This window comes from Rhodamnia argentea, chromosome 5 (assembly GCF_020921035.1).
Source record: "Rhodamnia argentea isolate NSW1041297 chromosome 5, ASM2092103v1, whole genome shotgun sequence".
NCBI classification, from domain to species: domain Eukaryota; kingdom Viridiplantae; phylum Streptophyta; class Magnoliopsida; order Myrtales; family Myrtaceae; genus Rhodamnia; species Rhodamnia argentea.
The window spans coordinates 18125634-18197722 of record NC_063154.1 but is presented as its reverse complement, the minus strand read 5'-3'; the positions used below and the strand labels follow the sequence as shown (position 1 = coordinate 18197722).

Below are 72089 nucleotides of genomic sequence, written 5' to 3'. Positions count from 1 at the left end.
AACCTAAAGAGGGGTTACCAACAACGAATGAGATATAAAATCTCCGTGAGTCAACGCCTAAGTCCAAGTATGGCGCTGATTCACTCAGGGCGGCCTAAACACACGGGGTAATTGTCGATAACGGATCAATAGTGTGTGACTAGTGTTACGCTCTAACTACAACAAGTTCATGTACAAACTCCACAATCAATTAGCAATCGCATGCAATCTTACCCCTCCTTAGCCCATATATTGAACAGTATAGCATGGCAATCCATTACACACAATTCAAGGTACACAATCAGAACACTCATCACGGTTTGTATGCACAATATACCACACGTGTTCCGATTATTAATAACACGCTCACGGGACACCCTCGAGTGAGGTTTTGCTTACGGGACACCCTCGAGCGACGTTTGCCATTGGGACACCCCCGAGTGATGTTTTATTCCCCCATGTGACCACCCAACCACGCCAAGCGACCAACCCATTTTTATATCATTGTATTAAATTTCAATTCATACACAATCATGCTCGAAACTCAGCTCAAGGCCATTTTTCGTGCTCAAATCACCATGAGACATACACATGTGTTCACATACACCAATCTTACCCACCGGACTTTGCATCATAAACGGGGTGATTATTCATCTCACTTATAAAATTTCCATTGTTCGAGGCACCCAACAATCATCGAACAATCACCTATAAAATTACACAATAATCACCTGACTTTAATTAGCATAATTATAATTAATTAACCTCATCATAATTAATTAAGTCCATCTTAATTAATTAACCCGACTTTAATCAATCCCCATAACTCGGACAATTTACTCAACCATAGTCAATTGGCCCCACAATAATTATCTAATTCAGCTTCAAATAATTAATCGGACTATGGTTAATTAAAATAACTGCGATTATCTACAATTAAATATAGTTAAATTAAAGTAACTATGATTAATTTAATCTAATCATGATTAACCTAAAGTATCCATGCTTAAACTAAAGTAACTACGGTTACTTTAATCTGACTACGGTTAATTTAACATAGCTATATTTACTAATCTAACCCGACTATAGTTAATTTAACTAAACCGTTATTAGTGCTAACTAATCTACTCCTAAACGTAATTAACGTCCTAATTAGAGTTTAGGGGTAAACTCACAACTAAAGGACATTCGGCGACGACTTGGGCGCGTCGGTGATGGCCACGACAACAACGAGTTCTCAAGTACGATATGAGTCGATTCGGGTTATAGCGGCTCGGCAAGGGTTCGGATCGGGTCTCGGGTCATGGCAACTTCGGAGTTCATGGGTTGGGTCGACGACACAGGTCGAGTTTACTGGTCCATGGTCGGTAGTGGCATGGCTCAAAGCGATAGATTGGCTAGAGGATGTGGGGGTGACTTCGGGTCCGCTCGTAGGGCCGGAGGCAATGGGACGGGGGGCTGCTGGGTCGTGATTCGATTCACCAGGGCAGCTGCTTGGGGTGGTTGGGCGTCGAGTCTCCAGGCCACGAAAAGCAAGCCGGCGGTAGCCGATGGATCGGCTGGAGGCGACTAGATGGGCGTCGATCCGAGGGTGGTCTCGGGGTGTAGGGGTTCGACCGAGGTGGGTCATCGGCTCGGGTGTAGGGGCGGTGGGTTAACGGGGTGGCGACGGGACGGTTGTTGTGGGCTAGCGGAGCTGTGGGTTCGGCGGCATTGGTGTAAGATGGTCGGCAGTGGTGGCGTGAGGTGGTGACGACACTAGCCAAGAAGTAAAGGAGGTACCGTGGGTTCTCGGGTCCACGAGGGTGACGATGGACAGTGCGGCATGGAGGCCCTCGGGTTGAGTGACGACGGGCGGCGAGTCTCGGCTACTCGGCTAGGTGGTGGTGAGATTAGCGTTGCGGGTGAGGCGGAATAGAGGCGGTTGAGGCATAGGTCGGGGGTCATGGCTGGCTATGTTACACGGACACGGGACACGATATGCGATACGACATGATACGATACACCGACATGTGAATTCTCAAAAGATAGAGAATTTCGACACGTTAGGATACGTTGTATATTATATGTATGTTTTTATATATACACAATAAATTCTTATTTTTATAACCATCAAATACAAAGTGAGCTCCAGAGATTCAACATACAAACACCTCATAGACAGTCTCAAACCACCTATGTACATCCAAGTTTATATGTCTTATTATCGAGTGATATGTCGAAGCCGATTATCATTGCTGCTAGGCTGCAAAAGAGAGGACAAGAATTGCGGTCTAGAAATTGACATTCAAGAAAACTACTTCCCACTGGCACAAAGAGACTTTCTTCTACGAGTATGAGTGCATGAGCAAATGGAAGAATATAACACATATAAAACGAAACTAAGCTAGTGTCTTGGGAGTGTGGTAAGAGCAGAGGCCGGTGAGAGAAACCCTCATGGTCTTAGTCCGAGTTACCACAAGCAACGCAAAAGAAAGTGGCATATTGTCCCGATCCAACTTGAGCGGACGCTCGAGTAGAGGCACAAGCAGAGGAGTGATACCTTGAGGCGGCGCCGCTAGGACAAAGGTGCTAATAGAGGCCCGTGATCGAGGCGGCGAGCCGAGGCACGAGTAGAAGCTAGTCGACGGTCGCGAGAAGGAGAGGGAGAGGCCAGCGCGAGCAGAAGCCGGCGATGGGAGCCGGAGTCGCGATGGGAGTCGGCGACGGTGACGAGTCGCAAGAAGCAGAGGGAGAGGCCAATCAACACTCAACAGTTGCGAGAGGGAGAGGGAGAGGTGAGTCAAGCGACCGAGAGGGATGTGTTAGAAATTACGTTAAAAATTGGGAATTTTGTCTATTTTAATGTTGGACACGCGAGTCCCTTGCGTATTTGTATAGTTTATTGCTAGTCCGGACTTGGACACACATTGATCGCGTGTTCGAGAAGAGTCTAGCAATGTCCAACCGGGTTCGAGTCCGATACGTGTCCGACACGAAAAAAATTTCAAAACTATGAGTTTGTGTAACATAGATGGCTGGTTCGAGCAGCCAACTAAGTGTGCTACTTTGGCGTTCACAGCTCAATTGAATTTTTTCCTAAACTGGGATATAAACTTTATATTTCACGTTTACCGTACACATGTAATTTTAGACTTGAAGATAGGGACAATTAATCACTAAAATTACATGCTATGCTAAGTCACATTGATCCACTTAACAATTCATGTTAAATAATGTATATGTAGTTGATAAACTATACTCTACACAATCGGTATGCGATCATAAATATGTGAGTTGTACCTGTATTTTGAAAATCATAGAAAAATACAATAATACCTTAAACAATACACATATTTAGGGTTCCGTACGTACTTTCAATCTATAAAAATAACAAACATGTAACATAAATATACCACCTAGTAGAGCACAATCATACGAGCATACCGGTACTTGAAACTTACCAATCGAACCACGGATGCACTCTTACATGCCTCTACAAGCTTCAGCGCATGAGCCCACGAGTGGGGGCACGTGTTCTGTCATCGTTGTTCCAATCAATTTAACCAGTCCAACTGTTACCTCTTGACCGACCAATTGAGCTGGGTCTAGCTGGTCCAAACGAAAGGCCCGAGTCCAATGGTCAATGTGTCAAGTCAATCGAGTTGGATTCGGGTCGGCCCCAAGCTGATATGGTGACAGTGGACGTCAGCCCTACACGTGCTATACACGTGCAAGCTAGGTCTCAGCGTGGTTCGAGTAGCAGGGGCTTGGTGGCGCATCCACGATTCCCGGCGACGATTCACCCATGTTTTTTCTCATCTCGATAAGAAATTCGAATATGTGATCAAAATTAACTTTCCCCAAAAATAAAATTTCAAAAAATAGCTAAAACGTGATTGCATGTCCTAAATCATGGCGGCTTTGATACTAGATGTAAGCTGCGATTATTACCTTAGGCAGCGCCGCAATATCACCACAATTAGCTATACGAATAACCAAAAAAAAAAAAAAAAAAAACAAACAAACAAAGTGAAGGAGTTTACATACCTTATTTGGGATCCATCATTTTTTATGCGAAATATTAATGAATCAACACTCAGGAGCTTCTTCTATATAACCCTCTGAATCATTGGCTTCAATGAAATTGCTCCTCACATATTGCTTCTTGAGACGACTCTTTATGTGAGGTTATTTATTTGTTAGGATTAGAAGAGAAACTTAAGCTATATTTATAGAGTTTGTAACCCGACCCTCTCATTATGGATTGGCCTTAACTCGGCCCACACTAACCAACCTCACATTAGACTATATTTTTACTTTATTAGACCAAATAATTAAGTAATATATCAATTAATTTGGCCTATATCAGAAAAATTCTTACATAAAAAGCCAATTAAGAGGAAGGTAACCTAATCTATGGGCATTCGCAATTCGATCCGCACCGCAATTTGCTTTTCGCAGAGAATGGACAACTTTGAGATTTTTTAGCGGAGCCAAGAGTCCCTTATACTCCCGAGTAAGATTTCGGATGGGCCATGGACAATGGGCTTCCCTTGATAAGAGATGCACAGTTGAAAGGCTATCACAGTATAATACCGTAGACAGATCCCTACTCTTACCCCACCGATTAGTTCGCTTGGCCACTTGACTTTCATTCCTCTACTCAGAATGTCTCATTCTCCAACAGATGATGCAAGCTCTCTCGGACAGCTAGGGTTTCCACCATGGAAGCCGGTTCTGCGCGGACTCGCTTCGTGAAGCCATCATTGAGCACCCCATGGGCGTATTTGCATATGCCGGCGATGAGTCCTCCGACCTACGTCCCACCAACGAGCCCTCGGCATTGATTGTACATGAGTCTCGGTCGACAGCCTTCCACTTCTCAAGTGCAAAAGACCCATTTTTTGCTTCTCATTTCGCCTTTGGAGACCGAGCGAGCTCATCTCTATTAATTGCAAGGGTGTCGGTCACAACGAACCGAGGAATTAGCTTGTGCGCTTGAAAGACGAAGGAATTTCGAGCTTTCCACATCAATCGGAGGATGCTCATGATTAATTCTCTTTCCGATATTTCAAAGACCCATTTTTCCACTCTCATTGTTGTAATATAACGTGCGGAAGCTAACCCAGATCTTGCAAATAAGTCAATGCGAAAAGCCACGAGAAATAACGAGGAACGATAAATGACACCAGGAATTACGTGGTTCGGTCCGAATATCGGTACCTACATCCACGGGAGAGCCAGCAAGAACAATCCACTATAATCGGAGAATCGGAATTACAATCGCTCAATACGCTCGTGTTTCCCGCACCTAGATTATACCCAAACCCAAAGTGTTTACAAATAAACAACTTACTTGGATATAACAAACTCACGCACAAATCTACTACACTCAGAAGCTCCTCGCGCTTGTGCGGCTTCTTCGTCCGCAGAAGAAAAGTAATCCTCTTCTCTTAGTGCCTTCTGTGCAACTTGCTCTTTGTGCGATGAGAAGCCCTTTTGTGCAGCACACCTCTATCTCTTCTTTTGGGTGCTCATTATTATATACAAGAAACCCTTCTTTCCTTCTATACGGCTTCTGTAGGTTCAAGAGAAAAGGGGGAAAGCAATCCCTACCTTTTTCTTCTTTTTGACCGACAACATGAAGAAGGAGAAAATGAAAGGAATAGCATGTGGGTCACTCTCTCTTTTTCAAACTCTTGATCTACCATTACTCTCTTGATCTATCATTACTCAAGAAAGAAGTTGTGCACTTCTTTCTTTCCTATCAAACCAAAATCTTGAGTAATGATCAAACGTGGCCCCCATATTTTATCTTGTGGTGCCAATAACAATTTTAAACTCGAGACATATTTAACAATTCTCCACCTTGGCTCGATGTTTGAAGCCAAGTTAATAATGCTCATCATCCATGCTGCTCTCCCAACGCCTCCACGGGCGCTCACTCTCTACAGACGCCAATAGTGCTCAAGCAAAGCTTGAGCTTCGCCAAAGGAACAGGCTTAGTCATCATGTCCGCGGGGTTCTCTGCTGTAGCAATCTTTTTCACAACAATCTTACCCTTCGCTAAGACATCTCGGATGAAGTGGTACCTGATATTGATATGTTTCGTTCGCTCGTGATAAACCGGATTATATGCCAGATAAATCGCACCTTGGTTATCACAGTGTATATCAACACTTTTCTGTTCTAACCCAAAGTCCATGAGCAAACCTTGCAACCATATCGCCTCTTTCGCTACAAAGGTCGGTGCCATGTACTCTGCCTCGCTTGACGACAAGGCCACGTGATCCCGTAAGGACGCCTTCCAACTAACCGCACCACCTGCAAGCGTAAACACGTACCCGGCTAAAGACCCGCACTCATCCAAGTCACCCGCATGATCGGAATCCACAAAACCAGTGGTCTCACTACCATTACCGTCCCTCCGGTATACTATACCAACGTCCGATGTCCCCTTCAAATATCCGAGGATCCATTTCACAGCTTCCCAATGAGTTTTACCCGGACGCTTCATATAACGACTAACCACACTAACAGCTTGTGAAATATCGGGCCTAGTGCATACCATAGCATACATAATACTACCCACGGCACTAGAATAAGGAACACGAGACATATGTTCCTCTTCCTCCTCGATCTGCGGCGATAACTTAACTGAAAGTTTAAAGTGCTTCGCTAATGGTGTACTCACAGACTTCATTGACTGCATATTAAAATGTGCAACAATTTTCTCAATATATTTCTTTTGAGACAGACGCAATAATCCCTGCGTCCGTCACGCAAAATCTCCATACCCAATATTTTCTTCGCAAAGCACCTAAATCTTTCATCTCAAACTCGTTACTCAACCGCCTCTTCAGCTCATCAATATCGGACATATTTTTCGCTGCTATCAACATATCATCAACATATAATAGCAGATATATCAAAGACCCGTCCTCCAATCTCCCGAAATAAACACAGCTATCCATCCGACTCTTTGAATAGTCCCGACTAGCCATGAAAGCGTCAAACCGCTTATACCACTGTCTAGGAGATTGTTTCAGCCCATATAAAGATTTCTTTAATAAGCAAACATGATCTTCCTTACCCGGAATAGCAAATCCCTCCGGCTGCCTCATGTAAATCTGCTCCTCCAACTCACCGTGAAGAAACGCCGTTTTCACATCAAGCTGCTCCAACTCGAGATCCCGTGCAGCAACAAAGGCAAGTAAAACACGAATAGAAGTATGCCTTACCACGGGAGAAAACACCTCACCGTAGTCAATGCCTTCCCGCTGGGTATACCCCTTCGCAACAAGTCTCGCCTTATATCTCGCTGCCTCGACACTAGAAATGCCCTCTTTCCGTTTGTAGACCCATTTACTTCCGACAATCTTCCGGCTCTTTGGTACTTTAACTAACTCCCATGTCTGATTTCGATGGAGTGATTCCATCTCTTCACTCATAGCCCCTAGCCACTGCGACGATTCAGAACTAGCCATTGCCTTAGAGTAAGATGAAGGTTCATCTGTCTCCACCTCGTCACCTACAATCAAAGCATAAGCAAAGTCTGTATAAGCATAACGTACCGGTGGTTTAATTTGCCTTCTCTGTCTGTCTGCGGCTATACTACGCCGCAGCTGTATCGGTTGTTCATTATCACCGATTTCAGGAATTGCGGCCTCATCTCATAGCCTCAACATCTCGTTACCTCCGAGGTCTCCGGAGTCTCCACCTGAAGCTCCACCTCACTACTAACACCATGATCTGTCTGCTCTGCTGGTTGTGTCTCGTAACTCCTCTGTCGAAGCATTTCAGCCTCGTCGAAAATCACATCTCTGCTGATTAGAAAACCGGGTGATCCGGGATCGGTGCACCACGGCCGTAGCCTTTCACCCCATGTGCATAACCCGTAAATATGCACTTCTTCGACCTCGGCTCAAGCTTACCATCACTCGTATGAGCATACGCAGGACATCCGAATATTCGTAATCCGGAGTAATCAACAGGTTTCCCCGACCATACTTCCTCCGGGAGTCTTCCACTCGATAGCGAGATGATGGAGATCGATTAATCGGGTAACATGCCATGTTCACCGCTTCGGCCCAAAATTCCTTGCCTATTCCAAAGATGCTCCGAGCCCGCTCAAGTAAAGTTCTCGTTCTTCCGTTACGCCACGCCATTCTCACTGTGGTGTCCCAGTGCTTGTGCGGTGTCTCACAATCCCTTCTCTCTCGCAGAACTCGGTAAAATCTTTACCACGTAACTCCATGCCGTTATCGGTTCTCGTGCACTTGATCCGTTTATCCGACCGCTTCTCAATCAATGCCTTAAATTTCTTGAACCGATCAAACACATCAGATTTGTGCTTCAGAAAGTATACCCATACTTTCCTGGAATAATCGTCGATAAATGTCAGCATATAACGAGCACCTCCTTTCGAAGGAATAGGAGACGGGCCCCGGACATCCGAATGAATATATTCTACCGGTTGCTTGGTCGAATGAATACCCGTAGCAAACTTAATCCCGCGCTGCTTCCCAAAGATGCAGTGCTCACATAAGTCTAACTTACTTGTCTTCCGACCCTTTAACAACCCTCTATCATTCAGCATCGTCATACCCGCCTCACTCATGTGCCCTAGACGCATATGCCATAAACGAGTTAGATCAGAATCTGACTCACCCGATGAAACCGCAGCAGCTCCCGTCACGGTCTCTCCCAGTAGATGATAGAGAGAACTCACTTTCTTCCCTTTCATTACCGTCATAGCACCTCGAGAGATCTTCAGCACTCCACCTTCAGCAGTGTACTTACACCCGATATCATCAAGTGTCCCTAGAGAAATAAGGTTCTTCCCGAGCTCTGGTACATGCCTCACGTCTGTCAATGTGCGCACCACACCATCGTGCATCCGAATCCGAACTGTCCCTATCCCCACAACCTTGCAGGCTGCGTTATTCCCCAACGTAACTCTACCACCATCTGCAGTCCGGTAAGTAGTAAACCAGTTCCTATGAGGCGTCATATGATAAGAACACCCCGAATCTAGCACCCATTCATCTCCCGATGAACCCGCGGTCACACACAAAACAGCCTCTGCATCACTAGTCCTCTCTTCAGCAACATTCGCCACACCGGTTGTGGCTTTCTGCTTATCACCTCTATTTCTCAACTTAGGACAATCTCTCCCGATGTGCCCCTCTTCGTGACACTCAAAGCACTTCACGCGTCCCTTGGACTTTCTATGGCGTGACTTAGATCTCGCTTTACCTCTCGCTCTACCGGACCCTCGTTGTTGCTCTCTACCCCGAATCACTAGTCCTCGCGCTACATCCTGCGCTAGACCGTCATCTCGCAACTTTCTCTGCCACTCTTTAGAAAATAAGGCGGACTTTACCTCTTCCGAGGTAATCATAGTACGCCCCAAATGATGAATCGCAAAGTGCTCCCATGACTCTGGTAGGGAAGCTAACAACATCATGCCCCGCTCTTCATCATCAAGTGTCTTACCGACATTCTTCAAATCCATCATGAGTTTATTAAATTCATCTAGATGGGTTCCGATAGACGTACCTTCAGTATATCCGAACCGGAACATCCTTTTCAACATGTATAAGCGATTGTTCAAACCCTTCGTTATATAGAGTGCCTGAAGTTTTGCCCACAATGTTGCGGTATCCTTCTCCTCACCAACCTCTATTAACACTTCATCCGATAAATTCAACAGGATTAAACTTCTAGCTTTCCTCATTACCACATCCTTTTCAGCATCTGTCATCGTTTCGGGCAACTCAGCCTTGCCCTCCAATGCTTCTGCTAAACCTTGAGTTGTCAATATCGCCTCCATCTTGAGACTCCATAACCCAAAGTTGTTCCTCCCGTTAAACTTCTCAATTTCAGCTTTCACTCCAGACATAATTGCAATCACAGGATATCCAAATAATAATCAGACAAGCAAAAGCCCCAAATCACAATCTAGAATATCCGAACCTGGTGCTCTGATACCAATTGTTGTAATATAACGTGCGGAAGCTAACCCAGATCTTGCAAATAAGTCAATGCGAAAAGCCACGAGAAATAACGAGGAACGATAAATGACACCAGGAATTACGTGGTTCAGTCCGAATATCGGTACCTACATCCACGGGAGAGCCAGCAAGAACAATCCACTATAATCGGAGAATCGGAATTACAATCGCTCAATACGCTCGTGTTTCCCGCACCTAGATTATACCCAAACCCAAAGTGTTTACAAATAAACAACTTACTTGGATATAACAAACTCACGCACAAATCTACTACACTCAGAAGCTCCTCGCGCTTGTGCGGCTTCTTCGTCCGGAGAAGAAAAGTAATCCTCTTCTCTTAGTGCCTTCTGTGCAACTTGCTCTTTGTGCGATGAGAAGCCCTTTTGTGCAGCACACCTCTATCTCTTCTTTTGAGTGCTCATTATTATATACAAGAAACCCTTCTTTCCTTCTATACGGCTTCTGCAGGTTCAAGAGAAAAGGGGGAAAGCAATCCCTACCTTTTTCTTCTTTTTGACCGACAACATGAAGAAGGAGAAAATGAAAGGAATAGCATGTGGGTCACTCTCTCTTTTTCAAACTCTTGATCTACCATTACTCTCTTGATCTATCATTACTCAAGAAAGAAGTTGTGCACTTCTTTCTTTCCTATCAGACCAAAATCTTGAGTAATGATCAAACGTGGCCCCCATATTTTATCTTGTGGTGCCAATAACAATTTTAAACTCGAGACATATTTAACACTCATAATGTCCCATGGCGAGATGTCCATATTGCTTCTCGGATCAGCTCAGATAACTTTGGTCCGCTCGCATTAAGTGAAGAGGTGTTCCACCGTCGTCGGAGCTAGTCGGCACAGGGGGCAAATCGGATCAGGTATAAGCAGCCCAAACTCACATGCGACGCCACGTCAGAAGTTGCGAATAAGGCTGCTCCAAATGAATTTTATTCTGTTAGTGGGAAAAAATGCAAGTCGTTGGATTGGAGAAATTAGGGATCATGTTTCCATCAATGTTCATACTAGTCTCTTATTGGCAAGCGTTTCATCAAAGATGATGAAGTATTCTTCAGTAACATTTATGGATCGATATGAATAGACAAAGTTTGTAAAGGGGTTTCTGTTGATTTTGGCCAGTAAGCTAAATGACAATTTAAAGATACTGAGACCGGAGATAACCTTGTCTAGCCATATGAATTTCGAGAATGATACATTGCAGGAAAGTACAGGAAAAAATAAATCTGCAGAAGAACCTTGAAATCTTTGATTGATTGGGGAGGATCCTTTACAACAAATACATTTGGTGTATTTACCACTTGTTACAGGCGATTACATGCGACGGTTATTGAATTTGAAATATATAACAAATAACTTCCTAATCTTACTCCATGATGGTATTGAGTATAATCAATCTACTAGAAGTTATATATCCAAAACTATTGCTGCTTGGTGGTAACATGATGTGCCGATCACTTCGTCTCCATGAAGGCTCCCGTCGACAACTAATGTTTGCTGCCGATAATTTTAGTGGGATGTTGTAGATTCTTTAAGTTGTCAAATGTTTTGATCATATTGTATTTATCGACTCTTTCATCCATCGATAATAATCAAAAGTTAGATCATTCTTTGATAATGATAAGTCACGTGTTAAGATTTTACTGTCCAACGTGATATCTATGTAAAAAGCTAAATGTCAGAATTAAGAAAAAATCAATCCTAATCTTAGAAACGTTCAAAAAGCTCATCATCAGTCCCATCTCCTTTTGGCATCAAAGGCAGGAGTTTGCAGTGAGATTGAGAAGACGTCGTAGAAGACACAGAAGCCACGTGCAGCCCCCAGTGACTGGAACCGGAACTGTCGATCACTCACCGTGCTTTAATCGGGAAGCTTTCGGAGACTATTCCTTGTTAAAGACGACACTTGAACATCTTGTCACCATATTCATTCGGTTTCTGTGAACCTGTTTAACAAGACTCCTTACATTAAGCACAGCATAATTTGATATACCGTATCTAAAGATAGCAAAATGAATCAAGAACCTATATTATAATTCAATTGCTTAACAAACTTAAATGGGTCACTAACAACTTCATGCGCATTAAATAAATTTTAAATGAATTATAAATAGATTAGCTAACTATCTTAAGTGAATCAATTTTTTTATTTTTATTTTAATTTCTTTAATTATGAAAATTGTCCACAACGTTATAGTAATATAATTTTTTTAATAATTCATGAGTTTTGCTAAATTAGATTAAATATGAAAGTGTTTTAGTAATATAGGTCGGGTATGGATCGTTAGATTTGTACTATATGAAAATGGGTCAAAATGGGTTAAATGGATCAATATGTTTTGGACCATATTTAATCTTATTCGACCCGAATTGACCCACTCGTTTGACACCTCTAAGCACATGCAAGTAAGCACCATAACTACCCGTGCTTTTAGTGTGGATATATGAACTCAGCCATCATATTCAATAATACAATTTTCCCCATAAATTGATCCCCATTTTCATAAATAATTAAATAAAAAATCATATGTAAGTTTGTCAGTATTTGCATTTCACTTTTTTTGAATAACATACATTTTAGGTTTGGATCAATATGGATCGGACCATATTCGATCCGATCCACCTGTTTAATACCTCTAATCATATATGTCGGACTCATATGAACACGAATGGCTCGTAAAATTGGAGAAATCATTATGAGTGTGAAGTTAGAGCGCGTCAAGGACTCATAGATTCGAGTTTGAAGAGAGACGGATCCATTGTAAAAGTCCAGAAAGACCTAACTCACAAAAGTCGTCTTCTGTTGCATACGGAAACTCGCCAGACGATACAGTCCAAGTAAGATATTTCTCATTTAAATAAATTAATGTTTGTGCACATGTCGGGGGAGAGAGGCGTGGCGGCAGTTGGTAGATTTCTATGATGGCGGAGAAGGTATGAATGTACCGGACCATGCATCCCATAGTGAGATTATCGATTGGCAGAGGTACAAGCCAATACTAACGACCATGTCAATGGTCTAAGTAGGGTAATTCGTGATACCCTAAGTGCTAGGGCTAATGAACGGGGTCTTGTGGCGTTATTCATAAGTAAGATCCACTTCCGAATGGTCACTACGTTGTCTTGTTAATTAGAGTATTCTTTTCTGAAAGCATGACCCGCCTAAAACGGGCCGGGTTATGACAAAGTTCTGCGTTGTCGCCCCTCGATCCCTGATGTTGTTCGCGTTTATATAGTGGTATGCTTTCCTAAATGTAAAATGATAAGGTTATCGTTACGATCTACCGGTAGTGTACTTATTTGTGTGTTTATCCCTCACCAAGCTCAAACCGCATCCCAAGTATATGATGTTGATACTTATTCAGTTTGGTGTCAACATTAAGGATGCGTTTGTTCTGCAAAAAATATGTGACTTGGAATCGTTTATATTGCTTACAAAAATGAATGAATGAATGGAATTTTTTTTTCATCGTTTTCGAAAGTATTTTCATATAAAGTATTGTCGATAATGAAAACATTTTCGATCAATTAATTATTTCAAGCGATACAAATGATCATTTTTTGGAATGGTTTTTCAAATAGTTTATTTTCCGCAAAGCAAACGGGGCCTAAAATAATAAAATACACCCATCATTTATCCGATCTAGGATATATGGATTGGGACGAAATAAGGGATATATTATTCCTAATTGGGAAAAAGATGTTAGGCAAGTGTGTAAAATGTAACTGGAAATTCACCAAATGGGCCAGGAGACAAAACAAAAGTTATTCTTAATTCATCGCTCAAATCCATGTTTTATTTGACCATGCAAGGTTGCATGTTCTTCATTATCACCTACCAAGGTTTTATTCTCATGCATAGTTCATAGAACAAGCTTTAGGAACAGCCACACATCTACTTAGCCGCCCCTCCATACCGGGCCTTGTACTCGCCAAACAGCTGATCAGCCGACCTTCCCAGCAATTGCACGAAGAAGTCGTCGCTGTAGCCATCTCTCATCTTCTTGTTGAGCTCCGCCACGAACCCGTTCCGCTGGCTCTCGCAGTAATCCAAGAAATAGGCCGTCACGGCGGAGCTCTCGCCCCAGCTGTTCCCTGCCCCCCGCCGGGGCCATATCGCCGGCGCAAGATGCGCCCTCAGCCTCACGAAATCGGCGATCCCCTCAATCACTGGTCGCGTGCTCGGGTTCCCTCCTCCGAACCACTGCCACACATGCGTCATCTCGTGGTACATTATGCCGGCAAACTCTTGCTTATCACCTACACTTCAACAAAATTTCATTTCATCTCCTCTATAGAGAGGCTAAAAGTACTTTAGCTCTGTGAACCAAAAATAAAGAAATTAGTATTCTTAATTGACGTTAGCTAGATGAAAAAAATTATGACAGGTAAATGTAAATGCTAATCATCCTTGTAATATGCTTCTCATTATTCAAGCATAGAAAATCACTGAACCTTTCGAATTCGTTTCTCCTTATCACATCGCTCTTTACCTTGTATTTGGCTGAGATAGTTAGCACTGAAATAGATTGTGTTGCCGCTTGCGTCCGCAACGCCGTGTGAGTTATTGATGATCAAGCTCACACGAGCCACACCTTTCCGGTCAGCTGCGGTCGTTTCCTGGAAGACCCGCCATATGAAGTTGGTGGCTGCAATCATCGTGTGCCGAGCGTACGTGTCTCCAATCTGATCAGCGAAGATAACGCCGCCTTCAGTGTTTGGGGCCGCGTTGGAGATGGTGAACTCGACCTCCCGGATTTCGCTTAGAGACGCAACGAGCAGGACGAGAGAGAGCAAGAAATAAGATGAACGAGCCATTGTTTTGATTGTCTTGTGCGGGGGAGGCTCTTGCTCACGTTGCGGATGCTCCTTTGGCGCTTTATACACGAGTTTCCCGACAGCTCACGCCAAAGGACAATGAAGCTCAATTGAATATTATCAGTATTATTTTGTATCTAACGAGAAATTTCTCGTATAAACACCATCTGTAAATAATGTGATAGACAAAAATAACGTTAGTTTTTCTTTTGGTCATAAAAATAATGTTAGTTTAGAGTCCACATATACGAGACAATTCATTTTTCCAGGAGGTCTAGCGTTGGTGTCACTATCTCTCAATATGAAATTGACTTGAACTTGTTGATTAAACCTAAACAACATCTTATGGGCTTTGTGCCCGTTCGTGCATGTAAATCTATAACCAAAAATATTTGGCGATTGATTCGTATCTTCATCATATGTAATTAGAAGGAAATTCTTATGATAATTTGGTTACAAATAGGGCTTTGCTAGCATAACAGCGTTTGGGCCACTGTGAGAGTAACAACATGTTGAGAGCGCAAATTCTTGAAAGAATAGAACCCCACAACAATTTCTAATTATATGCTGTTTGTTTTTCTGTGGCTGAGAATAGACTGTTAATTTCACAATGGATTAAAAACAACCCCTTAATCATATCTCTTGCAAATTTGGACGTCTTTCATTAAGTTAATATACGAGTGACACCCGCCAATTAAATAACTGACCGGAGGAGGAAGGTAGACAATCCCAAATAACCAATTCCGGCACATAGACCGAATCACTCATATCTTCGGTACACCTCAATTCAATCAAAACCGGGCTATTGCCCGGGTGTTCATGTACCCTAACACATCTTGATGCATTCCAACCGTTGTTTGTCATGTAATCATGATTCTATCGAGTATTCCGGTGTCGTAAATCCTTCTCTCGCATGTCGGACGAGGAAGTCTTTGTGCTTGGTTGTTGGTGGACTCTTCACAATCTACCCCACAAGAGATGTGTGATCTCCGACGAGACGTGTGGAGGATATGTTAGTTTGAGTTGTCTACCGTCGACAAGTTCGTGAGCATGCATCCATAGAATATCAAAACGTTTGGTGACTACATAGCTTCGAAATTTCAATGAGTGAGTTATCACATTTTAAAAATCAGCAAAATTTGTTATTAAAGTCTTAAGTCTATTGTACGGAGATCAATTTACTTCAAAACATTCCTAAACCTTTTGATGATATATCAATATAGTCATGCTGACCAATTTTGATCAGAAATCCATTTACATTGATGTCGGTCGTCCTATATGGCATGCTCGAGTTGGCAAGGATAATTTTTGCAATTGCAATTGCAATTTTTTTTAATAAACTTTCTATATTTTATAAAAAAATGATTTTCTTTTCTTTCTTTTCTTTCCACTATTCATCTTTCCAAAAGGGCTGGTTGAAAAAATTATAAAAATTATCTACATCAATACTAGCGATGCCACATAAAGCGGTTGACCGACGTCGACAAAAGTAATTTCGGGCCAAAATTGGCTGAAAGGATTAGATTTACAAATGGTCAGAAAGTTTATGATTAAATTGGCCAAATTTAAAGTCTATAATTGAATTGGCTACTTTACAATAGATTTAAGATTTTTTGAACAATTATTTACAAAAAAAAAAAAAAGCTGTGATACTCTCAATTTACGAAGCAATATAAATTAACATCTGCAATTTATCTCTTTTGACTTGTTCGGTGTATCAAATTCAAGAGCCAGATGTCTCATCTCTCTTTTCTCCGCTTTCTTTTTTTCGTCCTTTTCCCTTTACTAGTGTTTTTTTTATCTTCCCTTATCTCCTTTGTTCTTTTCGCAATGGAGAGAGAATATGATGGATGGCGATGAACGACGGGCAGCTGCAGCGCCGCCTTGTGGCGAGGCGACGTCTAGGAGGGTTTAAAGGTAACCCTGATATCGACGAGGCAGCTGTAGTCGACGGTGATACTATCATCCTTGCTTGCCGTCCGCACTTTCTATGGAACCAGTGATGTAGAGTTGGGGATGTAATTAGAGGTGGCAATTTGGAATCGTGGGCTCAGAACCAGCCCGTCGACCGGGCCCACGGTTCCATAATTTTGGGAACCGGCCCGGAACCGCTGGTTTCGACCCGTCATTTATTATTTTAAAAAAAATTGGTGGGGCAAAGAGCCCAACGGCTCTTTGCCCCCCCCCCCCCACCTAACCAGGCCACAACGGCTCTTTGGGCCGTTTGGCCCAAAGAGCCGTTGCACATGCACATGCAACGGCCAAATTGGCCGTTGCTTAAAAGAAAAATATGATGAAATTTTTAATTCTTGCCTATAAATATCTATCCTCTCCCTTTCATTTTTTTCATAAATCCTCTCAACAATTCTCTCAAATTCTCTCAAATCCTCTCAATTCGCTCAATTCTCTCAATCCCGCCTCAATTCTCTCAATCGGATTTCCGAACAATTTTCTCAAAAATGGCAAGTGGAAACAGAAATGTTGACAAGGGCAAGATGACTATGGGAGATTCCGAGAATCCCATTCCAGAATATGATCTTCGTGAGTATGTATGTTCGGAAGACAATGACGATAATATCAACTATGTCCCGATTCCAAACGTCGAGCACATCCCAACACAAGAAAATTTTCATCCTCCCATTGGTGTCGAAGAAACGTCAACGGCAAATGAGCCAGAACGGTAGGGCAGAGATAATACATCCGACTTGTGGCTACACTTCTACAAGGTACGTGATGAAGGTGAAGGTAAGTATAATATAAAATGTAAATATTGTTCGCAAACATATAAATTTACGAAAGGAGACGGCTACGGAACATTCCGTCGGCATCCGACGAAAAAACATCCAATGCAAGCGGGGATCGACAATACACAACAACAAATTTCCGGGTACGCCACTTCTAATCCTCATCCTATATTCCGTTACACTGATGCACTTTATAAACAAACATTAGCTGAATATGTTGCCCTTGATCATGCTCCGTTTAATACTGGTGAAAATTTTAATATGAAATATTTGATAAATACTGCATTGGTTCCGCAAGCACCAACTATTCCAAAAAATACTCTTAAACTCGAAGTTTTTCATCTTTATAAAAAAGGAAAAAAAATCTTTAACAAAATTTTTTGCAGAATTCAATGGACTTGTGCATAGAGGTAGCGATATTTGGAGTGATCATTGACAAATTCATTCTTATATGGGTGTCACGTGCCATTGGATAGGTGACGATTAGACTATTCAAAAAAGACTTATTACATTTCAAGTTTTTGATGAAAGACATTCGGCTCATAATATTTATAGAATAATTATGCAAGTTTTAGAAGAATATAATTTGATAAATAAAGTATTTTCAATTGGTTTTGATAATGCCGCCGTAAATACGGCTTTTATTCCCGAATTAGAAAATATTTGCAAATCCACTTTTGGCGGACAATTTTTTCACATTAGATGTGCTTGCCATGTTTTAAATTTATGTGTACAAGATGGTTTACGAACTCTTAACACTTCTCTCGCCCCAATAAAATGTGCAATTAAATTTTTATGGAGTCGTCCCCATTTTATGAAATCATGGGGAAAATTTTGTAAACAATATGGGAGAAGGGCAAGAAGATTTCCAAAAGATATTCCGACTCGTTGAAATTCTACGTACGAGTTGCTTCGACAAACTTTTGATTATAAAGATTTATTATGTATGTTTATTTAACAAAATATTCCCGAAATTACTTTACTTTCGCAACATTGGGACGTTTGCAAAAAAAATTTAGATTTTTTGAAAATTTTTAATGATGCTACTAAGACTTTATCCGGTATTTATTATCCTACTACACATTTATTTTTAATAGAGTGTGTTAATATTGGTAGTGTTTTTAGTGAATATGAAAATGATACTGAATTAGCTCGAACTATTTTAGTAATGTGAGAAAAATGGTTACATTATTATTTGCAAATTCCTCTTGTTTATTTAGTTGGTATTGTTTTTTATCCACGTATTAAATTAGACGGTTTACTAGATTATTTGAATGTGTATTATCATGATTGTTTACATTTGGAAGATTCAATAGATATTTCAAATATACAAGGAGATGTTAAAGAATCTATAGTAGTATTATATGGAGAATTTTGTAGTAGATATGGTTTAAGTGATTCTGGATCTTTACAATCTACCGCCTCATGTAGCGAAGGTGGTAGTTCACTTAGTAGAGGGTATAATATGATTAAGAGTATGCAAAAAAAAAAAAAAGGGGCAACAGGTAGTATTTCTGAATTAGAAAAATATTTAACCACTCAATTTGAGTTTCGTGATGCAGAACATAGTACAGATTTCGAAATCCTAAAGTGGTGGAAGAGTCACCAAATCGATTACCCGGTTCTCGCCCTCATCGCTCGTCAAATATTAGCAACACATTCTTCAACAGTTGCAGTTGAATAAGCATTTAGCGCTGGAGGATTAGTTTTAGACTCTCGCCGTTCAAGATTAAGCCCAGAGTCCGTAAAAGTTCAAGCTTGTGTTGACGTTGGACGAGGGCGAAATTTCGACACTAAGAGCTGGATCGAGAACACGAATTTTTTAGTGAGGATTGTGGAGATACCACCGTCACGGGTAGCGACGATTGACGATGAGGTAAGTTGGGATTATCAAAGGTAAAAGAACTACATGGGTTTTGATTCTTCTATCCCCAAGAAAATATGTAGGTGCTTAATGATAATTCATTAAGTTCAAGCCCATTCCTCCTCTCTCTTTTTTTTCCCTACATTTTATTACAATGTACAATTTGATTATATTTAATATTTTATAATTTATTATGTTTATTTTATTATTTATTATTTTAAAAATTAAAATTAAAATTAAAAAAAGGAACCGGAAGGAATCGGCCCGGAACCGGTATTTTTGACGGCCGGTTCCACGGAACCGGCCATCTCTAGATGTAATCACACTAGTTATATGACTAGTGTCCTTTCAATGCCTACACTTGATTATTTGTCAACTAAAATTTCAGTAAGTCTTTTTACCAATTATGAATTCTAAAGTTCGTGTCCATGCGATGTTCATATGTTTATTATGATCCTAGAATTAAACCTATCCACCTACCCACTCCAGGTACATCCCAAACAGTGACCGCTTGTCGGCCAACGTGAGCAAATCAACACCGGGTTAGTCACAACAAGGCTCTCGATAGAGACTCGCACACTTAAAAAAAATAAGGATTTAGCCACGAACAATTAGCGACGAAAATAATTCGTCGCTAATTTACGACGAAACTAGCAACGAAAAAAAAATTCGTCGTTATTTGCGATGAAAATAACGACTAAAAAATTTGTCGCTAATTAGCGAGGAATAGTTTTTCATCGCTAATTGGCGACAAAAATAGTAACGAAAAAAATTTGTCGCTAATTTGTGACGAAATTAGCGATGAAAAACTATTCATCACTAAATTAGCTACGAAAAGTATATTTCGTAGCTAAATTAGCGACGAAAGAGAGATTCATCGCAAAATTAGCGACAAAAAAGTGATTCGTCGCAAAATTACAAATGTTGGTGTAGCAATGAATCACATTTTTGACGCTAACTTATCGATGAAAATCATGTTCGTCGCCACTTTTGCAACGAAAATGGAATTTCGTCACTAATTTAGCGATGAATATGATTTTCATCGCTAAATTAGCGACAAAAAAAAATTCGTCGCTAAATTAGCGACAAAAAAAAAAAAAAATTCGTTGCAAAATTTGCGACGAAAAAGTGATTCGTCACTAAATTATAGATGTTAGTTTAGCGATGAAAATAGATTTTCGTCGCTAAATTAGCGATGAAAAAAAATTCGTTGCAAATTTTTGTGACGAAAAAGTGATTCGTCGCTAAATTAGCGACGAACACCAATTTTCGTCGCTAATTTACAACATGACGCTCCTTTAGCGACGAATGCCAATTTTCTGTTGCTAATTTTCCCTTCCCGCTCCTCTTAAAACATGGCGCTCCTGTTAAAATTTTCCCTTCCCGTCTTGTCTATAAAGCTCCCTCACCCCTCTTCTATCATTCCACTGGCCACTCCCGCTCTCTTCTCTCCCCATTGGCAAAGAAAAACGCCTGCTGCTCTCCAAACTTTGGAGTCCTTCTCAACGTCTCTCCCAACCACCCTCGGAAGAAGCCAGCTTTCTTGCACAAAACTTTACTTTCATGGCCCCCTTCAGCGGACTTTTCCACTCTTTCCCTCCTCTATAAACACACACACCCCCTCTCTCTCTCTCTCTCGCAAACCATCACCAACTTTACTCCCTCTCTCTAGAACCCAGCAACAGCCTTGGCCCTGGTTTCCCACTCCACCGCCGCGAATACCCTCTTGGAGAGACCCTTCATTTCCTCGAGGCCGCTCCAAAGTTCACAGTTTTCGGCCTCCGGGATCCCGAAGGCCGGATCCTTGAAGGCCCTCCGGGTGAAGTGCTCCGTCACCGCGGCGGCACCGGTGAAGGCGGCGAAGGACTGCGGGGTGAAGTCGGTGAGGGCGAGGCAGATCATCGACAGCGGGGGTAACCCGACGATGGAGGTTGACCTCATCACCAACGATCTGTACCGATCTGCAGTGCCCGGCGGGGCCTGTGTAGCTACGAAAAAATGTAAAAAATTCACTAATACGAAAAAAAGACTTTTTTGCAACGAATTTAGCCACGAAAAGTTTGGCAAAATTCATCGCTAATTGATTTTTGCGACGAAAAAAATTCGTGGCCAACACGACGTAGCGACGAAAATTTGACTTTTCGTTGCTAAATTTAGCTACGAAAATCCAAATTCGTCGCTAAATTTTAGTGACGAAAACACATTTCGTCGCTAAATTTAGCGACAAAAATTTTATTTCGTCGCTAAATTTAGCGACAAACTTAGCTACAAAATCTCTTTTTGTCGGTAAATTTAGCAACGAAAATTCAAATTTTCGTCTCTAAATTTTGCGACGCCGGATTAGCGACGAATATTTTTTCGTGGCAAAATTCGTTGCAAAATTCAATTAGCGACGGATTTTGCCAAATTTTTTGTGGCAAAATTCGTTGCTAAAATGTCATTTTTTTTGTAGTGGCAGGTTTGCTCCCCAGCGTTTGTGACGAGCGATCGGCGAGGCTGCTGGGCTCGTCTGGATCGTCACGGATGACCAGGCTACTGTTGAGACCGATGAGAGAGTCCCAGTGAAAGTCTTCTTTTCAAAATCTCCTTGTATTCATGCGTGACCTGTGTGTTGAAATTAGAGGAAAAACAAAAAAGTGATGATGGGGAGATGGGGAGATCCCTTTTTGCCTTCTTCCTCTTGCGGTGGACTATTCATCCTCTAAACTTCTGGCCTTCTCTTCTCAGTTGATCAGAACGAGTCCTCTAAGCGGTTTGTAGTGATACGACAGATTAGCAATAATCCATCCTTGAAGCTTGGCTGGCGTAGCAAGCGGAGGACTCGCCCGTAACAATTTATTTCATTGATGTCCTCTCCAATGTATCTCGCGGACCCCTCCAGACCAAGACCCCCACTTCTTTTCCGTGGAGAACCTCAATTCTCCTTTTTGTCGGCCTGAATCTCCATTGTCGATGAAGACCAGAGGGAGAGAGATGTGGGTCTTCCACTTCGCGACTCTCCAACATGCGGCATCTTTCAATTGTATGTGCCCCCTTGTTAACCCTAGACGTGCTTATTTATAGGGACAGATTTAGAGTAACGAATTTCCGAATTATTACCCAAGTTTTCTTTTAATAAATCAACTTTACAACTTGGCGCTTTTATTACAAATCTTCGGCCCCCTATTGATGGTCATGGACTTTGCCGAATTCGGTGCTCTTGTGGGCTCAATCCAAATAATTCAAATGATTCAATTAAGCCCAAAATCTCGAAATAAGTCCATCCACTGCCGATCCAATCAAATTCAAAATGTAATGCAATGGACGCTAAAGATAAACATGAAAGCTTAATTTGTTTAGTTCTAATTTTTTTTTACGCAGAAATGCCTGAAATATATTAGTCAAAATTTAGGTGTCAATAGCATCATCGATTCCGGCATTTGGTAGGTGGGCTTATGTAGTCGCTCTAGGTGGTGAGAGAGAGAGGTCTTGTGGCGTTGGGTAAAAGGCTCTTCTGGATATTTGAAGTCAAGGTGGAGATTTGTGGAGTTTTGACTTTCAAATTAGAGATAAGGTTTAAGTTAGAAATAAGGTTATTTTGGACCATGCACTTTATCTCAGGGTTTTTTAGAAGGGGATATAAAATGGATATGTTGCGTATTACATAGTAACACTTGCTTTCACTTCTAGTTCTTTTCTTTGTTCTTCGCTTCTTCTTTTGAGATCTTTAGATCTGTGAATTGTAGTTTGGTACTTGATTTTTGAAGATAGTGAAACCTTCTCTCCCCCGTGGTTTTTCCCATTTTGATTTTTCCATTTATGTCGTGTCTCATGCGTGTTTTATTTTACTTTCATCTTTCGCTATTTCGTGCTTAAATTCGTGCATCCCTTGGCATTTTCCGCGACAATATCGCTAATATGTTTCCACTAGTGGTGAAGATTTATTTGTATAATCCTAAAAAACTCTGTATAGCTCTCGAACAACATATTCGCCTCCTTTTAAATTGCATAATTTGCCCCCAACAGCTGATCGCTTTGGAAATCCTCTATCGATTCACTTAAACCTATAACAATGGTAGTATTTTTTATTTTTATATATATATATTTTTTTTTGTCATGAGTATGCTGCTTAGATTGCCAAAATAATGTCACCGGACGAAGACTCAGTTGAACAAACCCGATATGACAAAGAAGTGAGAATGGCAGAATGAGGGGGAAAAAAAGAAGAAAATAAAAATTTGAACGAAAGTGCCCCGTCATGGCCTCGAAAGCTTTCTGTAATATTTGGCTGATCCGAGTGCTCGAGTCTTATTTGAGACTATGTTGGTCATTTCAGAGCGTTATTTAAGACAGACTCCACTTTATGTCATCTCTTTCATATGGGGACTCACTTGTAAAATTAAAAACAATTAATTCAACTTTTTAAGTATCTTGATCTAGTGAAGAGCTTCGCAAGCAATATCCAGGCAGCTGCGAGCGCCGACCTACCCATTCCATTGGGGAAAATGGTCGCCTCTCGATTCCAAAATGACAGAATTGTGGCTGACAAATACAAAGCCAACAAAGGACAACATCTTTGCATGAATCTTACCGACATTTAGGCGACCATCAACTATGGGAGCCTCGTAGATATCTTAGAATTTGATGTTCCTTTCTTTATCGTTTCCATCTATATAATTCTTTAGCAAGATCCTTGGCCCAGGAACCTATTATAAATAGACAAGCTCTTAAATCTTAAGCTCGCAAAGCAAAACATGTCTCGCGCTTATTTCTTGGGTGTCACCCTCCTTTTCCTGGCCGCTGTCGCCCCGATTCAAGCGGTGAAGTACCAAGTCGTCGATCGGACCAATTACATAGCCGGATGCATTCGGTTCAAGACTGAAATCGGATCCTTCTACACTAGGCAGCTCATGAAAGCCGCCTCAAGCTTCATTTGGCTGACCTTCAACGAGTCAATCGGCGAGAGGAAGGACCACGGCCAGGTGATGCTGGTCGTCCGCGGCTTCCGTCCATCCCAACGCGCGCTGGTCTCGAGGACTTCCAATGACACCATCTTGATCAACGCCGACCACATCCAAAAGTATCCTGGCGACGCGAGGTTGGAGCTCTCGGGAATCTTGTTCCATGAGATGACCCACGTGTGGCAACAGTACGGGAAAGGGAAGGCCCCCCGAGGCCTTGTCAACGGCATCGCCGACTACGTGAGGCTTAGGGCCGGGTTGGCCCCTAAGGAATGGACTCAGAGGGGCTCGGGTTCACGCTGGGACGAGGGTTACGCCGTCACGGCCTATTTTCTCGACTATTGCAGCGGCCTCAAGAATGGTTTTGTCGCCGAGCTTAATAAGTTGATGAAGGGTGATTACAGCGATGAATTTTTTCCTGTGATACTCGGCAAGACAGTTGATGAACTCTGGATGGACTATAAAACAGATCTCGACTTACCGGTGGAGCTTTCGAAGGCTGAATAGATGATCAAATCTCTAGTACCTCCGTTCAAGCAATAAGTACGTGCAATAAGAGTTTGTAGTATACGTTGTCCTCATATGTTGATTAAAAAAAAAAAGGCTTAAACGGATAAAATAACACGAGACATTTTCATGTTGATCGGTTTCGTTTATGGAACATTTTTAACAATTCAATAATAAAAATTTCCCTAAAAGATTTAGGTGATAACGAAACTAACTTCAAACATTTTTCATATTTTATTTTAGTCTGTAGAGGCTCGTATTTAAACCATGCAAGCGCTAATATCTGATTCTACAAGCATATGATCAAGTTTCACACAGTCTAGGAACCTAATGAAAGAAGGGTGTCGAACCAAATACTTGATCCTAAAGGTAATTTCAGGAAAATTGTAAAAAAATGTCCTAAACCTATTACACTTTTACTAATTCAGTCCTAAACCTTTTAATTTTGTCAATTCAGTCCTAAATCCTTGCATTTGTGTTGATTTAGTCAATCTAGCCAACTTTGACTGACCAGCGCTGACATGACACCGACCGACGCTGACCGGGCAATTTTATATAATATTATAATATTTTTTCAAATTGTTTATTTATTTGTTCTTTTTTTTTTTATTTTTCTTTTTAGTTTTCATCTTCTCCCTCCTCCTTTCTCCTATTCTTTCCCCAGAGGGCTGGCGAGGTCCTAGTGCTGCTGTTGCTGAGCGAGGCTAGCATTGCCGTTGATGAGCGAGGCTGGCGCTGCTGCCATTGGGCGAGCTCGGCCTCGCCAAGCGATGATGACGGCATGGCTGGGTGAGGTCAGATGGCGACAGCTGAGCCTCGCCATCGCCCAGCTAGGCACCCTCGTTATGTTTTCATCTTTTTTTCTGTTTTTCTTTTTTAAACCTATAAAGCACTACCCAACAGAAGCAGCAGAAAACTTAGTCCTTGGGAAGAAAAACTATCATCAATATTCGTTGTATCTTTTTGCCTCATCAAATTTGAAAGGCCAATTGAGAGTGGAATCATAATCTTGCTTTGCCAGCGAGCACGCGCTGGTCTTGAGTGGTGTCGGGAAGGCCAGCTCGTTGAGAACGGAGTTTCTCTTCCTTCAGAGCCCGACTTTGATCTATCCTCTTTTCGGAGGCAGCAGCCTCACCTTCAAATCCTTCTTCGAGCTTTTCTTCGTCAAGCATGCATTGTACATTTTCTATGATCCTCCCTCTCTACAAGGAAAAGAAAAGGGAAATTCTAGTGACGTCGGCGTCAGTGGCCAGCGAGGCCCTCTGAAGGAAGAAGATGAACATTAGAAAGAAAAAGAAAGAAAAGAAAAAAAAATGAAAACTTTAAAAAAAATTAAATATTATTAAAAATTGCCCCATCAGCGCTAGCCTGTCAAAGTTGGCCGGATGGATTGAATAAAAGATCTAGGACTGAATTGGCAAAAAAAAAAAAATGTTTATGACTGAATTGGCACAAATGAAAAAGTTTTAGGATTGAATTGACAAAATTAAAAGGTTTAAGACTGAATTGACAAAAATACAATAGCCTTAGGATTTTTAGACAAATCTATCTATGGATATTGAAGACCCAGCTCATAATAATATGATGTCCTGATATCATTTGTGTAGGAAAATTACAGACTAATTTCCTCAATAGATTGATGAGAAAACGTGATAATAGAAGATCCGATCGACAACCCAGATTGTAGCAAGGTTCTACACGTATTGGTCATGGAATTTTGCCGAGATTTTCAGTAAAGAATGAGAATTGATTATGTAATAGTTTTTGGGTAACTGTTGTAAGAGTTTTTCTCGGGTGGGCTAAATTAATTAATATTGTATTTAGTAATTAGTCTAAGAAAGATAAGATATAAAGTTTCTTAATTATTCTAATATGGATTTGGTTAGTGTGGACCGAGATAAGCCTTATACGTAATGAGAGGATTTAGCTAAAATTCTATAAATATAGCTCAAGTCCCTCCTCTAATCCTAATGCACATATATAATCACACATAACGCAATACGTAAGGGATAATCTCATTGAAGCCGGTGATTCAAGGGATTATAGAGGTGAAGCTTTTGAGTGCTGGTTCATCGATATTCTCCGTTAAGAACGATGGATCCCAAACAAGATTTGTAAATTTCTCTATTCTATTATTATGATTCGTATATCTAATTATGATGATTTTGAGGCGCTACTTAAGGTTATAATCACAGCTTATATGTGGTATCAGAGCCTCCATAATTTTCTCAATAAAATCAATCTTGATCACATATTCGATTGTCCTCGATGGATGAGCAAAATCATGGGTAGATCGTCACCAACAAACGCCGGACATGCCGCCACTGGGCGTGAGGCATGTGGCAGCCACATGCCAGCAAGTAATCTCCGGTCGGGGGCCTCTCCTTGCCTGCACATGCGACAGGATGATGTTACACCAGCATAGAGCTCGACCCGATCTGACGTGATTAACCTGACCTGATCCATTGACATTTGAATTGGGCCTTTCGAGCAAATGGGTCATGGACCGGTCCGATTGACCGAGTCTAATCGGTTGGTTATGGAAGACAATCGCACCGGCAGGATGTGTCGGACCGGTTATCAGGATTGGCTGAAGACATAACACATGCAAAGCAAGTGCCTGCGCATGGAGCTCACGTGCAATAGCTTCTAGAATCGCATGATGGTGTGTGTCTTGACTGATCGGCGATTTCCTGGTACTAGCGTGCTCATATGCTTTTGCTCTACTAGGTGGTATAGTTATTTTACCTATTTGATGCTTATCAGGACTAAAAATACACACGGAATCCTAAATACGTGTATTTTTGGGGTGTTTTTGTATTTTTTTTCATATCTTTCTTTGTGGCTTTAGAAATACAAATGCAAGCTCATATGTTTATGACCACGAAAAGATTGAGTAGAGTGTAAATTGTTAACGGCATATTCTTGCAACTCGATCCGAAAATCGAGATCGGGCTAATGGATTATCAAGCCTCAAGAAATTGGCTTAGCGCAGGCCCTCCCAAGTCCATACCAAATCGCAACGAGAGGTTTATAAATCGAGTTCGAGGTGACATAAGCAAAGTGTACATGCAAATGGAGTCGCCACCAATTTTTTTGCGGGGTAGATCGGAAACCCTACTAAGCGGTTTGGAGAGTCTGTTCAATTCTACGGAACCGGATATTTGGGTTCGAGAACTTAGTTATGCCAATATTTCCATTGACGCCCTTTTGGTACCTAGATTTATTGATTTTCCCAACTATGATTTCATGCAGGTTCGATTTCGGATGACGAAAGCCCTAAATCTAAGATTTCATGCAGATGAGAATATCCAATCATAGCAATCACAATCAATAAAGACAAATGTGCAAATCAAGAAATCATAAACATGTAGATAAAACACATCAAATCACAACATGGAATCCCTAGTGAAGCCCTAAATGCTTAGAGGAAGTGCAATCAAAGTTTGAGAGAGATTTGCGAAAATTTGGGACAAATTGTTCAGAGGGGCAAAAGTGTCGTTTTGGAGAAGGATCGAGGATCAAAATCAACAAAATAGGTTGGGCCATTTGAATGTTGCCATTTCCTTTTTTTTATGATTTTTTTGGTGAATTTTCTGATTTTTTCTGATTTTTTTCCAATTTTTTTAGGACTTTCCATTTTTTTATTTTTTTGTGTTTTTTTTTTTATTTTCAGAAATTTTTTTATTCAAAAATATTATCTGGGCTAGGTCAACCTAGTCCATGCCTCTTGGGCGCCCGACTCTAACCGAATAGGCCTATCAAAAAGACATAGTTTTTTGGATTTTCAAAAGGGTGCCCAAAGACTTCCCCCAAACGACGTATTTTTGGGCTCGTGCCCACAACGACATAGTTTTGGGGTGTTTGTGAGCAATTTCAGAATTCCCCTCCCAAAATTCGAAATTCGAACGGACGCCTAAGATTGCGTCACACGGCCTAGTACCAACCACCATATCAAAAACTATTTTTTATTTTCAAAAATTGATTTTGTTTAAGAAAAATGTTCTTTATTTTCCAAAAATTTCTAATCGTAACACGTGGCATGACCACGTCCGTCAGATCTAGATTTTTATTTTTTATCCAAAAAAGGTTTTATATTCGAAAAAATCCTTTTCACTTTTTCAAAAATCAAGGATTGTGCCATGTGGTCAAATTGTGGCCATTGATCTATTTTTTTTATTCGAAAAATCAGAAAAGCTTCCCCGGTGTTGACGTTGCCGCCACTTGGCATGGCACTTCAATGTTGACTAAGTCAATGAATTAATTTTCATGGCAAAAATGAGCCTGGAGACTTGGTTACATTAATTAGAAAACATTAATGCTCTTTCAATTCCAATTTTCATGAAAACCTCTTTAGATTGATGATGTGAATTAATTTTTTAGAAAAATGCAATGCAAATGACCATATCATATACCAAAAAACAATGTTTTTTTTTTTTTGCAACTTTTGGATTAAATTAAAACAGAGAAAGAATGAACAAAAATAAATACATATGCCAATAATGTACCTTAAACTCAAAAGTTTCGATTTTTGTATTCTTAACGTACTTTTAGATTTGAGTTAGTAAGCAGATATAGTATAGAATAACATTGTCCCATTCTAGGAAAGGCAGAATATGAAATTGCCAGCCCATTCCATCAAGATTGAGGTTAAGGTATGTAATTTTGGTGCGGGCACAATTGTACTTTAAAATTCAATTCAGATATTACCCTTTTGCACATTCCAAAGGGTCAAGGCACATAGGGGAGCATATTTGTTTATAATTGTGCAAATTTTATAACGAAGCAAGACAATCACATAAAATAAACAAATATGACAAGATATGATATAATCACCAGATGAGAAGTAGAATCAACCACCGACTCTTGATTTTTATTTCCGAAAATCCAATGTGGGTTTGTCCCATCCGCCAAAATTCAATCTTTTTAAATTTAGGAAATTATCTCTTAGGATTTTCAAAGTATTTTCAGATAATTCTCCAAATTTAGAAAAATATTATCCATCCAATGCAATCTTATCCATAACACAAGATAAAGCCAAATATTCACATGGATAATGCAATTCAACAAACCAAAGATAATATTCAAAGCGAGAGTCATCCACAATATAGCACAAATTCGGCTATCCAAGAGAAAGGGTGCGGAAAATCCATATCCAATTTAACAAAAACTTCATATCCTTTTCAATTCATCTAATTTGATCTTAGAAAATGTCAAACAATTTATGACTTTGAGAAAAGATGTTTTTCCAATCAAATTCTATCAATTCTCAAGAATATGCATAGAATTCAATCATGTTCATCGATCAAATCAAATTTCTAAAAAAAAATCAGATTTTTGTACAAAATAGCAGTTTTTTCGGTTTTAGCAAGAAAATTTGTGAACTTAGTTATTTATCAAAGACCAAACCTTTTTTCGATATGCTATATCGTAAAACGTTTCAAGCAACTCCAGGTTGAAGCACAGCTCAAAGCAACTGGCAACGTACATGGTTGATTGAAGGCAATACGATTAAGCAACATCTTAAAAGGTTTAGCTTTGATAATTAATTAAAGTTCATTAATTTTTGTTATCAAAAAAGGGATTGCACTTTTCCAATTTTAATTGCAAAACATATATGTTCATTGAGATATAAGAACATAGATGCAAGTTACCAATCAAATAAGCACGAATTTGAGATCAAAAGTTGAAATATTATACATTTTCCAAGCAAAATTCCGCACTTGCATAACCGGGATAATCTGCCTAAAACAGCTGTTTTTTGGACCAAAATTGAGCTCTAAACAATAAGAGATTCTAACACAAAGCAGCAACTATATTAGATGTTCAATATTGATCAAAACGGGACCAATTTGCTACCCAATCAAGGCTGTTTCGTGGCTGAACAGTGAGATAGACAGGCTTGGAGCTTGGGCAGATGAGCCGGCTGATCGGATGACACCGGGTCTGGAAGGCAGCAGCTCCGCGGCAGCGGGCTGAGACGGCAAGCTGGGGATGGTGGTGCTCCGACAGTGCTAGACAGTGCACAAGCTGGTGCGGAGGTTGGACGCCGGACGCGAACAACGGAAGCAAATCGGTGCATGAGCTAGGAAGATGCTCGGGGTTCTCCGACCGGGAGGAGTATTGTCTCGAGCTCAGGGAAGACTCTCAAACTCCTCAGATTTCTCAATGTATCTCTGAATTTTTCTGAGTAAGTATGAATGAGAATGTATCTAACTTTAGGCTTAAGGTTCTTATTTATTGAATGAGGTTTCCCAATCCTAGTAGGAGTAGGATTAGGAAATCTAGCTAGAGTAGGATTAGATATAGACCGTAGGATGTCAAGAGTCCAAATCTATTAAAACTTTGATTCCTAGCTAAACTAGGACTTCTAATTTAAATAAATTCTGATTTAATTCAAACTTTGAAGAGTCTAAATCCCTCGGAATTCTTTAAATTTTTTGTCAATAAAGGGTATCTCCATGGTGGTCGAAATTTTCAGCTCATGTGGGCTTAATCGTGCAATTCCGCACCTAATTCAGGCTTTAATTAATTAAATGGATAATTAATTAAAGGCCTCAAATATTTAATTGAACAAAAATGAGCTCAAAGAAATTAAAAAAATAGGTCCAAGCCCCATTATATAATTTGGCACATCCCCATCCAAGCCTTAGCCGAATCTTTCCTATTAATTATGGGCTTGCTGTATAATTTTGGGCTCAATTAAGGCTTTTTTTTTCGAATCATAGATAATTAATTAAAAGCCATATAATTTCAATGAACTTGAATAGGCTGATTGACTTCAAAATAAGCACTACCGGGTCTTAAAAATTTCAGCACACACACAACCACCCGCCACACCCCCCTCCCCCAAAAAAAATAATTGCTGAAAAATTTTACTTGGGTCTTAGCCTGTCAATTTAGGCTCAACTCCTTCACCATTGGTTTGAACGCAAAGCAATGCATAATTGATACAAAATAAATATGCTATGCATGAAAAATTAATTATTTTTGGTGAGAACTAAGACTAATTCTCATTTTTATGCAAAAAAAATTATTTAAGAAAAAAAAATTTAAGTGTCAACATCTAGGAAGAAAGGGCTTTGAAGTTTTAAACCCTAAGGGATTGGGAAAAAGGATACTTGTTAGCCGTGGCTAAAGATCCCTAGGGATAAAAAATGAATGTGTCAGTATATGTTCTTGAATTTTGAAAAAATTGGAATGATACAACTTACCCTTAGTTATGCACTCCAATCTAAATGAAAGTGAATGGATTGTGGAAATTTGCAATCTACTCAACAAGATAGGATTGTTAGGTGTTCCAAAATTTCTTGAAGTTTTTGGATTTTAAAGGGAAATGATACTTACCTATCCATTGTGGCAGCGAGTCCCTTGATCAAAATGAAGAGCTAGTATACGTTTTGTATTTGAAATAAATTAGAAAGATATCGCCTTACTCTTGATTATGTACTCCGATGCGAATGCAAGTAAGTGGATTATAGGAATCTGCCATCCGTACGCGTGTCGATAGCAACTTTACTCATGTATTGACGTCTTCCTATCAAGAGAAAGGAAATTGAGTCAACAAATAATATCAAAAGGGGTAAATTGGAACCATACAATTTTACCCTTCATTGGAACCCATTTTTGAAGTCGTATCAACACATTCGTTCACATTTTTCTTGCAATTCCTTATCCAATTTGGGATGTCTTTTCTTTGGGGTTTCCATTTCTTTTTTCTTGTTTACCTATGAATAAGAAAACGAATGTTAGCCCACATTTTTCCTTTATTATTGTTCTTTTGTGGAACAGAGTATCCTCTTTGAGATGTTGTCTTTTTGGCACTTGAGGATATCGTTATTTTCAGGTATCTTGCTCCCAGGAAGGCATATCTCATCATTCGTCACGTTGTATTTGGTGGATTCCTTTCATCATGTTCTTTGGTAAGGAAAGAAGAGATTTGCCCCTGAGCTAATCTTTTGATGAGAAGAGAGGGACTTGCTCCAAATAGCCTCTCCTTATTGATTCCACTTCAATTGAACTTGTGTCAGCTTTCTTAAAAAGTGGAGATGACTCACATTCATTCAATCATTTATGTCGCGACCTAAAAAATAAATAGGTTTATTTTCGGGCTAATGGATTATCAGGTTAATTAATTAACTAACCTAACTCGGACTCTCCCAAGTCCATACCAAATCGCAACTTAAGGTTCAAATAATTAACATGCAACGTGTTTTGAATTTGGAGTCGCCACTAATCATTTTCGGTAGGTTGATTAGAAACCTAAATAAAATAGCGGGAGAAAACTATCTTATTTCCGCGAACCAGAGATTTTGAATTCGGGGATTTGGTTACGCTAGATTACTCTAACGCCCTTTCGGTACCATTTTCATGAAAAATATTTGATTTGGCAATTTTGATGGATTTTACTTGAAATTCAAAGATGCAATTTTTTTGGTTTTTTCTTCTTTTTTATGGGGATGTAAAACATTGAACTTTGTACGATATACACCATGGGTGATTTAGAAAGAAAGAAAACGCAGCCAATCACAAGTATTTACAGAAATAAATTAACATGTAATAATGCTAAAATTTGAAACACGTGACATGTCTAAAATTAAACAAACAAATGTTCAAACCAAACGATTACATTTTTGTAGATCGAGATGGAAATGATTACCTTCTATTACACAAAATCTTACTCACATACACGTTACGGTTCCCTTCAAGATCTCGGAGTCGGCAGAACGCGGCTGTCGTCGAAAATGGCAAGCAATGGCGTTGTTGGGTGGCGAGAGGCGAAATATGTGTCGGGACTCGTCGAAGATGATGCTCGACTAAAACTCTTTTCTTCACTCTCGAATTTTCTCTTCTGATTTTTCTCAAGAACTCTCTTTTTCCTCTCTAAAAATTCCTCTCAAAAACTCTCTCAAAACTCTCTCCATTCTCTTCCACTCCCCCCCCTAAAACTCTTCTCAAGAGCTCTCTTTTATAGGCAAAGTTCTCCATCCTTCATTCTTCATCTTCACTTCTTCACCTTCCATTTTCATCTTCTCTTCTTCATCTTCATTTCTTCACCTTCCATTTTCATCTTCCCTTCTTCATATTCATCTTCTCTTCTTCATCTTCCCTTCACCATCTTCCTTTCATTATCTTCTCTTCTTTATCTTCTCTTCACCATCTTCCTTTCATTATCTTCTCTTTACCATCTTCCTTTCTCCATCTTCTTTTGGTATTTGCAATGCAGTCCCTGAAGTTTCAAGTATTTGCAATACAGTCCCCGAAGTTTTAAGTATTTGCAATACAGTCCCTGAAGTTTTAAATCTTCTCGGTGTATTTTTCATCCCGTGCCTAGTCTAGACGCATGCTAAATTAAGTGTTCTGCTTGCCCAATTATATGCCAATGCAATGTACGCTAAAAATAAATATGTGAGATGATTTTTTTTATAATTTTTATGCAAAAAATAGATTAGTCAAAATTTAGGCGTCAACAATTTATAGATTTTTTCTTTTGAAAATTACTTGGAACCTATCACATGCTGACTTGGTAACTCTTTCAATCGCATTCGCCTTTCAAGTGTTTGATGTTTCCCTATCTTTCGTAACAAAAAATTAGGCTAACCTTAGGTTAACAGATTAATAGGTTAATTAAATTAACTAACCTAATTCAACTCTCCTAAGTCCGTCCGAATCGCAACGTAGGTTCAATTTCATGCAAAATTATTAAATTAGGAGCTGCCACTAATTATTTACAGTAAGTTGATTAGAAACTTTAATAAGATATAAGGAGAAATATCTTATTTTTGCGAATCAAAGAAAAAAAATTCAGAGAATTGGTTAGATTAATATAGAAAAATTAATGTCCTTTGGGTACCAAATGTTATCAAAAATCCCTTTTGATTGATGATGTGAATTGAATGATTTTGACTTATGAAAATGTGATATGAGGAACCGTATGATACACGAAAAATTAGTGATATTTTTGTATTTTTCAGAAAAAAAAACAAACAAAAGATTGAATAAAAATAAACAAAAGCGCCCATAATATATCTTAATTCTGATTATTTTTTGATAAATTCGCTCGTACTCAAAGATTAGGAGAGTAGAATTTTATCCGCAACGTGCTCTTAGATTCAAGCCGGTTAGTGGATAGAGGTATAGAATAACGTCATCCCTTAATAAAAAGGGCAAATTACGAAATTCTACACTAAATTATAATCCCATCCCATAAGATCATGGCTAGGGAAATATAATTTAATTTTTCGAAGGAACAAGGCACAACAAGGAGCATATATTATGGGTATGTATGTTTGTAATTGTTCAAAATTTATAAAATAAAACAATTAAACAAACATGACCATAAATACAGTAAAACCGAGCCAGATTAATTGAATTTTTGAAGAAATAGAGAGGGTTGGCCGAAAATATGAAAGTGGGGTACACCTTTCCTTATCCAAAGTTTGATTTAATTTTGAGAAAATCATCCTTAAGGATTTTCAAATTGATTTCAGATAATTCTAAAAAATTTTGAATAATTATCCATACCAATCCCAACCTTATCCATAAATCAAATAAACTCAGACAATCTACAAGGGATAAGTCAATCCAACTAGCAATCCAACCAACTCCATGATCATGAGATAACAATTCAAAGCCAAGATTATCCAAGATAAATAAGATATTATCCAATTCAGTTATCTCACAAAATCATATGTTATCCAGTTTAAATAATTCCTATCCACAATATGGAAACATCATCAGAAAATCATAGGATAATGTTGCTCACCCAATTCATGATAAAATTTGAAACAAGGCTTATCCACCAACATGAGCAATTCAGCCAAGGTGATGCATGCGTGCCGAAAATCCTTTTTGATTCACCAAAAATTCAGCCTTTTTCAGATCAACTCAATTTGATCTTAAAGTTGTTGAATAATTCGTTACTTTGAGAAAAAAAATCCAGTTCCAGTTAAATTAAATCAATTCCCAAAAAAGTATCTTCAAATTCAACTAACTTTATGAACAAATCAAACTTGCTCAAGAAAAACCAGAATTTTATACAACTAGTGATAATTTTCGGTTCTTGCATATATTGATAGAAAAAGGCTTAAATTTTCCAACTTTGACCACAAATCAATGTACATTCACCAAGATACATGAACATATATGCATGTTACTAATCAAACACGCATAGATTAGTAATCAAAAATTGAAAATTTTACCTTTTTCCAAGCAAATTCCAGCACACACGCAATCTGGAAATTTCGTCCGAAATTGCATTTTTTGAGTTTGGTTCACTAACAAAACACTCTTGAATGATCTACCACGAGAAATAATAATGTTAGATCCTCAAATAATGACAAAATAGGAGCTAGTTGACCTCGAATCAGGGCTGAACAAAGGCGCCAAAGAGAGATGGACTGTGGAGTTCTCGAGGGGTGGTTTGGTGCCTCAGGCTTTATCGGCGAACAAAGGTGGCTGCTGTGGCTAGATCGGACACACGGCTGACCTAGGACACCGGTGCCGAACTGGGGGTTGCAAAGGAGGAGAGGTGGCCAAAAATGGAGTCTCGGCTGTGGGGGTCTCGGCCAAGAGATTGAGATTGGGACGGGTGAGGATTGTCTCAACTGATTGGGGAGACAATCAAACTCACAAGCCAACTCTGAATTGTCTGCCTTAGACTCCCTTAGATTGGAGAAAAATTTCTAATAATGGCCGAATGAGAGTGCTTTGAGTGAAGGCTTGCTTATATAGACCTAGGTTCACTAGTTCTAACAGGAGTAGGAGTCATTATGGTTGTAGGATTAATCATGAGCCATTAGATCCTAGGTGTCCACATCCAATAAAACTCTAATTAACATAGAAACTCCAAAACTAATAAAACTCTTGATTAATTTGAAATTGGAAGAGTCCAAATCCCTAGGACTCTATGAATTTCGGCCATGTGATGGTGAATGTGATGTATGGCCGAAATTGTGAGGCTCTTGTGGGTTTGTGGTGACATCTCGGGCCTAATCCGGGCTCTAATTAATTAAATGTCATGCTTAATTATATAACCAAAATGAGCTGATTTGAATTTGAAATTAGGTCCGAACTCATGCATAATTCGGCCAGACCCTATGGGCTAGCCTTGGCCGAAATTTTCAATCAAATTTTGGGCTGGCCATGCATTCTAGAGCTCAAACTAAAGATTTCTAAATAAAGGATATTTAATTAAAAATCCTTAATAAACTAAATGGACTCAAATGAATTAAATTGAGTTTGAAAAGGGTCCAAATAGCTTAATAATTTTTGGCACTCTCCCTGTGACCCTAGTTAAAAAATCTCGGACTAACTCTAGTCCAGTCGCTTGTCAAATTGAGCTCAATTGCTTCGCCTTTAGCCTAAATGCATGACTGATAGAAACTATAAATATTCAATGCATGAAAGATTAATCTTTTAGTGAGAACTAAGGCTAATTCTCCCTTTATGCTAAAAATGAATGATTTAAGGGAAATAAAAAGTTAGGTATCAACATTATCAAAGGAAAGGAAAATCATGTCAAAATGGCATAAGAAGTGGACAGTTGGAATCGATACAATTTACTCTTCTATCACATTTGTCCGTCAAGTGTTGACATTTTTCTATTGAGAATAATGATAAAACATGTCAATAAGAGATTATGAAGGGTAAATTGGAATCAATACGTGATTATCTTCCATTCACTTTCCTTTACCTTGACTTTCAGCACCCTTAAAAAACTAAATACACCATAAAATATGTATGCATGGTATGCGTGATGCAAGTGATCTAAAGTAATTTGTGTTTGCAACGAAAATTGGTTTTGTGGCCCTCACTCTATTCATATAAAGCATTTTTTTATTGCATATTATTGACACCTAAATTTTGACGTCTCATTTAGTTATGTATTGCATAAAAACCTAGGGATCGATTCAGTCCCTAAACAAAAATATTAGTTAAATTAAATATAGACTTTTGGAACATGTTGCGTATGGTTTAGTCATTGTAAATTTGCATTTGGAACGACGGTGGGGGATTGGAATCAAAATTTTTACAACTGAAGTTTTTATCTGACCATTGTTAAAATACAAAAAAAAAACAAAAAATTGTCGATCAATATTCATTTTGGGGGGGGCATTCCATAGTCGAACATATTGGCCAAGTATATGCACAATGTTTCTTTGATAAGCCGTCGGAGGTACGTGGACTCATTCACAGCATTATTGGCAAAATAGAATGGAAAACCAAAAGATTGCATATTCTTATCAAATCAAGGAAAATCCTCACAAATCAAAACAACTTCGTAGTTTCGTAATATCTAAGGATACATAGGAGTCTTTTTCTATGGAAGGAAAAAGGCCACACAATCATAACAGATGGCTACACAGATGAAAGGTGTGACATGCCAAATTTTTACTACATTAGAAATAATTAGAAAGTGAAAGAATATTTCTTGATTTGTTCTTTAAGACATCTAGAAACTTCTAGAGGAAGATAAACAGTTTCTTAATAAAGAAGGAATCTTAAAGCTTCTTGAAGAAGCTAACCTTTTTGGCTTGCTAAGGAAGCTATCTTGTAGCTTCTCGAGGAAGCTATTCCGAAACTTCTGGAGGAAGATATCCAGTAACTTCTCAAGCAAGTTATTTCGAAATTTCTCGAGGAAGCTATCCGATAACTTCTCGAGAAAGCTATTTTGAAACTTTTTGAGGAAGCTATTGCTTGGTTTATTTAAGAGGTTTTTCCCGAAAATTTCATATTAGGAAACATGACACAGTAATATATCTTGGATTAATATATATAATTCAATGCCAAGTCAATTAAGAACATATAAGTCAATCGCAAGTCAATTTTTTAATGGATAAGAATAATGACGTTTTCAAAGTTTAAAGACAAGAGTTCACTTAGAAAGTCTTTATGAAGATTCCATTTACTTAAAAGTCTTCTTTAATAAAATGAAGGACACTATTAAAAACAAATGATGGGAATTACAGAATGAGCAAGATAACAGATTATTCGATGGAGGATGGACAACGAACAACAACAAACCAGGAGCAAGATGTGCCTAAACCGCGACTAGCACAAAGGGCGCTTGGTCGGCCCTCACTTGGCCAAGATTTTTTGGACTAAAGTCAAGAAACAGTTGGAAAAAATCATAAAATTTTTCATATTTAACCAATGTTGTGAGTATTTTGGTAAGTATGGCGATGTTGGATAGCTTAAAGCACCTTTTGCTAAATATTTAGAAGATTTTGGGATAGTAACTGAATTTACTATGCTTGGGATTCTTAAGCCAAAGGTGTAGCCAAAAGGTGCAATCACATCCTTGTGGATATAATGAGGAGTATGATTAGAGAAATCAACTTACATGTTTTTTTTGTGCAGTGTAGCTTTGAAAGCGACCCTTTATATTATGAATTCCGTTTATGCACTGTTCCATTTTTTTACCCAAAAAAATGTTCCATTGACTTCTTTTGAATTATGGACTGGATAAAAACCTAGTTTGAACTATATTAAGGTTTGGGGTTGTCTTGTAGAAGTGAAGTTGTATAATCCAACATTAAGTAAGTGGGACTCCAGAACCACTCGGTTTACTTCATTTCTTGACCGGATCATTTGAAGGTGTATCGAGGCACAAGAATTGTGAAATCACAAACAGCGAAGTTGCTGGAATTTGATTTGACCAAAGATGGTAGTCGCTCATAGACTATTAAGGACAACGGTACAATGGGGACTGCTGTGTCGTTTCTCTTTTCTATATAGTCAATCATGGAACCTCTCATACTATAGATAGAGAATTGAGGTTTAGGATTCTATTATAGACACAGTTCCTAATGAAGCTTAAAGAGCCCTACAAGCACACGATAAGGCTAAAATAGCTCCACTTAGAAGATCTATCATGCATAGATGATATGCTATATCACCTCACTATATAGTTTATATGGGAGAGCATAACTATCATATGAGCCATGTGGTTTATTCAGTAACTTACACAGATCTTATTTCTTGTCCTCAATTAGATTTGTGGTTAGATGCATTGAAAGACGACATGCAGACTATGAAACATAATGGTGTTTGAAAACTTGTTGAAATGCCTAATGATCATATGCCCATCGGCTGCAATTGAGTATATAAGACTAAAAGGGACTCCAAAGAATGATTGAGAAGTTGAAAGCTAGACTAGTAGCTAAAGGTTTCACTCGGAGAGAAGGAGTAGATTATAAAACCAATTTTCCTCTAGTCTCTTCTAGATTTTCTTTCAGAGCGATTATGGAATTAATAACTCATTATGATATAGAGCTTTACCAAATGGATGTTAAAGCTTTTTTTTTTAAATGGAGGACTTGAAGAGGTAGTCTATATGGCACAACCCGAAAGTTTTGCTGCAGATGATTTATGTAAGGTTGTGTGTAGACTGAAAAAGTCTATTTATGGCCTCAAATAAGCTTTTAGATAATGGTACTTGAAGTTTCGTAGCATTGTCACTTCATACAATTATGTCAAGAACAAAGTAGATCACTGTATATACTGTAAGGTCCGTGGGAGGAAACTAATCTTCCTTATGCATTATGTAGACAATATCTTACTTTATTGCAGTTTCTTAAATTATTACATAAGACAAAGTAGATGTTGTCAAAACATTTTGACATGAAGGAGCCTGATGAGACGTCTTTTGTCCTAGGCATTGAGATCCATGTGGATCTTTTTTACCATGCATTGGGTTTATCTCAAAGGACATATGTTGATCGTATTTTGGAAAGATTCATCATACAGTATTGCAAGTCGGGAATTACTCATATTATTAAAGGCGATAAACTAAATCTATCTCAATGTCCTTATATAGATTTTGAGAAAGTTCAAATGAAGAATGTACCATATGCTAGTACACTTGGAAGCATCACATATGCTCAAGTTTGCACTAGACTAGATGTTGTTTTTTCCATGAGACTTTTTGGCAGATATTGATCAATCCAAGACACGATCACTAGGTTACTGCTAAGAAAGTTTTTGAAGTACTTAAAAGGACAGAAGACTATATACTAATTCATAGAGATGTTTAGGACTTGTAGCTAGAAGGGCATTCAGATTCAGACTTTGCTAGCTATCATGATGATGTGACGTTGACAATTAGATGTATTTGTATGTTAGTAGGATGTGTACCATCATGGAAAAGCAAGAAATAAAAATGAATGCCAAGCCCTCATCGGTAACCGCCCCCACAACCGTTGGGAAGGGCCAGCGAAGGTTACCCGAGCCTTCTCGAAGTCCAACGTCCCTCTCTGGGGACTGACGAGGGCCTGTTGGCCCATATCCGGGGAAGTTGCGAACCTCACCCTAGATCCGAGCGAGGGTCGCCAACCCATGCTTGGGGTCAACAAGGGCCGGTGAGGCCTAGCTTGGGGTGGACGACATTGGTCAAGGCCACATTGACCCCAAGTGAGGGCTGGCAACTCTCGCTCAGATTTGAGGCGAGGGTCATGCCTTTCCCCATTCCCTCGTGGCCAGCGAGGGTCTCCATGCTTCGGGAATGCCGATATGACCTCCGTCGGCCACCGGCAAGGACTTGGCTCTAGTTGGTAAGTTTTCTTTCTTTCTTTTTTTTAAATCTTTAGCTTTTCTATTTTTGAAGCTAATTTAGTTTTTTCACCCAAAAAATCTAATTTAGTTTGTATTTTTAAATATTTTCTCGAGATATATAAATAACCAAAGAAATCGATAAAATAATAAAATATTATTATAAATTGTCCACGTTAGCACTCGTTGTGTAATGTATATAGCCGACATTGACATTAGCAATTTCTAGCCAAAATTGGCCGGATGGATTCAATTAACAAAATGTTAAAAGGTTTATGATTCAATTGGAAAAATTAAAATATTTAGGATTGAATTGGAAAAAGCACAATAGGTTTAGGACTTTTTGAACAATTTTCCGTGAAAACAACCTTAGTCTCCAACAATTAGCATGAGATACATCACCAGAGAGTTCGACAAACTGACTAACATATTCTAACGTTGATTCATCATCCTCACCAGAAAAGAAGGAAAAATCAAGCATCTTGAAACCTATTGGATAAGGTATTGCATCCATCCACTCTTGATACGGCTTTTTATAGAGAGGTCCAGGATTTCCTATATCTTATCCATATTGTCGCGCTGCTCGCTCAAGTATCAACTGAGCATTCTGCGGATCTTGTTCATGGATTTCTAGAGCAGGCTGCCCCCCAGTCAGAGGTGGTGGCACAACTTGGTTATCAATTACAATAATCGGCTTGTGGGGAGCATACTGTGGATTAGGTATTGCCACCGTTTTGCAGAATCCTGAGTGGTGGTGGAGGTGGTATAACCTGCCCTACAATTTCAAAGTAATTTGAGTAGCAGTAGATGAGGGTACATACTCAGAAGGTGTCAGGTTAGAATAGATGGCTTGCATCTGAATTGAACGACTTGATGTTCCTAATCCATGCATGATTTCATGGAAGTTGTTTTTTTATTATTGGCTTAATTACGAAGTGTTGAAACAAGTGGTTGACTAACTCATTCTGGTTTCATTTAGAAGCCTTCTCATAGCAGCCATCATTACTGGGCTTGGTTCAATCTGCCTCCTCTACTCATCAGTGAGTTGCCTTGGAATATCAATATCTCCACCTAGAGCTTGATCTATCGCTATAGGTGCTATCAACAATTCAGAACGTCCTATCCTCTCATTGGTAGGAAATGGTGGGGAGCTGTTTTCACCAGCATTGTCTGGATCAAGTTGATTCCTAGTGCATCTCACATTATTTCCTAACACGTCGGAATTTAATCAGTCACGTGAGTCTGGGAAATAAAAGTACAGTACAAGAAACTAGAGATACTGAAAGATAGTAGATTTGTTTGAGTTCGGCGGAGGAGGTGGGATTTCTACAGCCGACAAATGACGTTATTTGTTGGGGTCATCTCTGGAAATCTCGTGTCCACATTCTCATGATGCCATGATATCATTCCCCAGCGGTTGTTCCATCAAAACCGTTCATTGGTTGCTCCTCGATGGTAATTACTTTGCCCTTTAGGGGCTTCAAACTTGTAATACGATAATGTTTCTCTCGACACCTCGATAGATTATTGATTCTCACCGGTCGGTGTCCTCACTGATTATCATTAACCATTCGTCATCGTATATTGATAACCGATTGGTGACCATTATCCATATGCATGAGGAGCAATACCAATTTTGGTCTCCATGATTTGTCATGTGTTTTAACAATATTTACTCTAGTCATGCGTGGTCGATCCAGTCACTTTTTTGGTGCAAACAATAGGTTTCACCGGTCTTTTACATCAATTTCTTCTTTGATTTTACTATTTACCCACTTCACTTTCAGAAGTTATCGATATTCGACAATGTATGAACAACGAAATTCTGGTCTAGATCAAGTTAAGAAGTACTTGATTTATTAATGTAAAGAGTATATAAATGCCATTCCAGCTATTGCAATCTCTCTCCCTATCTCTCTCTCTGCACCTTGGACTTTGGCTCCATGAGTTTAGTTTCCGAATATTTTCCATCTTTTGACACTTCTCTAACAATTTCTTTAAACTTTCCAATGATAATCACTTTAAAATAGCGTGACTGGCAGTGGTATTGAGACTTATTAATTAATGATTGGCCATTTCAACAGTCGGGGAACTCTCTGTTGATTTATTATGCTCCTCGTTTGATTGTTAGGTGTACAAAGCTTGACTTTTATCCAAAATAGATCCATTTTGAAAATAAATACCCGAAATGGGTAATCTTTTTTGGCACTCTTTACCCAATAGGCTTCTCAGTGACAGATATATCTTGAGGATTGACCAAGAAGTCAAGATTGTTTGGTAAAGATCACAATCCGGTCAATAAAGATTGAGATGGTCGTTGGAATTCAAGGATTACGGTTTAATGAATATCTTGAGAGAAATAATTGTTGTGGCCTATCTATTTGAAAGAAGACTTGACTTGGAAGGCAATAAAGAAGACCTGACTTGGAAGGCAATAAAGAAGACCATGAGAAAGAAAGGAAATATCATCAAAGAACAAATGTGTTTGACTCTCGATTTCTACGTACAATTATTGAGATGGTTTCTATTATACAAATATATTACAAGCATTTACACTTTGTAAGGAAACAATATAACGATGGAGAATAATAATGAAGAGACCATCATATTATATGAGTTGTCGATCGCTTGATTTTTGCATCTCCAATAATCTACTTGTGATTTTGAGCGGTTTTGTGAAGAGATCAACAATTTGATGCACAAATAGAATATACTTAGTCACAAGTGTTCCAAGAGCAACTTATTTTTGTACATAATGATAATCTAATTCGGTATGTTTAGTACTTGCATGAAACACTTATTAATTGACATATAAAATGCATTGATATTGTCTTTCAAAATAATATATGTGGACTTGAGAGATGAATACCCAAATCTCTAAAGAGGAATAATATCCGAGTAATGTTTGCGGTTGTCGACCCCATTGCACGATACTCTTTCTTGGCATCGTTGACACCTAATTTTGGGTGGTCTAGGACCGAAATTTTCTTATAAAGCATAAAAAGGCCAAAATAGTAAAAAAAAAAGTCAAAAAAAGATAAATATGTAATTTTCCCTAAATTATTATTATTATTATTATTAAAAAAAACAAGAAGAAAGAGAAAAAATAGAAAATGTTATGAAAATACCATTGCTTACCTTTTATCTAATTAGTGCTTTCATTACTATTATTATTAAAAAGAAAAAGAAAAAGAAAAAGCAAAAATAGAAAATGTTATGAAAATGCCATTGCTTACCTTTTATCTAATTAGTGCTTTCATGTGCTTGATTGATGGTCGTCTTGCTATGTCTTAAATGCGTGACTTAGTTAGACTTGCATGTGATTGTTTAGATGAATGATTAGACTAGCGGCACATGTTGATCTGTGGGTAGATTAGAATGGCGATTAATGTTTAGTTAGGGATATTCAATTTATACTTTAATTGATTGAACTTCGCTAATCGCTTTGCCTTGAGTGGATGCATGATTACTCGATTGCGTGAGCGAAAGGATGAAATCGATACTCCGATGTGATGATCAATGGCAATATCCATGGAGACGGCGACCAATTGGATTCGAAGATGGCGATAGATGGATGTCCAATCCGGTCTCATTCTTGTACACCCGATCATGTCTTGGGTTTTTAATCATACTGACATCTAAATTTTGACTAACACGTTTAAAATTAATTTCATAAAAAATTAGGGACTAGCCTTTTTTTTTTTTTTGGTAAGGGTTAGGGACTAGCCTTAGTCCCTACAAAAAATGTTAAATTGTTTTTATATAGTTTTTATATAGGATAATTTAATTTTAGCATCCATCCCATTACATTTGCATTTAACAGACCAATGGTGAAAATGGACCTAAAATGGACTCGCGAATTGGGCCAGTATTTAATGGAAAATTCGACCAAGCCTATGGGGAGAAGGGACGAAAATTGCAGCACTAAATTCAGAAAAATCGAACAAAGATTAGCCCATGCATACTTGAATTAATAAAAGGCTTTGAACTCAAAGTTGATAGAGCCTGTTATTCTTAATGAGGCCTGAAATCAATGGGAGGCGGCCACAATTCTGGAGAATTCGTGTTCTTCACAGTGAAGAGGGGAAAGGGAAAAGGGGAAATGATCAAAGAAAAGAAACGTGAAAAGAAAGGGAAGGAAAAAAGGAACGTTGGTTTCTTTCGTGCGGCTGCCAATTCCATTCTGAGTTCGTTTGGTTTGGCAAACTTCCTTACAGCAATCAAAAACTTCGACGTCAGTCCAAGCTGAGTTCTCGCAATTCCAGCAACTGCGGGCGCTTCCCAAATTGGTTACCCCTGGGGAAGCAAGCGGCGTAGACTTCACTCGCCGTGCTTGTGAGGTCCAGCCTCCAGTCACGATCCAGTGGATTCGGGAATCCCATCTACGGAGCCGAGCTGTGACATCCTGAATTCCGACCCACTTTCGAAGCTTTGAATAAATGAAAGGTCTCATTGATGTATTTCAGTCTAATCTCACTCGGAGTTGATCCCTCTTGAGCAGACTAACCAAATGGGAATGGCTAGCTAGGAAAATCAAGTACGTGGACCTAAGAACTTGATCCTAGATTGACTCTTTGGCCATGAAAATTGTCGAGGGAATATTCTGGACCAATATAGGCCGATCCTAGAATGATTAGGGAACGATTTGGATAATACCCTACGCTTGGAGCACGGGTGATTCCGTCCGACCTCGTATGGGTTCCGAACGTCCCCGAATTATTCTCTAACGATCGTGTCCATCGGGACTAGTGATTGACCCTCACAATTGAATGACAACCAAGGTCGCCAAGGCTCGAGTAATTCTTAAACGTGATTTTAATCACGGGTCGATACGCGTAGCTCCTAAAAGCCGCCCGTTAGTTTGAGATATGCTGAAAATTCTATTGATCGAGATTGATCGCGAATCGAGCTTCAGAATTTGACGTCGGACCTTCGGGGGTTTCAATAGATAAAAATTTTGGACGTTTCCTCATCCCGAGTGCAATTCCTTCGCAGTTCACCCCAAAGAGGTTCGGGAAAAGTAGATTTGGACTGGATATGGGAAAGGACCCATTTGCCCTCGAAAAATACCCTATTTTTCACTTGGACCGAAGGGTATTTTGGTCATTTTTCCCTTTGGCCGAGTTTGACTAGTCAATGTGGGGAGAAAATTATTTGTCCCTCTTGACTTTGTGGACATAATTAATTATTCTTAACTTATATTAATTATTATTTAGCCTTCTTCTTCATTTTTTTCAAGAACCCACTCTCTCTCTAGCTCACTTTCTCTCTCTTGCTCACTCCCTCTCTTGGCCGAACCACCATTGTTGTCTCTCTCTCTCTCACCGAAAATTTTTCTAAGCTTCCGCCGGTGTCGCCTTGAACCGCCGGAGCTCTATTCTCTACCGTGAACCGCCTAGAATCACCGGAGTAGCTTGAGCTTTGGCCGACCAAGAGGAGTCGCCGGAGCCGCCGGATTGGAATCAATTTTCTTCTCGGTTTCTCGCCAGAAAACTTGCTAAAATAGTGGTAAGTTGGTCCCTAACCTTATATTAGGTATCTAGGATGCTAATGGACTTGAGATTTGGTAGATTTGGGTGAAAAATTGGTTGTTTTTGGCCATTTTTATGCCTTGGCCGAGAATGAATATTTGGAGGAGGGAGAAAGCTTGTTCTTGCATGAATAGTAAAGTCAAGAAGATAATAGTGGTCAAAGTTTAACTATGGTTACTTTATGCCCTAACTAGAGTTACTTTATGCTATAGTTTAATCATGGTTAGGTTAGTATTTGACTCTAGTTAATTTTTGAACCATGGTTAGTTAATATATTAACTAGGGTTACTTTTATGTGACATAAAGTTGTTATGCCATGGTACTAAATAAATGTGGCATTAGTACTATAGTTTAGTACTATAGTAGAATTATTTTGCATGTTAGAAAATTATTATCGTTCGGCCGTGATGAATTTCCACGTTAGTATAATTTTAGTGGCGCGTGATTTATAAATTGCTACATTAGCGTAATATGGTCGCATGACGTGGATTGGATACTATGGTAGTGTTAATTGATCGGGTAGTATGAATTAATATTTGGTTTAGTGTGGATTAATCGGGTGATCCCGAATTATTAATTCTCTAACGTGAGTGAATCACGTGATCCCGAACGATTCTGAGGAAATGTGATGGTCGTATTCAATCAAGTCGTCTGAGGCCAAAGTGAGCCGTATTCGTCCGATTGTCCGAGACCGAGGAAATGTGATGGTCATATTCAATCAAGTCGTCTGAGGCCAAAGTGAGCCGTATTCGTCCGATTGTCCGAGACCGAGGAAATGTGATGGTCGTATTCAATCAAGTCGTCCGAGGCCAAAGTGAGCCGTATTCGTCCGATTGACCGAGACCGAGGAAATGTGATGGTCGTATTCAATCAAGTCGTCTGAGGCCAAAGTGAGCCGTATTCGTCCGATTGTCCGAGACCGAGGAAATGTGATGGTCATATTCAATCAAGTCGTCTGAGGCCAACGTGAGCCGTATTCGTCCGATTGTCCGAGACCGAGAAAGTATGAAAGTCGTGTTCAATTAAGTCGTCCGAGACCAAAGTGAGTCGTGTTCGACTAATTGTCCGAGACTTGATCCGGTCGTGTTCCTATGTGTCCGAGACCGAGATTTGTGGGTCGTATTCCTTTGTGTCTGAGACCCTGGAATATATATATAAGTAGAGCCGTGTTCTATAAAGGTCCGAGGCTCATTGTTATGAACTTGTATGATGGCGATGGAGTAACGTGGAATATTCTTGAGTAACGTGGAATATTTTGGAGTAACGTGGAATATTCTGGAGTAGTGTGGAATATTTTCGGAGTAACGTGGAATTTTCTATGACAGCCTGATGCGTTAAACGCGGGCTTTGGATCAATGTGGATATTTATATTATGGCCTGATGCGTTAAATGCGGGCCCCGGGAGCACGTAGAATATTTTATTGTCGGGCCGAGGCGTGGAACGCCGAAACGGGAGTAACGTAGAATATTTGAGAAGGTGTGGGAATTTTCGGAGAAAGAATGGAATTTTCTGGAATTAAATTGTGGAATTTTTAGTAAGAAAGAAGAGTTGTTGGAAATTGTTCATTGAAAATGTGTCTGGAGGCACTAGAGCCCTAATATAGGATTAGGGGCTAGCTTATCGAGATTTTATCTCACCCCGTCGTGGGTTCGTTGTTTTTCAGACCCTCCGCCACAAGTATGAATGACCCACCTCAAAGGTTCAGTATTCCCCGAGGTCATGGTGCCAGGAGAAGATGGAGAAGTTGTGGAGCCTACGGATGCTGAGTAGCCGCTTGAAATAGCGAGGACGAGGCATAAGATAGTTGGCCTCTTAGTTTTGTAGAGTGTTGTATTTTGGTTGTGTAGCGGGCTTCGACCACATACCTTTTTTCTATAGGTGGTCACGGGTTTGTACAATGGCCCCCGAAGCCCTAGGTTTGGAAAATTGTGTAGAACATGTGGATATGCATATAAGTTTGTTTTTATCGTCCCAAGTCATCGTGATGTTAATTGTTTCTGTACGGGGATTCGTTTTTGCTTCCGCATGAATTTGTTGGCCTTTGGATCCTGGAGAACTGTACATAAGTGTGGCCGGGTGGGATGTCGACAAGCTCGCGGGGTTCGGGTCGTGACACGAGCCATCATTGCAAGCTCGTTGTGGAAGTGGAAACTGATCGTGAGGTTAAAGAAGTCAGAATTTGAGACGAAGGGGAGAGATCCCGCGTGTAGAAGTATCCACGTATGTCTAGGGAGTCCGATATTGTCACGCCCCGATTTCCGGGCTCACAATATCCCTATCAAATCGCCACAAGTCACGAAGGATAGCGTCTTAGGTACACTATCGACCTACGAACTTACGGTGCATGCGGAACGTGCAACACTCCCAAACAACAAGATTAACAGAGATAGTAAGCAGGAAAAACCATAACAGTCATTTTACAAAAGACAATTTCATTCATTAAACCAAGGCAGATGAGTTTTAACCTTGCAAAGCTACCGAAAATAAATACAACCCCATACTTCGGGGCGGCTCGCTAAGAACTCAAAAAGATACATGGTCGGGTAAGGTCAAACCCTCATTTACTCCCAAAAGACTACCCTAAAAATCATGCCCCAGAATCCACGGCTCAAAAAAAAAAAAAAAAAAAAAAAAGAGGGCGATCACATCTATGCCCTAGGACCCCGACCGGAAGAGGGCTCTGACTCCGTGTTAGACTCGGGGTCCACTATCTTACCATCGTGCATATCCAAATTCATGGGATTCCAAAATGTGGACGTAAAGGCGCGGATTAACAGGGATAGTAAGCGGGAAAAACTATAACAGTTATTTTACAAAACACAATTTCATTCATTAAACCAAGGCATATGAGTTTTAATCTTGCAGAGCTACCGAAGATAAATACAACCTCATACTTCGAGGCGGCTCGCTAAGACCTCAAAAAGATACATGGTCGGGTAAGGTCAAACCCTCTTTTACTCCCAAAAGACTACCCTAAAAACCATGCCCCAACATCCACGGCTAAAGAAAAAAAGAGGGTGATCACATCTAAGCCCTAGGACCCCGACTAGAAGAGGGCTCTGACTTCATGTCAGACTTGGGGTTCACTACCTTACCATCGTGCATATCCAAATTCATGGGATCCCAAAAGGGAATGTAAGGGCGCGGATTAGGCGGTCTCTCATGTCTCCTTCGCAGGCCATGGAGCACGCTATGTCATTGAGAAACTAGGCTTGGAAGAGATGCAATACTAGGTGCGGCAAACCTTCCTCGACCCAGGTCTCGGTGATATGTTGCTCCCGGGACCGCCCCGAGGGCACTTCCTCATGTTGGATAATGTAGAACCATTGGTCGGTAGGGACGCCGAATCGGACCCGGTGCTCCATCACTTAGGACCCGAAAGGTTAAATGACGAGGTGAGAAATGAATCTCGGTGAGTCAATGCCTAAGCCTGGCTAGGGCGTTAATTTGCTCAGTCATCCTAACAAATAGTCCCATCATCACATAGCAGGTATCTCAACCACATGCAAGCTTACCCTCCGGAAGCCACGCGTAATGCAATGCAGACGCGACATAACCGTCAAATCAACCACACCAATTCAAGGGCGAGGCATCACATCACTTGTATGCACAGGACACTACACGTAGTCCAATTATTATTAGAAGCGAACCATAGGTCCAGCACACTAGTCGGTTGGTGCTCTCCTGGCAGGTTCAGGCATCGCCCCTTACTTCCGGGGATGGCTTCTGATAGTCCATGTGATTCCGCTCGACCAACCATAAGACAATGATTGGCAACACGACATGAAGTTAATAGGAATCTTTAAAAAGACTTCGGCCCTTCACAAGTCGCGACCACCAAACAAACAACCAGAAGACAATGACCGACATGCATCCAACCAGGAGACAATGACCGACGTGCATCCAATAACCGGAAGACAATGATTGCCGGGACCGACCAATCAGAAGACAATGATTGTCGGAATTATCCAATTATGTGACCACTCAAGCACTTTGACAACCAGCCAATTTATTTCTTTGAATTTAGTTGAATGCTCATACATGCATGCTCAAATACTTGTCCCAAAGCCGTTTTCGAGCTAAACCATGCAATTTGATTTCATACGTGGTCACATGAATGCACAATTCTATCAACTAACAGATCAAGTAATTTAGGGCGATTAACCTCTAATCGGTCCCCCATGGAAATTAATAGTCAATTTCGGCATTCAAATCCAACAATTCAAGAATCAATTAATCAATCACAGCTGGTCAATTTTTAATCACAAATTCAATTCCAAATGACAATCAATCGTGCGCTCGTCTCTAATCTATCGCTCGCTCGCGATCAAATCAATACAATCAATCAATTGTGATCACCAATTAGCCACAGACGACCTAACTAATAGACTAACTTAACTAATTATGGTCATTTAGCCTAAGCCATGTTTCTATCTAATCCGGCCATAATTAAATTACCTAAACACCCAAGTTAGCTAATTAATCTAATTTCGAACATAATTATCATCCTAACCAAGAGATATGGGCTAACTCACAAATCAACAAGCTTGGGCGGTCTCGACACAAGCGGCGACTACGATTGGCGACTCGCGGGCAAAACGAATCCTCGGGTTCCTCAAGCTCCAACAATTGTCCAAAGGGTTCTCAAAAGGCGATGACACTCCGGGACAGCGGCACAGGCTCGGGGGATGGTGGCTGGTGGTTGCCGGTGGCCAAAATAGTGGCACCCGACAACCGAACAAGCAAAGCGGGAGCGGCCAGAACAGAGCAGGTGGCTTTGGGGGCTATTTTGAGGGGGTTCGGGTGGTCCAAGGCTGGGGGTAAGGTTGGCCAAGGTCGGGGGGTCTTCGGGGTGGCTACGGGTGGCGGCGGCGATGGACGGCCGTAGGCGGTGAAACGACGACCGGATAGAATCGGAGCAAAACAAAGGACGCGAGACCGAAATAGGAGAGGTCCGGCTAGGGGTGTTTCGGGGCTCTACGGGTGTCCGACAACTACCAAAGGCTTCGGGGGTTGGCGAAGGGTGGACAACGGTTCTTGGGGGTGGTTGGCGGGTAGTGGAGTTGGGCTGAGGGATGCGGAGGACAGCGAGACCCGAGGCCCCGTAGAACAGGGCGCAGAATAGGGGTTCGGGTCTTATAAGGCTCTCTCACGACTCCAAGCTGTCGAATGGGTAGCGTGGAGGTCTAAGGCTGACGGAGGGAAATCGGGTGGTTGAGGGTGGTGGTCAAAGGTGGCCAGAGCAAGGTCGGAGCAGCAGACGCAGCCACGGGACCCGGCTGTGCAAAAATAGGGCAGCAGGCGTTAGGGTGTTCAAGGAGCTGTCCAATGGCTCTATGGTGGTACGAGGCGGTTAGACGGAGGCGGAGTGGTCGGCAAAGGTGGCTAGAGGCGGATGATGGTGGTGGTCGAACAAAAACCGCCAAAGAAGGAGGCGGAAGCGTTCGACGGTGAGGAAGGGTGGGTGTTGCGCAAGGAACAAGAGGTGGGGATAGATAGGTGACGGAGACAAAGAGAGAGAGAAAAGAATGGGTGGTTGCTTGACTTGAGTGTGATTGGTTAGTGAGGGAGGATTTGACCAAAAGGGCCTCACCAAGATTTGAAATTTTTTGTCTTGTAGGGTATTATTGAGGGGAAAAAGGTAATTCAATAAATCGGGACTAATCGGATTTTTGGCTCCACCAACCGAGGATAGTTTGGGCTTTTCATGGGCTAGGCTCGGTTAAGATAAGGCTCGGGCATGAGGAAATAAATCCTAAAACGCGGCGACTAAGATTTTCAAAACCTAATTTAAACCGAACGACAAATCGGGGATCGTCCAATTAATTGCTACTTACGTCCTTACGATCCAACATTTTGTGCAGACTGAAATCCAATTTTCATCCTTTTATTGAATTTCCACTTCTTATAGTCAACAAATTTCCAAGGCGTCACAACTCTCCCCACCTTAGGAAATTTCGTCCCCGAAATTACAATACAGCCACAACTACTCAAAAAGATAAGGATAGCTACTGTTCATAACTTCTTTGTTCTCCCAAGTAGCTCCTTCGGTTCCATGGTGTTGCCAAACCACCTTAACTAGTGGGATCGTCTTGCTCCAGAGCACTTGCTCTTTCCTATCTACGATCCCGACCGGACGTTCCACATATGCAGCTCGCTCATCTAGCTCGATCTCTTCATAACTCAGCACATGAGCGGGATCCAGCTCGTACTTCCTTAACATTGGCATGTGGAACACGTTATGCACCCGAGCAAGTCTCAGCGGCAATGCGAGATGATAAGGTAAATTTCCTATCCGTTCTAAAATCTCGAAAGGCCCAACATACTTAGGGCTTAGCTTCCCTTTCTTGCCAAAATGAGATGTCCTTCTCATAGGCGACACCTTCAAAAAGACATGATCACCCACCCGAAACTCTAAAGGTCTGCGCCTCCTATTGGCATAACTCTTCTGACGACTCTGAGCCGTTCTCGATTTGTCTCCGATTACTTTGATAGCTTCCATAGACTGCTCCACTAACTTAGGACCATACAATGCTTCAAATCATGCCATCTTTATACTCTGTTGAAAATTGTTATTGTAGGCAAACTTAACTAGTCGTAACTATTCTTCCCAACTGTCCTTAAAATCCAAAACACATGCTCTCAGTATATCCTCCAGATCGAATCGTCCTTTCAGACCGACCATCTATCTACAGGTAATAAGCCTTACTAAACTATAATTTAGTCCCTAAAGCAGTCTGCAGACTTTTCCAGAACATGGTAGTGAACTTAGGGTCACGATCCAAGATGATCATCACCGGCATTCCATGCGGTTTCACAATGTGCCTCACATACAAATCAGCTTATCTGTCCAAAGTGAAGTCTTTTCTTACTAGAATGAAGTGCGCCGACTTCGTCAATCTATCGACTACGACCCCGATTGAATTGTGTCCTCTTTGACTCCTTGGCAACCCCATCACGAAATCCATCATGATATGCTCCCATTTCCACTCCGGAATCTCCAAAGGCTGCATCAATCATGCGCCTTGACTTGCCGACAAGTCAAATACTTAGCCACATGCTTAGCTATATTCACCTTCATGCCATTCCACCAGTAGTATTGCTTCAGATTTTGATAGATTTTCGTACTTCTAGGGTGGATACTATAACCGCTACGATGTGCTTTCGATAAGATATCCTCCCTTAGACTTTCATCGACCGGCACAACTAAACGTCATCTAAACTTCAGCATCCCATCCTCGGCTACTAGAAAGTCAACCCTTCGCTTAGCCGAGTCCTCTTGAAGGATCTTCTGAATCGTGGGGTCCGTCGATTGTAGGGTCTTAATTGTGGTCTGTTCTTTCGGCTCGATCCTCAACGTAGCCACAAGACTTAACAGGCGACTTATTTCCCAACTTGAAGTCCGAGTCTCTCACTTGCTCAAGCGGACGTCATTCATGAACACGTAATTGAGCAATCACTGATTTTCTACTCGGGGCATTCGCAACCTTATTCGCCTTGCTCGGATGATACAGGATCTCATAGTCATAATCCTTAAGCAGCTCCATCCATTGACGCTGCCTCATATTCAACTTCCGAGAGAACAGGTACTTCGGACTCTAATGATCAGTATACTCCCGAAAACTTTTTCCAATCAGATAATGCCTCCAAATCTTCAGGGCGAACATGACAGCAGCTAACTCCAGGTCGTGCATCGGATAGTTCAACTCATGGGGTCTCAATCGATGAGATGCATACGCTACTATCCTTCCATGTTGCATTAAAACACAACCTAGACCTACGAGAGACGCGTCACTGTAGATCTCGAACCCTCAAGGATCAGACGGAATCGCCAACATAGGAGCCGTAGTCAACTTATGCTTAAGCTCTCGAAAGCTACGCTCGCACTTATCTATCCATTCATACTTCACATCCTTTTTCAGCAGCTTAGTCATAGGTGAGGCTATATCTGAGAACTTCTCCATGAATCACCTATAATAGCCTGCCAAACCCAAGAAATTTCTTACCTCTATCACCGTCATCGGTCTTGATCAATCTATGACTGCCTCGATCTTAGAAGGATCCACAGCAATACCTTCACCGGAAACTACGTGGCCTAAGAACGTCACACGGGCCAACCAAAACTCACACTTACTGAACTTGGCAAAAAGTCGACGCATTCTCAGAGTCTCCAACACTATCCTCATTATGTTTTGGGTTTTGGCTTAGTCGGATTCCATGTTGGTTTCCTTTGATTTGTTTTGCAAAGTTCCAAACCGTGCATGTGTAGATCATAGGGTGTTCCCTCTAATTATCATGAATAAGGAATTTCTATGCCAATTTCTAGATTCTATGATTGGTCTCTCATAATAGTTTGATCTGTAATTTGCTATGTTTTAATCCCCTTTACATAAGCTTCTCTAGATTTAAATGGTGTTGCTTAGTTATTTTCTATGCTTGATAGTATTGGACAGAGTATTCAGCCCTGGATGTGTCCGAATCCAAACCATTGTTTGGTTGCATGATTTTGCATTATCTAGCACGTTTCGTTTTTTACGTTAAATTCATCAGCATATATTTTGTTTATTATTTGAGATTTTGGGAAGTATTCTAGTCCTCGTTGTTTCAGATATTTAGAGAATTGGATTAAGTGTCGGCCTTCACAAATGCCTCCCATCCATGTTGTTTCGTTCAACCATTTAGTGTTTATTTAGTTCATAAGCATATAGTTTGTTCTTATCTTATTCATAAGCACCTTTTTAGATTGTATAGTTGTGATAAATAGGGAAGATATGACAAAGGAAAGACATTTACATGGCATATTAGATGATTATTCATAATTCGCGGCTAGTTCTATTTAATCTAGTTCAGTTTTTGTTAACATCTGAATTTTCCCCTAAACATCTGTTTTCATGAGAAAATACTAGGAAGCGAATTCAACGATAGCGGTAAAATATCCTAAATAAAAAATATTCAATATCGCCTACTTTTGCGTTTATATTATTTATAGTATTTCTCTACGTCGAACATCAATTTAGGCGAGATCACTAATTTTAGTGCGTCAGCCTGCCTAAACTTTTCGGGCTTCGGATTTAAACAAGCGTAAAGCTCGACTAGGGACTGCATTCTCAACCGTGCCCTCTCTTTACTGAGATGTGAAATAATCATGCCATTCATGGACCATTTCAAGTATGATAGAGGATTGCGATTATGGATCAAATGAGACTTGACCTGCTGAGATTGCGAGGACAGAGAAATGCAAGCTTCATGCAATAGGAATAAAAAAGAAATGAAAGAATAGGGTTTGCTTCAACTGAGTCTTGGTCCAATGACATTATCTTGGCAATCATAGGGAGAAAACTCATGACAAAAAAAATCGCTACCCTTGTTTACACGTTCAAGTGAATCGATGGAGGATTTCCAAAGCAAACGCTTGTTAGTGCAAATAATACAAACTAGAGGGTGGGGTGAATAGGTTGTTTGAATACTATGAAGAGTTTTTGGGGTTTATAATAAATTAAATTTCACCAACAGTGAAAACAGATTGACGATATCAGGTGCAATGCTATTGATGAATAGATACTCAAAATAATTATAAGGTAATATTAATAGTGAAGAGATAAAAGGTAGCACATAGAGATTCATAGTTCTTCGGCATTATCCACAAATCTATGTCCACTCTCAACATTAATATTCACAACAAGGCTGGAATCCACTAGCAATCTTCAAAGCAAGTAACTCGTTTCAATAGATATATCAAACTATGAGCAACATACAGTAACTATCAACAAAACCAGAGCAAAGAACACTCAAAGCACTAGACTAATTTTATTCATTTCCACCCAACCCCACTGCCTCTTGGAGTGAATTTATAGCGATCCGATATTAGATGACCATTTGCAACTCAATATCCTCAAGTGGCCGATGGTTCTACCGCTATCAGCAGTAGAACTTCTCTTTGTCGCTCACCAGCGTCGGAACATCTCTCTGATAGTGTTAGTTTTCCCAAACCAATTAGTCTGTTCTTGTCAGAGTTTGTGTTTTGGTCAGTATTTCCAGAACTGCTCCTGACCAACTCAAGTGCTACATATATGAATTCCAAGCCTTTGTAGCAGCTATTTTCATTGTAATCAACGCTCCAATTAGATGAGCAAGTGATCAGCACCTTCTAGGACCTGATATCAGGACAATCCATTACTCATAATCATTATTGCTCTTTATCATCACTTTGTGTGTGTTGTCCACTACCAAACTGTATGGCTTGCGATTCATCATATAATGATGCTTCTAAGTGTTAAAATATGTCTCGAGTTTGATCCTAAAACGAACATATGAATTGCGAAAAAAATAAAGGCCGAACTTCTGTGGATGAACGAAATCAAGAGAATCCAAACCAAAACGAAAAGGATATATTCTTGTTGGATTTGGCAAGGGACTTTATACGATGCAGTCTTGTATTTGGTTTTGATTCTGTGGTTTTTCAATAGAAAGTCCAAGTGGACTTTGATTTGGGGATTATTGACTCGGTCAAGAAAGGATAAGGACTTGTTCAAATAAAAGGAAGGATAAAGAAAGAAAAACAAACAGATACGGACTCTATCATGCAGAAGTTGTTTTGCGTCCAGCTTGCATATATAATAGCAAGCGAACGTCTTGGCCAAAGATCATCGTTGAAGCGCTGACGTACGAGCGCTTGATAGAGGATTTTTCTCCGTCATCAAATTCTAAGTGTTGAAGCCAATAGAAATCTTGTATCAAGGTTTGTGTTATTTTTCTTTTGCGAGACTATTTCACGAGGAATTGGGGGCTAAACACTGTGTGCGTTATTTGATGTAATTGGGGCTTGGGAAACACTAAGAGTGTTTGAGTGACTCAAGTATGATTCTGTAATCTCCGTGTATCGCTCGTTCTATAGTGGAATTCGTGCTGCTCTCCCCGTGGACGTAGGTCTCTACGACCGAACCACGTACATCTGGTGTCCGATTTATTTTTTTGTTCTGTCTATTTTATTGTTCGATCGCTTGTTCCGCGCAACACTAAGCTTGTCAGCTTGCAAAGACTTCTAGTTGATAAAAGATTGACCTTTTGTAAAATCCTCATCATATCAAACTTGTTCTCCTTTTGTTGATATCTCACCAGCCTTTACTAGACTCAAACAGGTTATCGATATCATCACAGTCTTCCATCTCATCTAATATCTGTAGCTGCTCCTACCAACAATCTTCTGCTCCTAATGAAGATTATATTCTCTATTGTCTCACTTTTCCAAGAGTATTAGCGATTATGACTCTGCCAACCTGTTCACATTCATGTTCCTTCCTATCTTCACAAAACATCTTCGTTCTAGGCTTTTTCATCATCACTAGGTCCATCCGATTGTTCACCAAAGCTTGGCACCTCCAAGTCATCGCGGACATCCCTGTCCTTCTCGACTTGTCCACCCTCGACCAAAGTCTTTCTAGATGTTCATTTTATCTCAAGGCCCTTCTGCCTTGTGGACATATTCACATCCAATACATTGTTCAACCTTGCTATCAGTAACGATCCCGCTATATATAGGACTCTCAAAAGTGCTAGAGCACTCCTTATATCAGAATCACCTTATTAGGACACTACCTACATAATGGCTTTTCTATATATAGCTTGGTACTACTCAACCAATATACATATTAGTAGCCTTTAATTATGTTGTCATCTTCAAAATGACGTAGGGAATTTTTCCAACAATCTCTCCCTTTCTAATGATAAAATAATATATGAATATGCATATGTGTTAATGCGCAGTAAAAAGATATTGTAATTTCGGTGTGTGAAACATAAAACAAATTTGCATATCTTGCCAAAAATACCAATTCATATCTGGCATAATAAGCACACAATGCAATCTCCCAATGTCAAGATATTTAATAACTATAATGAGGAGATAACGAGTAGAAACATTATGAGTGAAGAATAAGGATTAACAACAGCTCATGTTTCTATGTAAATCACTTAGTCACATGAGTTTTAAATAGGAATAAATGCTCATCATGTGAACTAATACTCCTCCAAACACATGCATATTTTACCTAATCTTTCCCCTTTTTCTCATAACAAAAAAAAAAAAATCTAGCAATCTGTATGCAATTCAATTCATTTTACAATCTCAAACAGTCTATTCAACTTGTTCAGTCAAATAGAAAAATTGTACCATAAAGCTTGTGTTCGGTGGATCAAACATCATATGTGTCAACAAATATATATATCAAAGGAACATAGATGTATACAATCATAATAATTTTCTTGCTTTTCGTCATAACACAAAGCAGATGATGCAAATGGACCATATTAAATATTGATCTAGATAAAATTAAGAAGATTATGATTATTTCAACAATTTGCACAAACAAATTGTATGAACAACGGATTTCTGTTCTAGATTAAATTAAGAAGTTATTGATTACATATTATAAGGAGTATATTAAATTCGGATCTAGATCACAGCAATTTAAATTAGCGTGATTGGTAGTGCTATTGAGACACATAAAACAATGGATGGCCATTTCAACAGTCGGGAACTATATGTTAATTTATCATATTAATTCAATTTCCTACAATCCATCATTTCTAATTTCTTGGCATTCTTTTTGTAATCAAACAAACTTGAGTTATTTGGGGCCAGAAGGTCTGTGGTGGTGGTGGTATAGATATGGGTTAAACCTACAAGTGCAAAAGAGGACAGTTTCAAAATGGTGGAAAAGACTTGCTATTACAGCTTTGTTAATTATCTATAGATTTGCAACGTTTCTTCAAGATGCAATGTCTCGGATCATCAGCCAGGTCGCCACCAGATCGTTGTTGTCGGGAGCCATCTGCTTGTTGGGCCATTCCCTAGAGGTTGCTGTTAACTGTTGTGTCGCCTTCAGGATCACTCTCTCTTTATCGATGTGTGTTTTTCGTGCACAAGCGCGAGCTCACTGTGAGGTAGGGAGCTTGAGCTTGACTCTGTGTCGTGCTCAAGCCCGATCCCACTGCAAAGTAACTTGATGGTGGTCATTTTTCTTTGAGTAGATCTAAAGACTAGAGCATGAGAGAGAGAAATTGACGAAAATGATTACAGAGATAGAGATGCTGGCTGCCATGGACAACAGGGACCACCGCGGCAAGATCCTCCGCAGTAGTCGGTGTTGCCGAAGGTAGTGAGGCATCGTCAGTGTCAGCCAGCTTTTTACTTTTTTAGCTTCTTACTTGAAAATAGATATAGGTCACAAACCTATTAAGATCTATTTTTAAAGTTTAAGCCGACTCATGTGTGTAATCGGCTCACTAAATATAAGTTCTGATTGGTCACCTCTAATGGTAGGAGATCTCAATGGAAAGAAACATTGCCAATAGTCACAATGATCTCGCTTTATGTTGCTGATATATGTAGTGGCACTTGTGACATGCACAAAATGAGCTTTCAAATTTGCGTCGTCGATTAAATTTTGGCGTGTATGTCTATCCTGGAATTACGTCGTTGATTAAATTTCAGCATAATATCTTAACATTTTCATGCCTTGTCATCGATTAAATTTTGGCGTAATTTCTTTACATTACTACTATTGTGAAGTTTGTATGTTTTATATCTTGTTGTCGATTAAATTTTCACTCGGTTTGTGTCCGTAAAATCTCATCAAAATTAATTCGCTAATTTCTTTGTTTGCCTGGATATTTCTTGTTCGGAGTTACCATAAAACTTGTTTCCCTTTGATTAAAAGTGAAACAATGACTTTCGGTGAAAGATATTTCGTCGGGGAGAAATTCCGGTAAAATAGAACTAAATATAACAAAAGTACTTATTTTCTTTCCGTCAAAGTTTGTAATGTTCTCAAAATTTCAAAAAATTGTGAAGGAAAAAATATAAATCAACATGATGAATCAACGTGTCAACATTTGTATCCTGTTGAAGTTTTATATCTTTATTGTGACAATAGCTTGAGTGGCTTTTAGTTTTGATAACCATGAAAGAGCAATGATTTTTGCAGATTTTTTTTCAAACGTGAAACCTAGAAGTGGTACAGTTGGTTGGAGTATTTGGCTTCCAGTTCAGGAATAGTCATCTATTCAAATCATGCCAATTATATGCAAACTGTAATTCGCTCAGGGCTACTTATACAGGTCAAAGGCCTAAACTTAACTAATTAATAGACTTGTAATGTGTTTCGTGGACCTCCAAGTAGAAGGCCACCCCTGGCTTATAAAGAAACGTGAAACATGATATTTTATCACATTTCTAGATAAAGTGCAGTAGTTTATTTGGAAAAAAGTTGATTGCATGAGAAACCATACAAGTTGAGAACACTTATATGAGACATCAGAGATTGAGAAGCACAAGAGATCATGTTGCCCCTCAAATTATTCGCGATACCAAGCTTCTCTAGGACTCTTCATATGACCATGATATATTATCACCGTAACATAATTCCCACTTTAAGAGTTTGTGCAACTCAATCTTCTTTGAATTTATAATTCTCATACCGAATTCTACAGTCTTGAAGTTGAAGTTGAGCGCCGATGCTATCTTCACAATAATCTTGTATCAATTCCATGGCGCAGTTCATGCACGTGTCACAATCCACATGAGTGAGTTTTCCATTGCATGCTCCATGGCCATAACTCATCGGAGCCAAGAATTCAGAATGATCTTCATAATAATTGAAGCCAGACTTCGATGTATTGTCGACTATATCTTGAAGGAGATTCATGACCGCGTCATCGTACGCGAGGGTCATATGCGTGTCTGGGTTGCAGATTTTGTATACCAACGTTTCATCAGGATCTCCTTTTATAATGTTGCATGACCAAAGGAGAACAATCAGTATAGTTGGAATTTTGTCGAGGGAAGCCATGTGTCTCTCACCTCCTTTTTCTTATGACTACTCATCATGTATTGCTCTTTATATAAGGGCTATTTTCAAGAAAAAGTATGCTTCTCATAGGTTTCTCCACTCTATTATGCAAATTTTCTTCTCTGGAATTTATCAACACTCAAGAACGTAAAAGACAATGAAGTTCTTTGCTCTAGCCGTAGTTTAGCCTCTTTATGCCATCAACTTTGGAAGTTCTCGGGGTCTGATTATCTAATTTTGTCTGGAGTCATTGGACCTTTTTCTTAATCGGCCTCATCCAAAGATATACTGGTCCACTATTGAAGCTTAATTAGATTAGACAGCCATTGGGTAATTTGATATATAATCAGCCTTCTCCTCCATGTTTGGCGAGTTTATTACCACGACCCATTATCATTAAGAAACCAATTTTCAAGAAGCCAAAACCTCTTCTGACTTTTCCTCTTTTGGAACAAATGTCCTCTTGGGATTAACGAAAGCAAAGCTAGGGAAAATTAACAAAAAAATCCTTAGCCTATGATATTTGTGTGAATTTAATCTTAAATTTTTTAATTTTGTCAATTTAGTCCTAAATATTTTGATGGTCTACCAATTAAGTCCTTCTGGTTGAAAATTGCTGACATGCATACCGACCGCCTTATGTGTCATGATCGATGCTAACGTTGACATGATTTTTTTATCTGTATTTATTTTATTTTTTAAATAATGTAAAAAGAGTTACCACTGCATCTTTAAGGCAATATTCTTTTAGTAAAAGTCATTCGGTCACATATAGGGTGGGTCTCAGGATTTAATTTGCTATTTTCCTAAACATAAAATATAAAGATGGCATTGCATATTCAGGACTTTATTTTTGCTCATCGCCGCATATTAGATTAGGTGCATTAATTGAGTCATGTCCATGTTGCACTTGGGGAGTTCGTTTCATGAAGAAGAAAACACAAAAAGAATCAACTGACATTGCATGTTATTTACCTGGTATAGCGTAGGTCATGCAATAGTCATTCGTCTAAATTTTCATGAATAAAAAGACGCATTCATCATTGCATGTTTGTTTCTAAGTCAGATCTTGTAGAACCCTAAGATCTTTTTGTGATTGCTCATGCATTCCGGATCTTTCCAGTAGTTTATTTACTGTACTGATTATTGAATCTTTTGTTATTGATTGCACACACGCAGGATCACCGTTTTAGGAATGTCACCAATGAGGTGATTGTTAGTGTAGTGACCCGAATACCCTCACCTGCATAAGAGTGGATTTGTATTTAATAAGGTTGGATTATTGGATAAGCTTTGAGGGATTGTTATCCGAACTCGATGATATTTTTAAGGTGTTGCTATTGGCCTGATAATATTTTTATGGACACCAAGTATTTAATTAGGATGCTATCGAGTCAAAATATATGCGAAATCAGGACATTAAGAGGCAGGGAACAACACGTGGCTGCACGTAGACACGTGGCAGCATGTAGGGCCATGTATCACCGCTACAGGACACATGGCAACGGCGGTACCATGTGTCACCATGAGGCGGCATATGGCAGACACTTGTCACAAGCACGTGACACGTGTTAGGCCATGGTGCTTTAGGCGCTGACTCGTCCAAGCTGAATGATGTTCATTTTGCTTTCCCTATATAAACCACTAACATCAGGTCATTTCATCCTACGATCGTCAGACGCCGTTATTCTGTCAAACCTTTGTTTACCTCAGATTCTGCAGTGGTGACTTTGCTTGCAATCATGAGATTCTATAGCTAGTTTAGCCGTTTAACCTAGGAATCATACTTATTGGGTTTATACTCACTCTACTAGTTCAAACATTTTAAAGTTTACTAATATGACAGATCCATCTACGCTAGTATGACAACGACTTTATAGCCACCCTATAAAGATTAGTTGTACAACAGAAGAATTTACTGATAAACAACCTAACATACCACGATACCCACGTTATAATTCTGTTTATGTTGGCGGTCTGGCACAATGGATAGGCCCTATAGCTCCACATCTACTCGACTTGGATGATCGAATCGAGAGTACGGACAAGAGTATGAGTGATGGTACGGAGGTGTTTGTGGGTACTGTTAATAATCTGGAGTAGATTGCCATTTGTGTACTCTCCCAAGTTAAATAGCGTAAATAGTGATGTTTATAATGTGCAAGTGATGTATATAGCTCAAACGAAACATGAATATGAAGTATGACTGTTGTTCATGATCTTGTTGTTTGAGATGTGCGTTATCCGATTGGTGAAAACCATGAAAGGCCATACCCCTCTTTATAAGCATGCTTGCTAGTTAGTGTTTTGGTGGTTTATCATGCATTTGTACCTATATGGTCACCCAATTTGATTTTCTATTTAGAGCTTCCCCATGCGCCATAGTATAATGAATGATTAAAGCAGAGAGCGAGTTTGGTAAATCTTATGATGTGGCGGACTGGGTTGCTTATTTGGAAAATCCCCAATCTTGTTTTGATGATAACAAAGACAATGAAATGCAACTAATATGCATATTAGTTGAGTTATATCAAGTTATATATGCACAAGTCGAAATGCAAATGATGTTATAAAGTGCATCAGATGTTTCTGAGAGAAAGATCCGCTCTGCCAATGTTTAGAGTGCTTTGCCGATCTTTGGGATGGCAGCTTATCTCTGAGGTGAACAAAATATTGGCATTGAAGATGTCTACAAGTTGGAAGGATCTCTATAAGGTGGACATCCGGAAGGACCTTGATCAAGGGCAAACAAGATGAAAAGAATGATGATATTTGTGATAGCTTAGAGGTATAAAGATCGGGTGAACAGTTGGATGGACTTGGTAATGGTGAACAAGCCTAGAACTGTGATTTTCTGTTGAAGCTTGGAAGGACCACATTTGTGAAGGTAATTAGGTTGGAGGAGTTGCAATTGTGAATATGGTAGGAAGGACCAGAAGAAAGATCAAGCGCATCGAATTGTTATTTGAGCAGCAAATCTTTGGCAAAGATCGATTACTTTGTATAGATCAGGTGGAAGATCGGGTGAACATATTAATAGACTAGTAAATATTTAGACGTCTTAATTATGACGAAGACTAGGTACACTTATGGAGATCTTGGCAAGGAGGAGACCAAGTCAAAGATGATGGAGTGCTAATGATGACTTGGAGGAACCATAGTCAATCTATCATCAAGGGGATGCTGAGATACTCAAGAGGATCATTGGATAATAGATCATAAGTCATTCCCACGATTTTCCCGTAAACTATACAAACGGACCAAAAGATCGGGTGTGACAATGTTTATATCGATATCGGGTCTTGGTGTTGATTGAACAACGAACATGTGTAGATGTTTCAATAGAAGAAAATATAGTCGTTGGCGGATAAAAGATCTGCTAAGAAAGATTAGGAAGTCTATCGGGTAGATTATAACCGTTGGCATATGTCATTTTTTTAGAACAATGTTAGAACAACATATGTTTTAGAACAATGTTAGAAACATAAGTTGCAGCAGTTCCAACGGATCTCTAAAGGCTATTTGGACTTCTCAAGCCCCTCCAACGAGAAAAATAAAGTTGTCTATTTAATGAAAGACCATTTAGGCCAAAATGTTAGGGAGAGTACAATGTAAAATGCATACTTACCGTGAGCTAGCTTTCTCTCACTGTTTCTTGATTTTCCCGAAAGATCTTCTCTATCGTGATCTTTTTGTGTTGTAATAGTGCAAAAGATCAAGTGTGCAATAGTAAGAACAGCAACTAAATCTTGATAGTGTTCTCTATCAAGTGAAAGGATAAATGCTGGCTAATCATAACTTGTTAAGTAGGTAACTAGTGAATTCCAGCCCCAAGTTGTGGCTATTAGTCTTGAGAGTGGAAGTAGGTTTTGAGATAAAGCCGAACCACCATATATCTTGTATGCTTGCACTTTACTTGATCTTTTACTCAATATTGCACACATTCATATATTGTTTTGTGAAATATCTGCTCACACATATTTTTTTTATCACCTAGTATTTTATGTATTCGTATTTCTCGTGATCTTCACACACATCAGCACACAATCTTCTTACAATATTTCAAACATCTGCTGACCCGATCTTTATAATATCTCTACAGATGTTTGACCCGATATTTGAAATTGAACTTGTTTTATTCTGTAGATGTTTCCAAAGTTCTTTAAAACAACCTATTCACACCCTTTAGGTTATATTCACTCATCTTGCATCTCAGTGGCAAATGGATAAAAACTATCTACAAACTATTTACGAAATAAAGAGAAAAGGTATCAAAAAGGTGTTAGATTAATCTCGTGTAACCACATCCCTAAATCCATTATTTCACGGAAGTAAAATACATTCCCACATTTTACTTTGGTGTCTAATCAATCCATATTCGATTAGTGGCAATTCCAAAAGGTAATATTAATTATATGTCGGATTGAGTACCAAGTTGCTATTGGTAGGAGTTAGAAGAGTCCGTGCTACGCACTACTATGCTTTGTGATCCATTAGCTTTCCCTAGGTGGTTCACCCCTAGGAAGGTTGCGACACTTGCTAATGGACATTTTGGGATTAACTTTATCTTCAGTGTTTTGATAGTTTAATTAATCTTAACAATTTTAGTATGTTTTGTGTTTCTGAAAAGGCTTATATTCTCCTTTGTTGAAAAATAAGGGAAAACACCATAAAAAAAACCCTAAACTATGCCTACTCTGACATATTTACCCCAAATTTTTATTGTGACACCAAAAATCCTAAACTTGTATTCATGTGAGACATTTACCTCAAACATTTTTTGTGACATAAAAAGTCCCAAACTCATACCAATGTGACACATTTATTCCAAATTATCTTTTTTGTGACACAAAAAATCCCAAACTTATAGATATGTGACAAATGTGTCACACATATACAATTTTAAATTTTTTAGTGTCACAAAAAAAGTTTGAGGTAAATGTGTCACACCGGTATAAGTTTGGGGTAAATGTGTCACATAGATAAAAGTTTGGAGTTTTTTGCGTCGTAAAAAATTTTTTAGGATAAATGTGTCACAGTAGACATAATTTAGGATTTTTGGTGGCTTTTTCCCAAAAAATAACGAGAAAGTTAATGAATCTCATAATGGAGTGATTTTTCTTGAATTTATGTACAATTAAATTTAGAAAGAGTTTTAGATGCACTAACTAACACGAAAAAGTAGGTTTTTTCAGAAATTTTGTCGCCCTATATATCTATTAAAGAAACATAGATGTATACAATCATTATAATTTTCTCGCTTTTCAGCATAACACACAACATGATGATGCAAATGGACTATATTAAATTCTGATCTAGATAAAATTAAGAAGATTCAGATAATTGCAACAATTTGCACAGGCAGATTGTACGAATAACGGATTTCTGATCTAGATTAAATTATGAAGTTCTTGATTACAGATTATAGAGAGTATATTAAATTCGGATCTACATCACGTGCTTGGCAAGACTATTGACAATCAATTTAAATTGGCGTGATTGGTAGTGCAATTGAGACATAAAACAATGCATGGCCGTTTCAAGAGATGCGAACTATACAGTAATTTGACATATTAATTCAATTTCCTACGGTCCATCATCTCCGACTTCTTGGCATTTATTTCGTAATCAAACAAACTTTAGTTATTTATGGCCAGAAGGTCTGCGGTGGTGGTATAGACATGGTTTAAACCTACAAGTACGAGAGAGGACAGTTTCAAAATGTTGGATGGAACCTTCTTTATAGAAAAGTCTTGCTATTACATCTTTGTTAATTATCTACAGATTTGCAACGTTTCTTCAAGATGCAATGTCTCCGACCATCGGCCATGTCGCCACCAGATCGTTGCTGTGGGGAGCCATCCGCTTGTTGGGCCATTCCCTAGAGGTTTCCGTTAACTGTTGTGTTGCCTTTAGAACCTCTCTCTCTATCGTTGAATGTTTTTCGTACATAAGGGCGACCTTGAGCTTGACTGTGTCATGCTCGAGCCCGATCTCACTCCAAGGTCGCTTGATGAAGGTCATTTTTGTTTGAGCACATCTAAAGACTAGAGCACGAGAGAGAGAAACTGGCGAAAACGATTACAGAGATAGAGTCGTTGGCTGCCACGGACAACGGGGACCACCGTGGCAAGATCCTCCGTAGAAGTCAGCATTGCCGAAGGTAGTAAGGCACCGTCAGCCTCAGCCAGCTTTTCATTCTTTTCAGCTTCTTACTTAAAAATAGATATTGGTCACAAACCTATTAAGACCTATTTCTAAAGTTTAAGCCGAGTCATATGTGTAATCGGCTCACTAAATATAAGCTCTGATCTACTTGACTACCTCTAATGGAAGGAGTTCTCATTGGAAAGAAACATTGCAAATCGTCATAATGATCTCGCTTTATGTTGCTGGTATATATAATGCACAAAATGAGCTTTCAAATTCGCGACATCGATTAAATTTCAACGTGTAAATCTGTCCTGATATTATGTCGTTGACTAAACTTCGGCATGATATATTAACATTTTCACGCCTTCTTGTAGATTAAATTCTGGCGTAGTTTTTTTACGTTATTACTGTTGTGAAGTTTGTATGTTTTATATCTTGTCGTCGATTAAATTTTCACTCAATTTGTGTCTGTAAAATCTCATCAAAATTAATTTGTGGGGTTTTCTTTGTTTACGGGGATATTTCTTGTTCGCAGTTGCGATAAAACTTGTTTCCCTTTGATTAAAAGTGAAACAATGACTTTCGGTGAAAGATATTTCGTCGGGGAGAAATTCCAGCAAAATAAAACTAAATATAACAAAAGTACGTATTTTCTTTTCGTCAAAGTTTGTAATGTTCTCAAAATTTCAAAAAATTGTGAAGGAAAAAATATAAATCAACATGATGAATCAACGTGTCAACATTTGTATCCTGTTGAAGTTTTATATCTTTATTGTGACAATAGCTTGAGTGGCTTTTAGTTTTGATAACCATGAAAGAGCAATGATTTTTGCAGATTTTTTTTTCCAACGTGAAACCTAGAAGTGGTACAGTTGGTTGGAGTATATGGCTTCCAGTTCAGGAATAGTCATCTATTCAAATCATGCCAATTATATGCAAACTATAGTTCGCTCAGGACTACTTATACAGGTCAAAGGCCTAAACTTAACTAATTAATAGGCTTGTAATGTGTTTCGTGGACCTCAAAGTAGAAGGCCACCGCTGGCTTATAAAGAAACGTGAAACATGATATTTTATCACATTTCTAGATAAAGTGCAGTAGTTTATTTGGAAAAAAGTTGATTGCATGAGAAACCATACAAGTTGAGAACACTTATATGAGACATCAGAGATTGAGAAGCACAAGAGATCATGTTGCCCCTCAAATTATTCGCGATACCAAACTTCTCCAAGACGCTTCATATGACCACAATATATTATCACCGTAACATAATTCCCACTTTAAGGGTTTGTGCAGCTCAATCTTCTTTGAATTTATAATTCTCATACCGAATTCTACAGTCTTGAAGTTGAAGTTGAGCTCCAATGCTATCTTCACAATAATCTTGTATCAATTCCATGGCGCGGTTCATGCACGTGTCACAATCCGCATGAGTGAGTTTTCCATTGCATGCTCCATGGCCATAGCTCATCGGAGCCAAGAATTCAGAATGATCTTCATAATAATTGAAGCCAGACTTCGACGTATTGTCGACTATATCTTGAAGGAGATTCATGACCGCATCAACGTACGCGAGGGTCGTGTGCGTGTCTAGGTTGCAGATTTTGTATACCAACGTTTCATCAGGATCTCCTTTTATAATGTTGCATGACCAAAGGAGAACAATCAGTATAGTTGGAATTTTGTGGAGGGAAGCCATGTGTCTCCCACCTCCTTTTTCTTGTGGCTACTCATCATGTATTGCTCTTTATATAAGGGCTATTTTCAAGAAAAAGTATGCTTCTCATAGGTTTCTCCACTCTATTATGCACATTTTCTTCTCTGGAATTTATCAACACTCAAGAACGTAAAAGACAATGAAGTTCTTTGCTCTAGCCGTAGTTTAGCCTCTTTGTGTCATCAACTTTGGAAGTTCTAGTGGTCTGATTATCTAATTTTGTCTGGAGTCATTGGACCTTTTCTTGATCTGCCTCATCCAGAGATATACTGGTCCACTATTGAAGCTTAATCAGATTAGATAGCCATTGGGTAATTTGATATATAATCAGCCTTCTCCTCCATGTTTGGCGAGTATATTACCACGTCACATTATCATTAAAAGATAGCAATTTTCAAGAAGCCATAACCTCTTCTGACTTTTCCTCTTTTGGAACAAATGTCCTCTTGGGATTGACGAGAGCAAAGCTAGGGAAAATTATCAAAAAAGTCCTTAACCTATGACAGTTGTGCCAATTTAGTCTTAAATCTTTTAATTTTACCAATTTAGTCCTAAATATTTTGATGATCTACCAATTAAGTCGTTCTGGTTGGAAATTGCTGACATGCATGCCGACCGCATTGTGTGTCATGATCGATGCTAACGTTGACATGATTTTTTTATTTGTATTTATTTTATTTTTTAAATAATATAAAAGAGTTAACATTGCATCTTTAAGGCGATATTCTTTTAATAAAAGTCATTTGGTGACATATATAGGGTCTCAGGATTTAATTTGCTGCTTTCCTAAACATAAAATATAAAAATAGCATTGCATCTTCAGGACTTTATGTTAGCTCATCGACGCATATTAGATTAGGCGCATTAATTGAGTCATGTCCATGTTGAACTTAGGGAGTTCCTTTCATAAACAAGAAAACACAAAAAGAATCAACTGACATTGCATGTTATTTACCTTGTATAGCGTAGGTCATGCAATTGTCATATTCGTCAAAATTTTCATGAATAAAAAGACGCATTCATCCTTGCATGTTTGTTTCTAAGTCTAAGCTTACAAAACCCTGAGATCTATTTGTGATTGCTCATGCATCTCGGGTTGTTTAATCTTTCCAGTAGTTTATTTACTGTACTGATTATTGAATCTTTCATTATTGATTACACACCCGCATGATCAACCCTAACATCTTAATGGCATATGGATAAAAACTGTCTACAAAAAAAATTCGAAATAAAGAGAAAAGGTACTAAAAAGGTGTTAAATTAATCTCGTGTAACCACATCCCCAAATCCATTATTTCACATAAGTAAAATGCACTCCCACATTTTACTTGGATGTCTAATCAACCCATAACCGATTAGTGGCGACCCAAGAGGTAAGACTAATTTTATGCCAGATTGAGTACCAAGTTGTTATTGGTAGACTTGGAAGTGTCCATGCTAAGTACTATGCTTAATAATCCATTAGCTTTCCCCGGGCGGTTCACCTCCAGGAAGGTCGCGACACTTGCTAACGAACATTTTGAGATTAGCTTCTTTTTTTTCATATAACCGAGGTGTGCGTGCCAGCTTGCACGTACTTCGACTATTCATCGGGAGAGACTAGCATAGCAACCCACGCCATGGCTCCCCACTTAAATCACAGGTACTCACTGGGGAATCGAACTTGGGACCAAGTGCGCCTAATCACATAATCCCAAGTGCGCCCTAACCAACCGAGTCACCCATGGGTGGGTACATTTTGAGATTAACTTTATCTTCGGTGTTTTGAAAGTTTAATTAATCTTAACAATTTTAGTATTTTTTGTGTTTCTGAAAAGGCCTATGTTCTCCTTTGTTGAAAAAATAATGAGGAAGTTAATGAATCTCATAATGGAGTGATTTTTCTCGAATTTCTGTACAATTAAAATTAAAAAGAGTTTCAGATACGATCACTAACACGAAAATGTAGGGTTTTTCAAAAAATTTGTAGGCCTATATTACTTCATAGGAATTAGACATGGGAGATGGTCACAGTATCCAAGAGCAAAATTATTGTTGGGTGCAACTGGGTCTACTAACAAAAGGAAGGCATTCCTGGTGTCAAGATATATGAGGTGAGACTTGTTGCTAAACGTATACTCAGCGGGAGGGAATTGACTACAAAGAGGCATATACTCATGTTGTGTGACATACTTTTATTCTAAAATTACTTACTTTAGTGGTTGTAAAGGATCTCGAGCTAGAATAACTTGATATGATAATAGTGTTTCTTTGCTGTGAGTTGGAGGAGCGGATTTATAGGAGGTAGCCACAAATATGCTATTTCGGATAAGGAAGACCATCTTTACTTCTTTAAGATATATTTGTATTGTCGTGACCTAAAATTAAAAAATCTTAGGTTAATGAATTACTAGATTAATTAAATTGAATTATCTAACTTAGTT

The 72089-nt window shown here is 39.4% G+C and overlaps 2 protein-coding genes across 2 annotated transcripts; one reads left to right on the top strand and one right to left on the bottom strand.

The window, feature by feature from the left end:
- Window positions 1–13702: 13702 nt before the first annotated feature.
- Window positions 13703–14846, bottom strand: LOC115729058. Its single transcript, XM_030659500.2, has 2 exons — window positions 14484–14846; window positions 13703–14250 (listed from the first exon to the last, which is right to left on the bottom strand). Exons 1-2 carry the CDS (start codon window positions 14806–14808, stop codon window positions 13886–13888), a joined length of 690 nt encoding a protein of 229 aa, XP_030515360.2. The 5' UTR covers window positions 14809–14846; the 3' UTR covers window positions 13703–13885.
- A 9303-nt stretch (window positions 14847–24149) lies between these two features.
- LOC115729059 lies at window positions 24150–24870 on the top strand. Its single transcript, XM_030659501.1, has one exon. The coding sequence runs from the start codon at window positions 24150–24152 to the stop codon at window positions 24861–24863; it is 714 nt and encodes a 237-aa protein (XP_030515361.1). The 3' UTR covers window positions 24864–24870.
- The last annotated feature ends 47219 nt before the right edge of the window (window positions 24871–72089 follow it).

Bases quoted from the DNA above. Each gene is read 5' to 3' on its own strand.
- LOC115729058 (XM_030659500.2), bottom strand. From the start codon at position 14,808: ATGGCTCGTTCATCTTATTTCTTGCTCTCTCTCGTCCTGCTCGTTGCG. The intron at 14,251-14,483 runs GTAAAGAGCGAT...GTTGAAGTGTAG, and splicing joins CTATCTCAGCCAAATACAAG to GTGATAAGCAAGAGTTTGCC.
- LOC115729059 (XM_030659501.1), top strand. From the start codon at position 24,150: ATGTCTCGCGCTTATTTCTTGGGTGTCACCCTCCTTTTCCTGGCCGCT.